We start from the raw sequence: 70,371 nt of genomic DNA, 5'->3' as shown, positions 1-70,371 counted from the left end.
TAAGGAGTCAGATCGCTCACGGTGAAAACAAAGTGGGAAATCCGTCGCTAGTGTTAGCAAGTAACACTACCCAATTCGAGTATCAATCGAGAAGATTACTTTGATGATGAGCTCACCACCTTGATCAACCGGTTCGGAGTCGAAGGACCTCCCGAGTTGTGATCCGAAGCAAGTGATTATGGATCCTTGAACAACGATCGTTGGTGCATGATCCAAGACAAAATTAGTCGATCATTGGAATGGCCAGCAAGAGAGGTGGAACCAATCTCGCATGAATACTTCTTTAATTCCATGTATAGTTCCCCGTGTGGGATATTTTTTACTTTCTAGCTGTCTAGAATTTGCCTAGAGTTAAAGGACGAATTTTCTCCTCCCTTATCAAATGCGTGAGTTCCTTGTTAAGCTAGGCCCTGTAGCAAATCAATTTGTGGACGACGCCCGAACGCCCGTAAAGAGAGATTCCGAATAGCCTTACTTGGGAGAATACGAGTAAAAGGCCAAGCGGGCTCAAAGATGGGTAACTTCGTATCGTCCCAATTGGCTCTCGATCATTTCAAACTCTAAATTATGCTTATTTTATTCTCGACGGGGATTGCCAACCTGTTTTGAGAACAATATAGCAAAAAGCGAACCAACCGTGGACGCCAACATCACCACGGCTGGTGGTTGGGGGAATGACAAGTGGTCCGAGGCATCCCGGTTCAATGCCGATTGAAGTTCAGCCAAGATGGTTACGTAACCCGGAGAGATAACATCCCGGACATACGGTCTGATCCAGATGAATTGATCTTTTCAATTCAAAGTTCACAAGAAATTCGTACAAGGGTAAAGCGGTATCGTTTCAACTCGTTTAGAATATGAGAACGTACATTGATGCTTTCCCTTTTGATTTTTACAGGGGTCACTGCCTTTCCGGATAGGGAAGTATCCCTTCTCCCGAAAAATTAATGAAATGAGAAATTCCTGGAGCCTTTGACAATCTCATGTCTCAAACTAGATAATGAAGTTTTGCAACTCATTTGCATGAGCAGGGGCAACTCACAATTCACGCCCTTAAGAATTTTCTTACGTGCTTGCACCAAGATAAAAAGTTGCTACATTTTATATGCTCAAAAACACTCATACATTGCATAGTTTGCGCATGACCTGTTCCTCATGTTTAATTTACCAACTCGAATAAGGAACATGAACTACATAAGATACATCGAATGTATGGAATGGGGCGGGCGGGATGATGAAAGGCAATCCTTTCCCAAACACGTCCAATTTTTTCAAAGGCGAGATGAACGGTGGCAAAATTCCGCATTCCCCGAGGTAAAGAGTTTTCTCGCGAAAGGTACGATAGCCGAAATGACAGAGGCATTCAGTTCTCTATCCCAAACACTACGGGTGATCCATTGATTACCCCTTTTGAGCGGTGGTTTCATTTCTTTACCCCTGTCAAGAACCACCCCACACCGAGTCCAGACGAGTTAATTCCAAAGAAGAACACGAGGTAAATGGTTAGAAATTTTCTTGCTCGGACTAACATTAATCTTCGGGTGTTTCTTTGCATTTATACTCGAATTTTAATTCAAGTGCCTTAGGATGATGAAGAGCATTCACTTCTCTATCCTATACACTTCATTCTTTGCATAGCCCACTTGAGCCTGCAAATTCATTTCTTAAACCCTTGTTGGTGATCATTTGCTCATTCCAAAGACGAAGATAGCATTTTCCCAAGGATTAGAATTGGAGATGGTCGGGTCAACAGAGAATTCCCGAATGGACTCATTTCTTGTATGCTAGATTTTTTATGTTTACATAATTTTTCTTTGTAAATGTTTATGTTTGTTGTAATTCCTGGTTCAAAATCATGGGATTGTAAAAAAAAAGGAGAGGCAAACTCAGCTTAAAGGAGAAGGGCCCGCTCTCGAAAAAAAAAAAAAAAAAAAAAAACAAAATAAAGAGATGTCGAAGAGCTCTCAAAGAAAAAGGAAAAGAAATCTCTTCTCGAAAAAAGAAAAAAAAAAAAGAAAAATGAGAGTCGGGAGTAAGAAAAGCAAAGGCCGATCTCATATGAAAATTTCAAGTATAGGAAAAGCAAAGTGCCTACCAAAAGTAAGGCCAATGCACATTCATTTGTAAAGTACTTCCGAATTTTGAATGTACATTTTTGCATGTTAAGTTGTAAATTCCATGTACATATTTGCATTGTGTCTCTTGCAAATCCTCGACAGACACTTGTTGTGAAGAAGACTCCCCAAGAAGTCAATTTGCAAAGTGCAATTTTCAGTAGAAAATTACCATCCCTCATTCAATGATGGAATTCTTTACGAAGACATTTCCGGAAGACCATGATCGGTGACTAGTCGGCGACGATCACCAACGTCAAGCCCCTTCTAATTTAATTTCTGAGCCAAAACGAGCATTTTCGTTCCTCGGTCCCCAATCCTAGCCTACGTTATAACCCTCCAAAGTCTCTTCCGATTAGGGCACTTGAGTTAACGTAGAGTTAAATGATTTTAAGCATCACTCGAAGAAGTTCGAGCAAGATTATTTCTCTCTCATTTTTGCAGGATTCTTGACTTGTAAATCCGGAGCGAGATGATGAAGAAATTCATTTCAAGACCTTTTGACTCAACTAGAGTCCCCTTTGTAAAACCTTTGACCTAGCCCTCATTACGGTCCTAATCAAGACCTCCGGATCGGCTCGGTCGTATCAATTGCGAGATTACTTGGATCCTTATCGAATGCGATGATGGAAAGATTGAGTGATTTCTCTTGAATCCTGCAGACAAGATAAATAGCTTTTCTCGAGAGTGAGAGAAAGCCCTTTCGGACTAAAGTCCCCCAATTCGACTCACATTCGAGGTATTCGTAATGTGAGAACCTCTCTGACAAAATTGGTAATGCAAACTTGACAGAATGGTTATGCATGAACCATAGTATGAGTGATTGCATTATACTCATTGTTGAATATGTTTGTGTGTGTTACCTCGACATTCTATGATAGGTAATACATTACCGATGTTCGAGTTCCCTCCCGAGGTCTCGAAATTCATCCAAGGATTATTGAATGAGCAAGTTTTGTTTGGCAAATGCCTACCAGGTACGATACGATGTCTGCTTCGTTCCTTGATTAATCGTTTGGAGAACCCGGGTAAGTTTTCCGAACCCCTTTTCAAATTAACAACTCTTCTCATGATAGTTGTTATGATTCAATTCGTGCAATATGCCCCTTTTGTACTTATCGATTCCATTCAATGGTGCTCCTATCAAATATTGTTCAATTCGGGCAATATGCCTCTTCCGTCAAGTCGTGTAGACATATGCACTCGGCGATCTTGACATCTTATCAAATCATAACGACGTAGCTCTTATGGTTTCAATCTCGGGACGTGAAGACATATGCACCGGCGATCTTGACATCTTATCAAATCATAACGACGTAACTCTTATGGTTTCAATCTCGGGACGTGAAGACATATGCACTGGCGATCTTGACATCTTATCAAATCATAACGACGTAGCTCTTATGGTTTCAATCTCAGGACGTGAAGACATATGCACCGGCGATCTTGACATCTCTTCAAATCATAACGACGTAGCTCTTATGATTTCGTGATCGAATCACGAAGACGTATGCACCGGTGATCTTGACCTTTAGTCGGCTCATAATGACATAGCTCTTATGATTTTCGGCTCCTTTATCAAATCATGAACACATAAGCACCCATATTTTTGATCCAAACCAAACCATAACGACGTAGCTCTTATGATTTTGGTTCCCCTTTATCGAATCGTGAAGACATATGCACCGGCGATTTCGACATTTAATCAACTCACAACGACGTAGCTCTTGTGAACTTGATCCCACTTCTTTCGACTCACAACGACGTAGCTCTTGTGATCTCAAACGACACACATATCTTGCGCTGTCTTGCATTAGGGAGAAGTCTCCGATAACGATAGGCCAAATACCTTAAAATCCTTGCATCCGCAAAAAGAAGCTTGGAAATTAAGAGAACCATTAGCTTACGAGAAATTTGGTAAAACAGGTATTCTTGTATGCGATCCATGTGCAGGTTTCTCTAACATGAAAAAGGGAAATTATGACACGTGTTATTTACAGTCTTGCATATCATGCATCACTTCATTACATAAAAAATGGGATTAAAACTCCCGCCAAAAAGTTCATCCATAATTTGCACCGTCAAAATTTAGGATTCAATTTTGTCTTTGAGCGGAACCTCTACGAGCCTCCACTCAAAGAGGGGCAGCTGTTGACGCCTAAATTTTGATTAATCTATTTTTTGCATAAAAATTATAAAAAATCATCTCACATATTTATTTTTAGCGTACATTGCATTGGCATATAATCGGACAAGCGTAACACTTAATTTAGCATGCGTCTAGACTAGGCACGGGATGGAAAAATACACCGAGAAGATTTGAAACTTCAAGGACTGTATTGCAAATACTTAAAATTTCGAGGACCGTATTGCAAATACTTGGAACTTCAGGATCGGATTGCAAATACCAAAAGAAGATGAAGAAGGGAAGATGATGAAGGGAAGATAATGAAAAGAAGATGAAGAAGGGAAGATGATGAAGGGAAGATGATGAAGGGAAGATGAAAATGGAAGGTGAAGAAATGAAGATGAAGAAGGGAAGATGAAAATGGAAGGTGAAGAAATGAAGATGAAGAAGAGAAGATGAAGATGGAAGGTGAAGAAATGAAGGTGAAGAATGAAGGATGAAGAACTTTGCCTATAAAAGAGAGAGCTCTTGAGAAGAGTTTTAGGGGGGAAGTGGAAGAGAATTGAGAGAGAGAGTAGAAGAGAATTGAGAGAGTTTTTTAGGAAGAGTGGAAGAGAATTGAGAGAGTTTTGAGAGAGTTTTTGAGAGGAATTTTTAGAGAGGAAAAAGAGAGTTCTTGAGAAAAATCGGAAGAGAAAATTCGAGAGTGAAGAAAAGTGTTTTAGTCGAGCATCATCTTCGACGAGTCCCGACACATATTTCGCCCCTCGCAACCCAACAAGGCCATTGCTTGCCATTTTCGACGACAGCCGCGTTCTTCCACTCAGAGATCTTGAAGGGAACTATAATGTGTATGTGAGTAAGATTTTATGTAATAGAAGGTAATCCTTTTCATCTCGATCTACAAAAATGTAATCGTTTGGTTTGAACATTTGTTTGTTTATTTTAGACATGCCACGTGTTCCAAATTTTAGCATTATTACATGTTAATTTATTTTTATAAATACTCGTGATCGGCTGTGTTTTCTTTCTTTCTAAATCACCCATGGTGTATATCGTACAAAGTTCAATGTTTTACATCCCCATAAAAAAGAAGAAAAAACCAAAAAAATTGCATCTTTGAATTTCAAGCAAAATCCATCAAAATTGCCAAATCAAATATTTTTCATGAAAATGGTACCGAAAGGGCGTTAGAGAAATCTGACGTAACCAAATCCCCGAATTCAAAATCTCCGGTTCGCGGAAATAAGATAGTTTTCTCCCGCTATTTTATTTAGGTTTCTAATCAACCTACCAAAAATGATTAGTGGCGGCTCCAAAAAATGAAAAATCTTTTGCAAGATAATCACATGAACCATAAGTTGCGATTTGGTATGGACTTGGGAGAGTCCGAGTTAGGTTAGTTAATTAATTAACCTGATAATCCATTAGCCCGAAAATTAACTTGTCTATTTTTTTTTAGGTCGCGACAGACATGACCTTGATGGAATTGGAAATTACCAATTGTGAGACAAAAAAGGGGGTAAATGGAGAACATAAGTTGATAACAATGTAGCCCCATTTAGATGATAATCGCATTTAAGGATAGGCACGATATATGTTTGGTTAGCATTTCGTTGTTGTTGATTAGCTAGTCTTTTCATGCTATTTGATTCATAGTCATTGTGCGTCTAGGTTAGGGTACTAGCTCACGGGATTCCCCGCCACGGGGTACCATAAGAAGGCTATGTTTTGTTTTTACCCCGATAAGGCTAGGGTATTCTATCTCCGCACTCTATTTCATCTCTTTCTAACAGCGTTGTCTGCGATTGTTAACTATTTGATTGCGCACTTATGCATGGTCACGGTTTAGAATCTTCGGATACTAAAAATGGGCAAAGACCTCATGAACCATTTAGAAGGTAAACCAAACAAGTTTATGTAAGGCCATTAGTTTGAACAACCGGTGTAATCAAGTCCCCCACACTAGATCTCTGGTTGGGTAGGAAGTGAGCTGTTATCCCCTATTTCACTTGGTTTGTAGCTAGGCCATACGAAGCTAGTGGCGACCCCAAATTAGGATAGAACTCTGATAAGCTAATTAAGGGTTTGGGAGAATTAATGCTGATTGAGCATCGTTGGTCCACTTCCGACATTACCTCTAAATCAGCTTCTGCGGACCCCGCTCATGAAGGGTCGCTACACTGATTCGACTAATTTAGGGCAAGATTAGGAGGGGAAAAATAAGGAGGAGACAATCACCAATGCTAAAACCAAGGGAGCAAAATCGACTACTATAGGGCAAGAATGGGAATGGGTATTTCGGAATCACGATTGTTAGGGTTTAAGAAAGGTGTTAGGGTTAATGTAAATGAACCATCACCATGGGGAAAGAGAGCTCTTCCTAACGAGAGGTTACAACATTTTTTTAAAATTGCGATTTCAGGCCTGTCCTGCCAGTTAGCGAGCCTAACCATTTGGTATATTATTTTTCTCCCGTACAACTCAAGAGTACATGTTTTCGAATTTGTACACGTTTTAGTCATGGTTGGTCGTAGCAAATGTGTTATTCTTATAGTAATGTTGGGGGTGGCTATTGCCATTACCATGTGCTCACTATTTTGCCGATCAATTGAATCCCTTGACAAGTCAACTTTAAGTTGATCTAGCATTTTTGAGAAAAGAGAATCCTTTTGTTCCGCCAATATGGCATCCGCCACATGTTTCGAAGTATGTTTCTAAATTGGGAAAATTGTCAAAAAAGTCATAAACCTTTTAAGTTTGCCGATTCAGCCCTAAATCTTTTCACTTTGTGCCGATTTAGTCTTATTCGCCGGAAATCGCTAACGTGGACGCCGATCGTCATACGTGGCACAAATGGTGACAATATTTAATAAATTTTTAAAATTTTATTTTAAAAAATTGAATTTTTTTATTTTTTATTTTTTTGGTTTGCTTGCCTTAAGGCTGGTGACCTCTATCGGATTAGGGCCTGCCCGATTAGGACCGGCATGGGCCAGATCCGGCCACGATGAGGGCGGGAGAGGGTCGCGACGCCCTCGTTGTGGCTCGCGAGGGCGAGGCCGCGACCCCTTGCCTTCAGCTGCGAGGGATTCACGATCGTGGCCCTCGCTCAAGGACCCGCGGTTGTCACCGGGCCCCGCCGACTCTCGCCTAGGGGCCGACGAGCCCCACCACTCCTTATCTAGGGCCGGTGACCCCTGCCGATTCGATCATAAACTTTTCATTTTATGCCGATTTAGTCCTATTTGCCGGAAATCGCCGACGTGGACGCCGGTCGTCATACGTGGCACAGCCGGTGACAATATTTAATAATTTTTTAAAATTTTACTTTAAAAAATTGATTTTTGTAATTTTTATTTTTTTGGTTTGCTTGCCTTAAGGACGGTGACCCTTGCCGGGTTAGGGCCCGCCGGATTAGGACCGGCATGGGCTAGATCCGGCCACGATGAGGGCGGGTGAGGGTTGCGACGCCCTCATTGTGGCTCGCGAGGGTGAGGCGGCGACCCCTCGCCTTTGGCTGCGAGGGATTCGTGGTTGTGGCCCTCGCTCAAGGACCCGCGGTTGTCACCGGGCCCCGCCGGCTCTCGCCTAGGGGCCGACGAGCCCCACCACTCCTTACCTAGGGCCGGCGACCCCTGCCGGCCCTAATTCAACAAAGGTCGCCGGTTATGGAGCCAACAAACCAAAAAACGGAAAACAACAAAAAAAATTAGATTTTTTCAAATAAAAATATTTAAAAATTATCCACATCAGCGATGACGGTGCTACGCAGGACGGTTAGCATCCACGTCAGCAATTTACTACGAATAGTACTGAATCGGCACAAAGAAAAAAAAAAAAATTAGGACCGAATTGACGAACTTAAAAGCGTTAGGACTGAATCGGCAAAAGTGTAAAAGATTTAATACTTTTTCGACAATTTTTCCTCTCTAAACTAATAACCAAAAGAGGACAAAGCATCTTAAATGACAGATACATCATGAAGCAACGATATCATGATATAACCAACCACTCGTCAACGTTGGTGTTTTGAATCTTATTCTCATATAGCGTCACACGTGCTTACATCTTATATTCGACTGATCAGTTGCACTGTATACATGTCAACTGAAATATTTCTCTCGAAAAGCGTTCTGAAATTGTCAAGTTATGAATCTTATTACTCTTGTATCTGCCATGCGTGCAAATTAGAACCCATTTCCTATTTCTAGTTTTGCACCGATGAAAAAAGAGTGGATTGAAAAGAGATGGGAGGTTCAACGCGGGGGAACCCAAAGTGATAAGACACATGGGGGTCCCGCCACTTGGCTTCGGCAAATCCCCACGTCACCGGAGATTGGGAAAGCGAAACCTAGACAAACCGGCGGCCAGTCCAGCTGAAGCGACGACCAATCCGGTTCGTTCCGGTCACCACAACCCAATTTCTTAGTCCCCCTAAAGGTTAAATCAGTCACCATGATCTAAGTCAACCCGATAATTCGTACGCTTCCACCAGCGTCCAAGAAATGACTTGACTCGCATTTACCATTAGTCAGCAGAGAATTTAACCCATATGCGCATGGAAAATATGTTAATTCCTGCTTATGATTAACTCTTGCCGCTAAACCGGCTCGCGTCATGGTAAACAAGCATTACCCTTTTGCGTGGAACGGCTCTTCCCTCGTTTTCATTTATTTTTTTTGGATCCCGTAGTTTGCGGGTTCAGGCGAAATTGTGGAAATAAGGGTGAAAACGTAACGAGTTAAGTTTGCATTCTCGATTTGGTCAAAGGAATCCACGAAGTGTGGGGGATTAGGAAATTCTCAAATACCCGAAATGTTGAGAATCAATATAGAATAGAAAGCACCCATTAATGTAGTTGGCAGTGAGTACTGGTACTGCTTTTGTGAAGTTAAAAATTGTGGCTTTCTCTTTGCAATTCATCCCTCCTCGCCCTTCTATTTTATTTCCTTTCAGCGAACAAAATTTCTGATGACAAGAGGCAGTGGTTGGCTCCCCAGAGAGCCATTTTACAATATTCACACAAAATTTCAGGAATCGAGGGCCAAATTCTCTTAAAAAAATCCCCCAAATTTAGGTCAATTTATAGATCCAACACGAATATGTTTTTTGGTCTCGGAAAAAATCTCCAATTTTAGATTCAGTCTCAAATTTGCAACTAAATTTTTTTTTCTAGAAAAAACTCTAAACTTTAGTTTCAGTCTCAAATCTACCTTAATTTTTTTTGTCTAAGAAAAAATCTCCAATTTTTGCTCTAATATAAAATTTGCTCCATTAGCTCTCTATCAAAAAATCGTTGTTAGTTGTCCCTAATTTTCAGACTCGAGAACGTAGAATTTCTTCATTGGGGTGGATTTAATATCCATGTGGAAATACCACGTCGATCCGTAACTATCGTCCATTGCTTTGCTAATGTGGGTTTTTTATCGATGTGAAAATACCTCGTCAAGTTGGGCACTGGAACACTGGGTAGGTTTGAAAATACTTTGAAAATTTATAGTTTTGTTGAAGACAAAATAAAATTCAGGGGAGATTTTGAGATTGTATCTAAATTTTAGGATTTATTTCTAGATAAAAAAAATTCGGGATAAATTTGATATTAGATCTAAAGTTAGAGATTTTTTTTTCTAAGGGAAAAAGAGTTGGGACGCAGTAGATTCAAGATTGGAATTAAAGTTGGAGAATTTTTAAGAAATTAGGCCGGAATTAAGCGAGGGAATGAAGAAGAAGAAGAAGAGAAGATTTTGGCAGTGAAGAGCGGAGGGCAAAGGAGTGGGACGGTTGGAACTTGACTCGTCACACAAGGCGAGCCACGTGACAAGGTGCGTCGCGATTGGTCGATGTGACTGTCGTGGGGTGTAATCGTGATGTGAGTTGTCGAGAGGGCATTGGCTCACCCCGCACATCATCGTACGATGAGGCCGACGGTGCCCTACATCAATTTGTGGTACGAGCTTCCATTTTCTTTATTCCTTCTCCTCCATTGTTTGCTCTTGAGCTTGTACTAAGTCTTGTCCCCAGAACATGTAATCTCTCTCTCTCTCTCTCTCACCCATCTTTACTCTTTCTTCCTTTCTCAAACTTTTCCAAAACGAGACAAGTCTCCTGTTTTGATGCTTTCTAGCTCCATTTGTTTCAATATTTTCCTCTGTTTGGGACTCTCCTGTTTCCCCACTTTCTTCCTGTTTGTTCTCTCTTTTCCCCCTCGCGGGTTCATCACGCGTTCTCCCCATTTTGGTCGGTGGGAGCTTGAAGTATACAAGAGAGAGGATAGCGAATGGTTAAAATCTGTTAAAATATAAACCTTTCAGTAGTGTTTGTGATCTCCCGGCAAGGAGATTGGCTGACCAAGCATCCGAAAGAAAAATCATCCCTTTCTCTCTCTCTTTTCGTGAGATGCAATCGGCCATAGCTGTTCTTTCTGATGGTTCCCTCACCCTCGATGACAATTTTGACAGGATGTGCACGATTTTGGCCCTGTAAATAGTTTGGGGTTTCTGGGTCGTTTCCATTTTCGTGTATAGCGAGAGAGAAACTGTCGTCTTGGCCTCAAGGAGCAAGGTTTTTCTTCAGCAGCAGCAGCAGCAGCAAATTTTCACGTATTTTAGGTGAAAGTGTTGTCGAGAGATGAGTAGGGTTGTTTTGTGAGAAGGGTTTCGTTTCTTACTTTTTACCTTTAGTGTTTTTCAGGAAAATGGCGAGAGGCAAAATTCAGATGAAGCGTATAGAGAACACAACGAGCAGGCAAGCCACCTTCTCGAAGCGCCGGAACGGGCTGATGAAGAAGGCTTACGAGCTGTCCGTTTTATGCGATGCCGAAATCGCAGTCATCATCTTCTCCCAAAGAGGAAGACTTTATGAGTTCTCAAGCTCCACCAAGTACGTCTCAAAACACTTCATTTTCGTCCAAGCTATGTAGTGTTTTTTCAGATTTCTTATTTTGGTTGAATGATTTTCTGTAACTACGTTTTTAAGCTGCGTACAAAGAACTTGGGAAACTTAATGAATGTTTCAAAATGGAGCCAAGTATGGGTACTTGCACCGGTTATAGTCTAGTCACTCTAGTGTACCATGATGTCTTGTTTTTCAATATTTCTGGGTATTTCCCCTCAATTCGCCACTACCCGTCTAAACCTAGCAATAGTTCCTAGCGCAGTGCAGGCTCACTTTTTTTTCTCTCACAGAAACAAAAAAACAAAATAAAAAAACCATTTTTAACACTGCACATTTGATGCTGCAGCGCTCCTCAAACTAGCGATTTCCATCTGCTTTTGCGTTCAAAAGTTTAATTTTGTGCCATGTACTTCATCTGATAACATATAAGTAAAATTGGTGCAATCACATTCATCTGGAGCTTAAATCTCCAGTGTTTCTGCAAATAATCCTACATATATGAAGCAGCGTGTGCAATCGATTTCTCTGTGTTTTCAGCCATGTATTTCCTTTCTCCTTTTCCAACAATGATCCCTACCAAATTTACATTGTTTGAATTCAAGTTGAGCACAGTGGCTAAAAATTGGCAAGACACCTGGTCTTTTGGTTTAATAGAACTCGTGTCTTTGTTGATTTGTTCCTAAGATTTTTCTTCCCTTCTGCAAGAGTCGTGCTTTCTGCGTGTGGGATAAATTAGAATGGACTATCTATTCAACTTATCTAACAGTATGTGGAGGTTGATTCTACAATTACAATCTACGATAGTTGTGGATAAGTTAGGTTTTCCGAGGTTCAAGTATATAGCCTAAGTTATCACATGGCTGCATGTCTTGCACTTAATCTTTACCAAATTTCTCTATTGCTGATCAGTCGAAACTCTCCGTATTGATTATTCAGGAGAATTTTGAACTAGCATCATTAATGGTCATGGACTAAAATACACAATCACATGTAGACTAATCGGCAAGTTCAAATTGCATTAATTGAACGAATGACCTTGGACTTCTTCATGACTCCATCATGTGGTCAGTCCCACACTATCTCTATCCAAAGAGCAATTTGTGAGAACTGTCATATAGCATGCTCAGATGTTGGAGAGTTGTGGTCTAGACATTCCTAACGTCTGCATGCTCTTGTTTGTCTAAACAAGAGACTCTAATGCTAATAGTACATAATGCGCCGATGCATATCATAGCACCTCATATTCCACATGTCTTGTATCGTGGTTTACTGGAAAAAAGTTAGGAATTTAGCCTTTTTTTTTTTGGGCAGGGGAAGACAGTTTCATTTTTACAGTCGACTATACTCTTGGTGAAGACCAGAAGTTGAGTAATTAGAGACAGCTTAGACGTCTACCAAACTGAAGTCATAGCAAAGTCTACAAAACAAGAACAATAAAAAAAGGTTTGGGGAAAAAATTCTCGAGGCACTTCAATAGCCTTTTAAAATTTTACCATGTTAGTTACCCCTTTCATGTTCTTGATTTGCAAGCCCAGCTACGAGGTCTCATATGCACTCAATGGTCATCAATTTGCTTCCTCATAGCTAACCTCTTTGCATAACTAGTTTCTTTTTTATCACTGGAGTTGAATAAACTACCCCATTGGAATTGTGGATTCCCCTTGCATATATACCGTAGTGAATGGAGAATTATTACGTCCTTAAAACGTGGAGAACAACAAGAGAGTTGAAATCTTCACTCACAACCACAAAGCAGAAAAAAAAAAAAAAGTACTAGAAAAATGACGGGTTTATTGTTAACTTAGTTGCTGAACTACGTAACTGGTTAAGCTTTATTTTGCCTTCCTTGGGGAGCACATGATGAATGATTAAGTACATAGGTGAGATCCTCCCAAGTTGGTACAGTGTAGCGTTTTCATTTTTTCCCCACATTTAGTTGTCGAGTGGGGTATAGATTGTAGTTTAAGCTAGATTGAGCCCTCTAGCATTCCTTCGTCACATCTGTTTAATGTCATGGCACCTGGAAAGAATGTGTTTTGCACATCCTCATGAGTCATCGCTCTTGATCAAGTGAATTGTTAACATTGGAGGAAAGAGCTGACATTCACCGTCTGTGTGAGCCGACATTTTAGTACTCTATGTTCTTAAGCTATACCGGGCAATGTCTTGTCTTTCTATGCCCCAATCCAATGTAGATCCTCTCCATGAAATCATCTATTCGCAAGAGCGTCCGATGGCCACAATTTCACATATCCAACCCATTTCAATCAAGTTTCTATCGTCTTAGTTTGCATGGAGCAATATCCACTTTTCCTAGACATACTAATCTCAAGCTGTCTTTTCCTGAACGAAAATGATAATTGTCTTACAAAAAATTGCACTTGATATGACGTCAAGGACTCCAAGAACATGCAAACAAAATCTCATTCCTTCGTTTTGTATCCTGGACTTACGGTAGGCTCCTGACTCTATGCAATTGCAAGTCAGTTCCTAACAAAACTACTCTATCAGCTTATACATGATGTCTTATTTGGCAAAAAGAAAGCTTATGAATGAGGTTTCTCCTATGTTTAATGAAAGAAATAATGCTGTATTCTTGTTTAGTGTCCTTATGATCCTGATCTAGATTCTTTTACGTTCATTTGAGTGAAAGAAGTCTGTTGAGGCAATTGATTAAGCTTCAAGAGTGTGATTAAACCCGTTTCTGGCAGCATACTGAGTGGAGTAATGATATGCATATTAGAACTGATTTGCGAATTTTGGGAAACTAGAGTATGGTATTTCAACAAGTGGGGCATTTTCCAGACCTCATAAAAGTCCTCTAGAGGACAATTTTTACATCAATTTCATAAGCCGGTCTTAGCATAAATAGAACTATTGCATTGAGTTAAGACATGAGAGTTAGCACTTTTCTGGTTTTACCTAAACAAAAAACTGAATGTGGAAGGACAACAAAATTCAAATTTCCCTATGTGTCAACTACAATTTGTTAGGACAGGATAGGATAGAACCAGATAAAAAAAAAAAACTACAATTTGTTAGGACAGGATATGATAAAACCAGATAAAAAAAAAAGCTACAATTTGTTAGGTTGTTAATAAGACTATTAGTGTTTGGTTGTTTATGGGTGAGGTTTTGATAAGCAAGGTTAGTTATCTGCTATTGTAAAAAGACTAACTCAGGTGGAATAGTTGGGAAGTAGCTTGAGAGAATAAAATAACGAAATGTGATTTTACAAGGCTTGGCGTATGGGTGGCTTCAGACTAGTCGGGCCGAAAGCATCAAAAGAGTTCCATAGAAATGCAATTCTTATTAAGGAGGATCCGGAATTTGTTTCTTTATTTATCTGCACCCGACACATCTAAAACACATCTAGAGAATTCTACCAAAACTTTATGCATGCTAGATTTTTTTCTTGAAGTTGGATTAATTATTTTAACTCTCCTCTTTGATCCAATTTTTGCGATACTCCACTTTTCAAACTTGGCGGGCGATAGTGCCTTGGTAAATATGTCTTCGAATTTTCGTGTATGAAGTGATATTTGATGTCAATATGTTTAATTCTTTTGTAAAAGACTGGACCTTTGGAGATAGTGATTGCGTACTTTTTGCAAAATACTGGAGCGGATTCCATTTGTGCTTCTCCAATATCTTCTAGTATTATTCGAAACCAAGGTGCTGGACTGATGGTCGTAGTGGTTGTGACGTACTCAGCTTCCACAATGGACTTTGCTACTTGGTCTTGCTTCTTGGATATCTATAAAAACATTCCAAATCCTAGTGCGAATGCATAGGCGGTAGTACTCATCCTATCATTAGCTAAGTCTGTCCAATCACTATTGATGGAACCAAGGAGCTTGGCCATTGCACTTAGCCAGTAAGAAATAACATAACCTGTTGTTCCTCGTAAATATCTTAAAATTCTCTTAATAACTCCAAAATGAATTTGGCTTGGGTTTTGTATGAAGCATGACAATAGACTTGTTGCTTTCATGATGTCTGGCCATCTTGCTACTGAAATACAGTAGGCCACCAATAGGGCTTTGTATAGAGGGAAGCGTAAGCTTTTTCTGCCCCATCTTCTTTTAGTAGCTTTTCCATTTGTCACGAGCAGTGTTGCAACCGCCTTGCAATAGTTCATTTTGAATTTCTTGAGGAGGTTCTTAGCATATTTCTTTTGAGAAATGAAGACTCTTCATTTTGGTTGATCTTGATGATTCCAAGGAAGTGGTGCATCAAGCCCAAGCCTGCCACCTTGAATGTCTTCATTGTTCTTCGTCGAATTATTGAATCATTTTTTCATTGGTCCCTATATATATGAGATCATCCACATATAAGGAGACGATAAGAATGTCACCTCGGATCTTGATGCAGAGTGTTGGCTCGCACATAATCCCAATTGAATCTTGGTGAAGTACTCATCGGTTTTGATATACCATGATCATGGTGCTTATTTTAATTCGTAGAGGGCATTTTGGAGCTTTAGAACTTTTTCCTCTTTACTTGGTGATAAAGCCCAGTGGTTGTTCAATAAATTATTTTTATTGAAGATGTTCATTTAGTTGATACTTGGTTGTTGTAAATATCCTTTCGCCACAAGTCATGTTTTACACTTCTAAATTGACCCATCTGCATTTAGCTTCTCTTGTGTATCCTTTTGGTGCCAATGATCTCTGTTGTTGGGGCAATCAATCAGGTTCCAAGTTTCATTTTTCTCAATCAACTTGAATTCTTCCTACACGGCCTTTTATCTCGACTTTTTTCTCTGGAAGTCTCTTCATAGTTTTCCAGTTCTAGGGCCACAAAGTTGCATATTTCATACACTCGTCGAAGAGATTATACTCTTAATATGGGAGACTCTGGAGTAGACTCTTTTTGCGCCGCGCTCAGAGTGTGGTGGTGTTAAATCTTGAGTGGAGGAACATGATGTTCCACTTCCTCTGCGTTGTTGTCTCCTCACATGCTAGTGGTATGTCTTGTAAGGTCACATATTTCTCGATTTTCTCTTCTTTCCAGTTCCAGACAGCATTTTTTTCTTACTCGACGTCTCAACTAAAAATTAGCTTCTCAGTTCTTAGATTGTGGACCGATAGTCCTTTGATAAATCGCTGCAGCTGAGGAATATTCTCTTTTGTATCTTCTCTTCGAGTTTACATGGAGGTGGATGTAGTAAATACAGCCCAAAACCTTTAGATGTTTTGCAGAAGGCTTTTGTCCGCTCCATGCTTTATGACTGCTTTAATTGGACATCGATTTAGCAGGTATGCCGGAGTTTAGACTGCTTCTTCCCAGAACAAGTTACAGTCCTTTCTCCTTCAGCATGGATCTTGCCATTTTTTTTATTCTTCCTTTCCGCAACTCCATTTTTCTTTGGGCATAACCAACGATTGATGCCTTCATCTCCGCAAAACTTGATGAACTTATTGGAGTTGTACTCAGTGCTTTGTTGCTTCTTAGGAACTTGATTCTGCGTCACTTTGCTTTTCAACGTGGTTCTTGAATTTCCTAAAAATAGAGAAAACCTTCGATCTTTCTCGAAGAAAGTAGATTCATGTCATCCTAGTATGGCAGAGAATGACATTTATTTTGGTGGGACGTGGGAGTCTACATTTTGACGGCTTTTTTTGCTCTCCATGCACTTCCAAATGGAAATAACTGCCTTTGTTGTTATAATTACTGTACTAGTCACAATGGCTTTTTCTGTTTGTCTCGGGGCAGACGCTTTAATTACTGTACTTTGCGCAAATATCATACTTAGAATGTATTCTTTGCTTCAATATACTGAAGAATTTATTCTTCATTTTCCAACCTACGAAAGAGGAGAGAGATGATCTTTTATGTTTGTTGTCTAGTTTGTTTGATAATGTTTTTTGTTTAATCGAGGAGCACATATCATTGAAGATCATCCAACTCTAGATTTTTGTTTGTTTTTGGTGGATACTATAAGTTTAGATTGGACAATTTCATCTAGTCAGTTTCCTGTAGAAATTGGTTTTCTAAGGGTTGACCATACTCGTGATTTTTCAGCATGCAAAAAACTATAGAGCGATATCGTCAACATGCCACAGAAGATGTGGCAAAAAAGGCCAACATGGAGCAATATATGCTGGTTAGAGCTCTCTCTCTCTCTCTACATTATCAAACTGTAGTTTGAAGTTGATATATGCATTGTGAATTCATTTCCTGATAGCTTAAAACTTTTAAAGGAAGTGGTTATTTGACATGATGTCAAGGTTTAGGTCATGGATTCAAATCTTACCAATCTTGCTTGCTTTAATTCCTTTTGTTTTGCATCATTCCTTCTATCTTCGGCTGTCATTTGAGGTGATTACGTCCATAGGTTCGATTTTGTATAAGGTTAAACTTGCACATGAAGGGAAATACTTATACATGCACTTAGTAGTTTAAATTTTCTAGGAAAATAGTCATTTCACATTCAATTTAAGAGTTCAGAAATCACATTGCACATTGAGGTAAAGTTCAGGAACCGCGTTGAATAGATTAAAAGTTTAGGGACTACATTGCACGTTGGGTCGAAGTTCATAATCTATTTATGTCATTTGCCCTTAAGTAACAGGTGGAAGCGGTAGGTTTTCACTTTCAAATTAAAGGTGCAAAGTGTAAGCACTAAAGAAGGTGGGGATTAAGCCGTAATCATGGTAATGCTTTAAGGAAGAGATTGAGATAGAATTGTAGCAGCTGAGCATATCCCAGAAGTCTCCCGTATAATCATTTTCACATAGATCTATACATAATCCTTTCTTCCACAGGATTGGCTAAACTGTCTGAAAGAGGATTCTTGGACACTTAAATAGAGAGAGACGGATGCCTCGGCTATTCTTACTTGTACAATATGAGCTCGCTTAACTGCTGTTGGCAGGTCTTACACGGGAGTTCTTCGAGAAGATTATGAGAGATTCCAGTCCAATTACAGTATAGACAAGTATTACAATGTCGAACTTAAATCAATTTCATATTGAGCTCAATTAGATAGGCTAAATCAAGTGAGCACTCACCATTAAATTTGAATTGCCGGCGGACTGCAAAAGTTGTACCTTTCCTTGTTTCGTCTTTCTAGAATAAAACGTTTTCTTTGGGATGCAGCATCTACAACATGAGGCTGTAGACATGGCAAGACAAATAGAGCTCCTTGAACTCTCAAAACGGTCTGATCCTCGGTCAAGTTACTCTCTTTCCAATTTCACATATTATAATCTGAAGTGTGTCTAGGATGATCAGTTCTGAACTTCGAAAGTGCATGCGTTAGGAAGTTTTTGGGACAAGGTTTGGGATCATGCTCGGTCGATGACCTTCAGGAGATCAGTGGTGAGTTGGAGCGAAGCTTGAGCACTATCAGAGCGAAAAAGGTATGTGTTCGCAGTTCACCATCGGTGTTGAATAGAATTAGTCGCTCGCAAGTTAATTATTTTGGGCTTGAATGTTCCAAGTCTAGAGTGGAGAGTTAAAATTCGGAGTATAATTTGCAGGACCAATTATTCAAGGAGCAAATCGAACGACTTAAAGCAAAGGTAGCGTACTTAAAAAATTGGTTTAGACTTTCCAGTCTTTCCGTCGAAGCAGCATTTAGTTGACCGATCTCTTTTCACTTATCAACTAGGAGGTGCTCCTTTCGGAAGAAAATTCCAGATTGCATGAGAAGGTAAAATTGTTGTTCTCTCTAGCATTAGCTTTCTGAATTTAGTTGTCTTCCAACAGTCAGTCGACCAAATGAAGTTTTGTGAAATTTGTAATGTGACAGTGTGGTGAGACCGAAAAGCCACGGCAGTCACCATTACTGGCTCAACCGAAAGAAGCGGGAATTTGCAGCCTAAGCAGCCAAAGTTCAGACGTTGAGACCGAATTGTTTATTGGACTGCCTCAAATGCACTTCTGATTTTTTATACAGATGAATAACCGAAGAACAAGCGAATTCGACCGTTCTTTCTGATTTCGCATGGCCAGGCCCTCCAATAAACCATGCAGGATAGCCTCTTTGTCTACCCTGCTGGAGCTTGTGCTTCGTCCCCAGTCAAGATTGTCGAGTGCAATATTCTTTATTTGGATTCCTGTAAACGTACGTATGATCTCATAAGTAGCAAAGAGAACGTGAATCAGCAGGTTATGTGATAAATGGATGATGATAATAGATGCTGGTGTGCTTTTCGATTGCTTTAAAAGAGTATCTTTCTTTCTAGGTTGCGTTGCTTAAGTGCATACAGGAGTGGCAAGATGGTGGTAGCCATGGCCAAGAACTAGAAATGCACTGGCTCGGCCTAATCACAGGTGGAATTGGGTCTGGCGAACTTCAACTTGGACTCGTCTGGGCTCTCTCTCTCTCTCTCTCTTTCTCTCTGACCGGGTCTATGCTTTTTAAGTTGAGGAGAAATATGACAAGGTGTACTCCGATGTTAGATGTGTTTAATTTATCAAAATTTCCTATGCATATTAGCACAAGAAGTCATCCGAGTTTCTTGGCAAGTACTACCTAATTTGAAGTGTCGGGTTAGATTTGGCAACGGATCGAACTGTGTAGCTTATAAGCCATCCGAAAGCTGGTCTAAATGCATGTAATTTACATCATAATGTTTTGAGAGGGATGGAATTTTCAATCGACGATCTGTATTATGGAGGAAGAGTAGGGTCAGACTTCATGAGAAGTAGATATAACAGTCCAAAATAAACAATGATCTCTCTCTGTGTCTTTAGCGGGAATCTGTAGATGACCGAAAGACGCGGACGAAAGACAATGGGACCCCTCTCTCTCTCTCTCTCTCATTCTATTATTCTCTTCTTCTTTCGAAGGTGACAGTCTTTTCTTCTTCGGCGAAAACTATAATGAATTCAAAGAAATTTAAGGATGTTCTAAGCTTATCACATTTCATCCATGTGAAGACAACCCCTCTTGTGCCCCACCAAAGTTGCCCAGGATGTCGAGCATCAATGGCCGCTTTGCTCGTACCAGACGCTCCTTCCTCCCCGCCATTTGTCATCTTGCCATTTAAAAATCCAATCGATTAAAGAAGCATAAGAGAGAGAGAGAGAGAGAACCAACCGGCAACCGCTTGTGCTCGCACCTTCGCCCATTTCAGGCGATTCTCGCGTTTTGTAAATTTGACCTCTGTTCTAAACTTTAGCACGCCAGGGAAATCACACACAGGCTCTTGGATTAGAAACATTAGTTGGCCGGCCCCCTTGGGAGCGGCTATGGAAGGACTTGGGCTACCTTCAAAATTTGAAAATCCAATTCTCTCTCTCTCTCTCTCGCTTCAGGGGGGTCACAGATTCAATCTAGAACTGCGTGAGCAAACATTTGCAGAGCGTCAGGAATATCATGAAGGTGGGGGGGAATCTGCCACGTTTTACGCAAAGACCGATCCAAAAGATGACATCACCGTTTGGCAAATTGAATCCCCCTCCTCCCCACATTTGATTCTGTGCTCTGTTATTCTCCTCCTCCTCCTCCTCATCCTCCATGATCTCGAGCTCTGCGCCTCTCAAGTTTTTGCAGCGCTTATAATACAGTGTTAAAAGAGTAGATCTGAACAATGGACAGATGCCCACTTACGCAAATGTGATCGTCACCTAATTATATTTTATGTGGGGTTAGATGCCCTTCTGGTTGTGCGATCTAATGAGCCTAATTGGACGGTCGGGACAGTTCTTTTTTGTGGGCCTTTTGCTTCCATGCAAATGATGGAATCCGTTGTGCGCTGCACATCTTAAGTCGCATGTACATCGCGACCCTCCTGAGCTCTTTACTTAAGAAGCCGCATCGGTCTAAAAATCCACCATTGATTCGTGATGTCATTTTCTGGAAAATTTTAGAAAGAACTGTCGAACATTCAGCTTCTAAACCACCAAAAGCCGCACGCTCTAAATCAAATTCATCTTATTTCCTTCTGTTCGCAACTGTCTTTCTTCTTCTTCTTCTTTTTCCTACGTTATGCTTTATACTCGATTTCCATGCTTTAAGGTTGTGATCATCTCCGAGTTAATTAGACTTTAGAACAGAGCTTATAGTGCTAGAAATTGTCAACCCCCCACTAATTGTGCCACGAGATCTAATCTAATCATGACATCCAAATAATTTAAGTAAAGAAAGGACCAGCGAATATTTTACCATGTTACTGCCGGACCCTTTCTCGTTTCTTCCTCTCCTCTCTTCGGATAGGGGGACCGCATAGCTAATATTGTAATTGAAGTTCTGAGACGAGGCTGCGATGCCTAGGACGTCAATTTAGGAAATTTGGAGTCCCATCCAGCAAACAGCAAAAAGGTTTTGTGGAATCTTTTATCTCTCTCTCTCTCTCTCTCTCCGTGCAGCCGTGGTCCCGAAACTGATAAGGCATGGGCAAGCTCCAGGGATCTCTGTGCTTACTGAGATTCTATGAACAGTAGAATTGATGGGGAGGGCGATGGGCCACGTGCCCTTACTCCTTTGGGAAGAACAAGAACGTGCAATCTCTTTTAGTGAACAGTTACTGTAGTCAGGATTAATCAGAAACGACGTAATTCATTTGCGAGATGGAATCCGAGTAGCTCGACGAAACACGGTTTGCCAAATTAGCAGCCGGGTTCTTGCCTCTGATGATCTTATGATGCACCGCAACATCAAAAGTCGGTTTTTCCACGACGGGTCGGGTTCTCTGACTTCTCGAGAGCAAGCGAACTCTGTTTGAAGGGCACTTTCGATGGTGCCATTGGGATTTCGATCGACAATTCTCTCGTGGTCCATCCAACACCAGACATCACGTATTCTCAGCAGTGACATGTGTTGAGATCTTGTTCGTCTCGCCATGGGGGATTCGCACCGGTCCATCGTCCGAAATTGCTCAAGGCGAGGTACTGTGATTTTGGTAACGTTAGAAGAAGAGAATTTGGGTTGTGAGGGACCGAAGCTGGCGTCGGAGGTTTCTCTTACTTTCTTGCAATGATTACCGAGCTTCTAACTGCCCTGTACAGCTTCCGTGCGTTTAGGGCCTAGCCCTTGAACGGGTTTCAGATTCAGAGTAGGCCTGCACCGTTTGACCCAAAGAAAACGACAGCGTCCGGAGCATCATCGGCTCTCTCCATCAGTCAAACGGGGGAAAATCATCTCTTGTTGTCGGCTCCAAAATTGCCTTACTATTCTCGATCCCGTCGCCCTTCTAGCTGTAACAAGTCGAATGCGACCGGGTTCAGAGGTCGCGTTGGAATCTTGTTAGAAAGCGGAGACGACCTATTCTTGGTTCGTTACCCAGTTTGCTCTGTCTCTGCCTTCTTTGGACCACATTTCTGAAATGCATTTACTTCGTCAGCTCTTACTTCCTCTTTTCTTTTACAAGTAAAAACGACCAAGTCTTATACCTCAAGGGCCCCATCGAGCCCGTAAACTCTCTCGGCCAATAGGCATGAATCCCTGCTGGTAAAAAAATTGAGGGGCTGGAGATGCTAATATTATAGATGCGAGATTCGACTTTCATGCTCTGCAAAAAGTCAAAACAAAATGTCATAGAGAAAAGAGGGCGGTAGAATTTTCATGGACTTTATTATCCCTACGCGCCCAAACACGATATAAGTATGCATTCCAAGCAACATTCAATATAACAGAGGACGACGACCCCCCTCCCAAATGGTGGATTGTTCATTGGATTCCTTCCTCCCTGAATTCCTTAGCAGCATTACCGTATACGCGAAGGGGATGACGTGAATGCTCCACTTTAACATTCGATCCTCGGCGGATAGCCTGTTATATATGATAACCCAAACGGAACAGTACGCTTAGGAATATTCGGATAAACCTGATAATCTTGTACCATGCGACTCGGTTAAGATTTATGTCTCGATGGCTCCCGAGCAGATTTAACCGAGAAGACAAGACACCACGAGAAGGAGGCTTCCCAGCTAATATGATCAGACATACTAGGATTAGGAAAAGGTCGTCCGGCAAATGGTAGCTTGCTTATCAACCGGCTCATCAGTTATTGCGGCAGGCCAGTTCCAATTTGCATCTCCCATAACAGGATTTTTGACAACATAAAGAATCAACATTTTGAAGGAATTGACAAAAAGCGGAGTCAATAATTTCGAACACAACCGTCAATGTAGTGGAATAAAGCAAACGTAAAGACAATAAAGCCGATGTAAGCGTTTATAATATTTGTTTGTAACCTCCATCGGTCATCGTTGATTGCAGGCTTTGAATAGCCACATTGCACTATTCGGAGGGGCCTCATGCACACAAACAAACAAACAAACATGTTATCTTTCAATTTCTGCACCGCAGTTATATTCGTTGATGAATTTCAGGGTGTTTTTCAGCTGTAGTTTCCAGATCTGCGTCTTCGATTAAATCTCGGTGTTGTACTTTTATGATATCAGGCTTTGCCGTCGTTTAAATCCCCAACGAAGCTTGCATACTTTCGGTTCAATTTGAAGTGAAGTCATCAATTCCCTTGTCTATCTGTCCGGAATCGCCAGAGAGCCCGTCGTCGCGGAGCCGAATTTCGGCGAAACAAAATAGACTTATAATAACCCATACATATTAATTATTCATGAACAAACCTGATGTTTTGGTGGAACGAATAAAGAGGAGAGAGGAGAGGGGCCATGAGCAAGGCGCAGTTGGAGCTAACCATGGTTAGGATAGAAGAAGAGGGTACGTCCGTTAACGTCACAATTTGAACGGGTCAGTTGCATTGCGGATCCCCAATAAACCACCTCTTTTTTTAAACCCCCGTTCCGGGGGAATCAAAATCACCCGGCACTGCCCACCATTTTATCTGTATTTCTTTTCATTCCTCTTTTTTTTTTTTTTTGGCAGGAATATTTCTAATTTCAATTTTTTAATAAAAACATCCAAAATTAGAAATATATGCACCTAAAATCACGCAAAATCATAAGCACTCGAAGCGGAAGCTGTCTCAATTTCTACTAATTGATGGTCATAGCAGCGGCATGAAACTATCGGAAAGTTCATTTGACGAGATGGTGCAACGAACGGGCATTCGATTTTTTAGCCATCACACGTTTGAGTATTGTGCGTGTTTTATCTCCTCCCTCGCTCAAGGCGCGTTTCAAACTTATAAGTTGAATGGGAATGAGCTATCTTTTGCTTTAGCGAAAGCGAAATGAATCTCGGACATCTATTGTTAGGAAAAGGAAGAGCCCAAAAAAAACAAAAAAAAACAGCGTTGTCCGCTTTGGCGATTGCTTCTTTTTTACCGAGAGCGTGGCCATGTCATCATCTTTTTACCGATTCCAATTCCCGAAGACAGATTGCAGAGTTTGGTTCTGGTCTTGCCCTGGTTAAAAAAAGGCTTGGGAGTGAGTGTAGATAAAAAGAGATGGAAAGAGAGAGAGAGAGAGAGAGGGTCGGGGGTAAAAAATTTCCTTGTTTTTAATGTGAAGAGAGACGTAAAAGGTTAACAGATAGACACACGGGGACGACACATGGCCATGTTGTCTGTTACTTAAAATTCCTGAGAAATCAAATGGTGGTTTGGATTTGAGCTTCACGGATCCGCTTTTCTCGCATCCCTCGCCCCGGGAACGAGCTGAATGAATCCTGTCGAAGCGCCTTTGGAGTATCCTCTGCCCTCAGCTAACTCACTCCTACTCCACGCTCGCTGCCTCTGATCAGTCTGCTTTCTTCTCTTCTCTTCTTTGTGGAAAGAGAAGGGGAGAGGGTGCTTTCTCGAGCAGTTCCTTCTTCTCTTTGACCACTTTGTTGGGTGTGACTTGATAGTTATGGGGAGAGAGTGGTACTGGGGCGGTGGAAGATCCACCAAAAGAGGAGGAGATCATCAGAAAGAGACGACCTCTTCTGGGTGCATGTGCGCTGTTTTCCATTTCTTTGATTTTCATCAGTTTCAGTTTGCCATAAACCAGCAACCTTCTTTCAAGTTCGGCTCCTCTCTTCCCGACGAACCCACCATTCCTAAAGGTTTCGTTTCCCTCTCTATTTCAGACTTTCTCAGCTTTCTTTTTCAACATTGTGGATAAAATGTCACCTTGTATCATCTCAGGAACAGAAGCGCCAAGGAACAGCTTGGAACTAGAGCAACCTCAGTTAGAACCCAACCAGAAAGATGGTGATATTTGTCTAGACATCCCAGTGAGTGTGCATGTTTATTCTTTCTCGTTATCCCGCATTTTTTTTTCTTTGCTTTGGAAGCGAGTAATGATGATATTATGATGAGAAGTGGGGGGAGAAAAAGATCTAAATGCTCGTTCTTTGGATTTCTTTCCCCTCTTTAAATTACGCAGATGGGCATCCAAATCAAAACCAGTGGAGACAGAAGGCCGAAGCAAGAAGGTCATTGCTGCGACTCTTCTTCTTCTTCCACTACTACACCTGAAATCGTCAGGACTCCAACCCTCGTGGCCCGGCTCATGGGGCTCGATCTTCTTCCGGACAGCTGCTCATCCTCCCCTAGAGTCTCTTCAACGCTAGGGACACCCACAGCGATCCCCGGAAAGTCTCATTCGCTCTCTGGTCGACCTCGAAAGCAGCGGTCGAGCGATCGAAAGAGCTGGTCGGAGAATTACGGTGAAGTTAATGTGGGAACTCGGTCTTTGCCGGAGACCCCGAGGATGTCCTCCGCCAGAAGATCGGTCGACGCAGATCGCCGTCTATCTCTCCAAATAAGCAAGGAGAACTTAGTTTCGAGCGAAGAATTGGAGTTCTCGCGCTTCACCACGTTGAGGAGGAAAGAATTCAAAAGCGACGATGCGAACAGGAGCCCGAGTTACTACGCGAGGCACATTGTGATGCAGGTGAAGGAAAGCGTCGGAAGGAAAGTAGGAATTGATATCACGAACATGGTCAGGAACAGTGAACAAGGAAGAGAATCAAGTGTTGAAGCCGTGAAGAAGCATTTCAAATCCAGGAAACCTTCCCGGATTGGTCTGAAAGCTAGGGAAGACAACTCGAGCCCAGGAAAGCAAGAACAATCAACATCATTTTCTCCTAGGCTCAGGCTCCTGGAGATGAGGGACAAGAAAATCAGACCACCATCAAACGTGAAAGATCAAGTTCCTCAAACTCCAAGCAATGTCGATGATCTTCAGGTGCAACCCACAAATAGTACCATGAAGCCGAAGCCTCGAGCTCCTGAAGGGCTAGTACTGAACCAGCGCAAGTCCGCTGAGAAATGCAAATCGGAGATGGAACGGTTCCAGAAGCCGTCCAGAACGTCGACTCTGAGTGTCGTCAGGAACAAGCAAGAGGACCTATTTGTTCGTCCGACACAAGCTGCAGTGACATCATCGGCGAACGCTCCGGACAAGAAAAGGAAGAAAACTCCATTCTCTGGCGACATGCGTAGCATCGCCGTCCCTACTCTTCTCCCAGTTAAGAAAGATCCTTCCCCTCCGGCAACTAAAATCCCCCAAAAGCAGGTTCTTCATTTTTGACCCATTTCCCAAACTTTTTCTTTTTGATATTTTAAAGTGAACGTAAAGCTAGTTTTCTCTCCTCCTTGCTTCTTCCTTTTGAATTTCTGCTGGGTCATGCATTTTACTTGGAGATGTTGTTGGAGTTATTAGTTATGAACTTTATGGGGGCGGTCGCAGGTGCATGGTCCTCACGCATCAAAGCAGAGCTCGCAGTTATCTGGTGGTTCGAGCCCGCAAGAAGCGACGCATGTGCTCAGTGCCCGAAAAAGTGAGGACGACAGGTCGAATGGTGGCGCTTCCTCCGCCACCACCGGAGCTGTAGCAGCGGAACTGCAGTACGTTACCCTGGTACTGCAACATTTAGGCATCGAAAGGCACACATCATCATTGTCCTCCACGAGATGGTTCTCTCCATCTCGACCACTCGACCCGTCAATTTTCGGCCACCTCGAGCTCTTCTTCTCCAATACGTCCCCTGAAGATGGCGATGCTGGCGCTCCGACAGAGACGTTGAAGGGTCAATTGCAACACAAGTGCGACAGAAAGCTCTTGTTTGATCTCTTGGACGAAATCTTGGTTCAAATTTTGAAGCCCTGTCTGAATCTGAAGCCGTGGGTAGGTGCATCTGAACGACACAGTCACCGTCGTTATCACCGTCACGATGAAGGGTCACAACTAATCGAAACATTACGCACCAAAATCGAGAGCTTTCCGAGAGCAGACTGCCGAGTACTCGAGGACGTTGATGCTTTGATAGACAAAGATTTGCCTCGCATGAAGCACCAGAGTTTGAGGGCACTCGAGGATGAAGGAGACGGGTTGGTCGTAGAAATAGAGCGGGACATACTGGACACGCTCGTCCAAGAAACGGCCGTGGCCATGGCATGATTACATGTATGTGGACCGTGCGGTCTAATTTGTTCAAAAGATGACGAGACAGCCGACCCAGAAAGCATATGGGTCATTCACGTGATGAGATGCTCGATGTGGGTCAGATCACCAGGGGGATGGGGACTCCTTGAAAAGGGGCTCCACCGATTACACGTAGGACAGCAGGTCGGGAGTTCGACAATGGCGCGGCCTCCGATTGGCTCAGACTCTTCTGGGGCAGAGGAATCCATTTGCATTTGCCTTATTGTATATTCATCGGAGGGGCTTTGTAATTAAGGACAGTATTAATATAATAAACTGTTAGCGTATTACTATAATGTTCCGGTAGCTGTAGCGGTCCTATGATGCAGCTGTGAGTGGACTTGTCCCCCATGCACGCATAGATTTCAAATTCTCGACGGAGCATCACGATAACGTCATGGATCGGATAGGAACATGTTCGATCCGCTCGGTTTTTAATTAATCTGAGCTGAATTAGGACTTTGTGCATCCCTTAGTAAAGAAATGCAACTTGGTGGGGGGGCTCTCGAAATCGGTCTGGGCTAGGATTTCCAAAAACCAAAAGAAAATAGTTAATATTTAAGATTGAGGACATCCAAGAAGTCCCGTTTAGTCCTGTACAGGACGAGGCGCAGGAGCTGCTTCCTGGGACGTACTGCTTAGGTCTCGGATTATGGATGTTGGAGCGAACATACATCCCCGATTTGCTCGGGGATTCACAAGGTACGGTCTGTCCATACTTTACAACGTTTTTTTTTTTACCTCTTCTTTGCCTAAGATAAGAGAAAGGGAGAGAAAACCGTAGCTTGGTAGCCGGGCAACGCGTGCTGCTATCCGTACATTCATCAATCATGATGAAGGGGCCTCTCTTTTAATGGTCCTTGAGTACTGTTCGTCTGGTTGTAGTGCAGGGCGACAAGAAACTTCTTGGTAATTTCTATTCAAATCTTCACATGGGAAACACTTAGAAAGGAAAAAAAAAATGCGACTTTCACGATGAAGGGATGCATTTCTTTCATACCCGGAAGCGAACTTATTATAAATCCCTAGACACTTGATTACCCAAAAGTTTAGGACAACTTATGTTGAGTCGTGACAAGAGTGACCGCATTAGGACTAGTTAATGGCATCCAAACGGTTTGCAGAAGGGACCGTATAAAGGCTTTGGAGCCCCCTATGCACGTCTGAAAGTGAATATGACCATTCCGACTAAACAAACAAAAAGTGGATATGACCATAGTGAAATGCTCTTATTTATGATCCAATGTGGTGGTAATATAAGTCGCTCAAATGAGACTCTCGATATTTGTTTCTTCCGTCTAATAGCTCAATCTTTTGGACAGAAGTTCTTGACATGCTACAAGAATCTCGACCATTGAATCAATCATTTCCCATGCAAGCCTAAAGACTCCAGCCTCAAGATCCTTCTCCATCTAGCAACTTAAGGTGTATTTCATCTCAAAGATATTAGGAAAATTTGCACACAAAAAAAAAGGTTCTAAACCTATTGTACGATGACCAATTTAGTTCTAAATTTTTCAGTTGGACCAAATTAATCTTGAACTCCTTGATGATTTTTCAATGTAATCATTCTAACTAATCTTGGTAGGAAATCATTAATGTCGTGTCTAGTCATTGCCGATCGTTCTACGTGGCATGACCGTCGATTAAACTCCATCCAAAACCATGTCGTTTTTAGAACTCTCATAAATTTTCCTAACTGTTCATGGTCTCGGTGATTAGCAATCGTTGCCGCCACACTACTAGATCCGAGTGAGGTCGGCAAGCCCTCATTGTGTCCAATGAGGGCCCTTGTCCACCAAGTGGCAAGTGTCTGCGGGTCTTTGCCTATGATCGCCAAGGGTCATTGGCCATTGCCTATGATCGGAGACCCCTATTGGCCCTCTCCAAGAAAATGAACAGTGGACAAAAAATAGCTAGACTTCCACATCGCCGATTCAAATCTAAATTAGTCGGAGAGACTACATTAGAAATCTTCAAAAGTTTAGGACTAAATTAATCAAATTAAAAAATTTAGAACTAAATTGGTGTCGCACAATAAGTTTAGGACTATTTGGACAGTTTTTCCCAAGAATATCAACAAGTGTACTATAAAATTGCTTTCACATTGCGCAATCGTGCTTTTCATGTGTCGCTATTGGGGAAAAGCACAAGAAAAATACTAAACCTTTTGAGAATTTGACAATGCAAGATATTTGGCAAAAAATTGTTGACATAGAGGTCGGCTAGTCGTCTTATAAGGCACAGCTGGCACTAATATGGACAATTTTTTGCAAGTTTTGTGAAATGTATATTACCATTTTTTTTCCCTTTTTCTTCTTTCCTTCCCTTTCCTTTTTTCTCCAAGTGGGCCAACGACCGTGCCGGTCACAGGTAAGGGCCGCGAGCCCCTTGCTTGCGACCAGCATGGGCATCTCGGCTCTCGCCTATAGTACGTCATTTCCTATTTTATAGAAAGCTAGTTTCGAATTTGAGTTCATCAATTTTTTTTATTGTTAGGTTGCAAATATGGACATTGGAATCCATATAAATGCATGTGATGACCAAAATTTGTAATCCACCACTCAAGGTTGGAAAAGGAAAATATAGCCCAACATAAAATTGGAAAATTGGCTTAAACTAGAGGTGAACCCAAGATTCATATTGCAGTTAATGCACCGGATTCACATACTTTTTCAACTGCGGTTAGCTCGAAGAATTACTGCAATTGTGGTCGACTAATTGTTGAGGCATGAGACGTCCCATCTAATTCAATGTTAGCCCCCTATATAGTAAAAGAGGGGCCCCAGTAAAGCGCATGACCATGCCGAGGACACTGGGTGCTATGGACGCGAATGTGCCATATGGCCCGGAACTGCCCAGACAAAAGAGGACACATGAGAATTACACCATAAAGTTTAAGGGCATCAATCAAAATGTCCCGCTTTCTCAGGAAGATGTTGGATGGAGAGTTATGGATTTGTCCACGAGCGGTGATGTACTACTCCCTCGTCAGTATAGTAGACGAGGAAGGTGAGGGGAGTTAAACCAAGACGAGGGAGAGAGGGGACACTAAGCCCTGTTTGAGTCAAGAGGAATGGCATGGCGGAGACAGTCAAGTCAGGCCAGGTTAGGACCGTGTCTGTTGCGTATGCGTGGCGGGTTGTCTTCTTGCGAAGCAAAAAGATCCAGACGAACCCGACTGGGCGGTTCATCGCCATTTATTGCTCGACAGCAATAATATTACAGCACCAGGAGCGAGCAATGGCAGTGGCAGAAGGCGGAGGTGGCCGTGGCCATGGCCATGAGCGAAATCTCAGGGAAAACAGGAGCTCGAGAGCCGAGCGGGAAAAAATTTCAAATGCATGGCGTGAGAAAATGGGGGTAGGACAGTAGGTCGGTCGCATGCTGACATTGTTTGCGGAGTTCAATAATGGGGGATTAATGATGAGAGATTGGAAGGATGGACGGGCGATGGTTGCTTTGGGTTGACCAAAGGGTACATTTAATGATTTGCTTGGAGGTTGTTTGAGGACAGGACAGGCTTTTCGAGGCCTATAGATCATAGATCTGTTCTCTTCTTCTATGGACCAACTACGTTGCCTCCTAGGGTCTGTTATCTCAGGTTCGTGGGAATCTTGTGCCGGTTTGATTAGCTACTTTTAGGGGTGTCGAAACTGATGTTGGTATATTTATTGGAGCTTTAGGGATTGATGGTGACCTTGGATTGTAGAAGGGAAATCGCCATAACTGCTGCACAAGACGAGATGCAGCTTGGGAACTGCGAACTTGGGTTGAGTGTAAGGGAGTTGTATCTTAGAGCAGCATAGTCAAACTATATATTTTCCTAAATGGCTGTTGATGAACAACTCATGTTGGACTTGACTTGAGTTCATGTGAAGAATGTAATAAAATAGTCCTTTTCGGCAAGGAGGAGTTCGATGGAGTAACTGATATTTACCAGCACTAGAGAATGAAACAAAGTAGGAGGATCAAAGCTCGATTTAGGAAAGAACCCGGTAACCTTAGAAGGAAAATGAAAAATGCCAGTGGACTTGAAGGAATTGCTGGCCCAAAAACTTGAAGGAAAAGAAAGATGCATGCTAAAAAATTTTCATACTCCAATATGACACGATCCCTTAAATACTTTGAGACATGCATGTTAACTTGGCACACCATGAACAGACAAGCGCAAAACTTCCAAGCTTTTGCTAACCAATTATATTCCCAAAATTTCCAACTGCCTTTTCGGTTGGCAACTATCCTTGGGCTTTCGAAAGAAGGGAAGTCCATACTCTTATCGGCTTATCTAATCTTAAAATCAGTTCAGATAATGTATGAATCTATGCAAAACGCACATTGTTCAATTACAATATGCAAATAGAGGGTGATAACAAATTGCAAGGACTCTACGGGACTCAGCCAGAAGTGACAAATGAAAATTCCAAGGGGGAAATTAGTAGATACTAAGCCAAGACCAACACGACCTTCAGAAATTGTGTTAAAAATTATTACAATCGTCCAGCTAGGGTGGGGTGGGGACCTTTCTCTTCGCTTTTGGGCTGAACTTTCTCCTATCATCTACCTTCCCTGTCATTTCTGGCCATGTATTGATTCCAAAGATCCATTTCCTTTTCACCTTCATCAGCTAAACTTTTGGTGACTCCATCTGTTTCAATATCATGATGAGTGAGGAGGCTCTAGAGCCGAGCCACATTAGGCCGGTGTGCTCCTCGTAGTTTCCCCATCCCACACCAGCTGTAGTTCTCCTGGCAACGTCGACCATATCCTGTTTCATGTGCAGAGCCAGAAGCTGCCATTAATACATCTTAGCAAATCATCAAGCCTACTAGGCAAATCCCCAATGTCTATAAGACATATATCCTCCCCTCCAACCACACCACACCTCTCTCTCTCTCTCTCTCTCTTCTAGTTCTTACCTCCACAACCCGCCAAAAGATTTATGTCCTAGCATATGCCAGTTGTGATGCATAATCAGTTTTTGACTTTACCCAGATGGCAACGCCATACTCTTTTTGTTTGTTTGATTAGTGACAACGCCATACCAATCACTTGTCAACTAAGAAATGCCGCTTTCGTGATTTCTGGACTAATAGTTTGACAAAGGACTTCTGAAATCATGTGTATTCGATATGTTGGGGCAAGCATCTGTGCATCTCATACAACAAAAGAGCTTTAATCAGTGTGCAGCTTTTGATGATCTAAATGAGTTTAAAGTTTCAGTCATCTCTCAGTCCCTCCAGTCCAGATAACTGAGTCTGATGCTCATTTGGGCCTATTGCAAAACTTTTGGTCAGAGGAATAAGATCACTGCATCTAAGACGTGCCTATTGATGAATTGCAACAAGTCGATAGGATGAATAGGAGTATATTTTTCACCAAGGAGCTCCAGCTATAAAGGAAAGAAATGACAAGCCACAAGTTGCGCATATCCAAGAACAAAGATCAGATGAATCGCAGCAAATCGGAGGTTTGCAACATTTGGTCCCCGAATGCTCTTAGTTAAATTAGACAGACAGATTGCAGAGAAAATGAGTATGATTTGACCACCGTGTATACAGGCTTTGTATAGGAAATGAAATTCTACACTTGCTAATTTTTCTGGGGGAGGAGGACAGAAAAGTATAGTTGATGAGATATGCTCTTTGCGTTCCCTTCACGAAGCAGCTTGTGTTAGCAAACTGAGGACAGCTTCTTTTGTGGGTAGTGCAGGAATAGCTCCTCGCTTGGTCACTGTAACTGCGCCGCAGACGTTAGCAAAGAGCAACGCTTGCCTTAGCCGCTCCTCATCCTGCGCCCAAGGTCAAATTTTTACCATGACAGGGAAAAAATTGCAGAGTACTGACATAATGCAGAGCACATTATCATTATTAGCAGTCAACAAATCTTCTGTTTCTCGTTCAGCCTCCAAGAACCATGTCTCAGGTAAACACTTTGAAACATCTAATTGTGCTTATGCCCATAGCCATCCTAAATTGGACAAAAAATTGATTATAAGCCCTCATGAAGACAACCTCAAGATCGTGACTAATGCCGAGAAAGGTGGTCACTTGCATCACACGTTTAATACGAAACAAATCGACTCCTGACATATTGATGAAATATAGATAGTTTAGCATTGAAGCTGGAATTTAGACAGAAGCTATTAAGAATTAGCATATGTTCGCATTATGCAGCTTTCAAGGGATTTACTAGACAATGGTGTTTGCTCATGATGCATTTCTACTGCTTTTCCATTTGCCTCGATGAGCTTAAAGAACCATACTGTTATGCATTACTGATAGGGATTCGACATCTTCTCTAGCATTATCTTCGCAAAAAACACCTTCATCAATTACATTCAACTTAGATTTTATTCGTCAGAAGCTCCTACGTATTAAGGAAACCAGACAAGTAGCTATAAGTCGGCCAATTCTAGAACAACCATTGGTACCTTGTAAAGATTAGGGTCAGAAGCCAGGCAAAATAGTATCCCACCAACAAAAGCATCGCCTGCCCCAGTTGTGTCAACTGCCTTTACTTTAACACCAGCAACCCGGCCTCTGAATTCCTGTGCAGAAATTTGGTTTTGTCAATTAACCTATGAGCTTTCTGGCCTAAAATGATAATGACTGATGAGCTTTGCCAAAACAAAGTTAGTTTATAAGCTTTACCTCCAAAAAGAAGAAGGTCTGATCCAGTTAATAAGGAACTATTCAACAATGATAATGTATCCATTACAGTAAATTCAAGCAATTAACTTTTAGGGGATGTACTTATGATTTTAATTAAAAAGCAGCTTCGACCGAAGGAGTTCAAGTACAATGGCCAACCAGGATTCGGGAAATTTTTCTTCCACTAAAATTAATGTTGCAGAATAAAATGTCACATGATATTTTAGGGTAGCTTACCTTCGTAAAATATCTGCAGCCCTCTGATCCTTCAGTAACGATCAGAAGTTTAAGATTAGGATGAAAGAGCCTGTCCAAGACCACGTTATCATCATTAGGATCCTCGCCTCCAGTCAAGAATGTAATTTCTTCCTCGCTTATCTGCCAGTTTAGAAGTGAATCTAAATGAGACTCTCATAGTGCCTGCATCATTTATCATCAACGAATACGAAGAATTACATCTAGCAGTAATGCATCATTTCCTTTTATATGCAACCCATGCATTATGAGCAACTACCTTAATGATGTCAGCCTGATCCCATATATTCATTATTCCCTCACGAGCAGCCTCAGCAGATGGCCACAATGGCAATCTCAAATTTGGATCATAAGAGAGGATGCTCCCTGAGTTTTTGGCAATTTTCATCGCTGCAAGATGAGCCGATTTGCAGGGTTCATCAATCAAACTGATAGAACCATAATGGAAGATCTTTGCCTGCAATGAATGGTACTTATGAATTTCAATAACCGTGTTTGGCCAAAAGAAAATAATGGCAATATTTGTCCAGATGGACACCCCCGAAAAAAATCAGCTAATAGTATTCATTCTAATGGGCATGGGAATGAAAAACAACAAATCCCATGATCCGTGAAAAGGGAAAAGAGAGAAAAGAAAGCAAACCTTGCTGATAAGTTCAACATCTAGTTCTGATTCATGTAAAAGCATGTCAGCACTTGGATGACGAAAAAATAGGAACTCTCGCTCCCCATCAGCTCTATTGGTAACAAAAGCCAATGCAGTTCTTGCATTGTGATCAAACCGCACACCAGAGTTGTCAACATTATTTTGCTTTAAAATGTTAGCCAACATATATCCAAATTCATCATCACCAACCTGTGACACAAACTTATAATGAGTTGTTGGTGGGGTTGCGAAAGTGATAATAAGCTAGCGGATGTCTATCAGCAGGAACTGAACTTCAGGGCCAGAGATTTTTAGGACAAGGCATTTGATGCACTATTTCTGTAATTGGATGCCCAGACATAAGATGGTGTGCATACTGTTGCTCCATATACGGCAATCACGAAAGAAGAAAATAACCGCCACAGAAATTTAACGCCAGCAACATATGGTACTTTTTAGGTGTCTAGTTAACAAATGCCCGGACATTCATTAAGCCAACTTTACATAGCAGATTATTACTACCAAGGATTGGAAGAAAATTATGTGTACTCAATGCACACATCACAAGAAGATCAGACATGAGAATTTATCTTTTCATATTTGCAATACATAGTAATTATATCTTAACTAATGCTTTGAGAGGAAGTGTTAATGTAGTCCTTTTAGCAGCAGATGAGAAGTAAAAAAAAAAAAAAAACTAATGGCACCTTTCCTACAAAAGCAGCAGAACCTCCCAATCTAGATATACCAACAGCCACATTAGCAGGAGCACCACCAGCAGCTTTCTCAAAAGCAGGTGCTTCAGCGAGCGAAACTCCACCGACAGATGGGACAAAGTCAATCAACATTTCCCCAAAACAGACCACAAGCAAACTATTACCCGGACGCCACCCATTTGCATGCGACAATGCATCATTAGAATCATCTGCATAAAGCCATAAGTCAGTGTCAATACTGTGTGCAATCATCAAATTGAGCTGCAGTAAATGTAATTAATGAAAAAAATACTCGCAAATGAGATTGCCTCACATGCTCATCAGAAAATGAATCAAACTTCATAAGAGCATTGGTACCATATATTCCTACTAGCTACACTTCACTGTGTTCGAAAATTTTAGAAATTGAATCTTTGTTGGAGAAAAATCGAAAGATTCCTCAATGCCCCATTTTTGCTCTCCCTGATCAAGGCACCCAGAACTTGTCGACCTCTCAACCCGATCCATCACCACCCTTTTTTTCCCCGCTAAATGAAGGGAAGAGAATGATGATGAGCCGTTGAGTGGCCGTTGACTGCATCCATTTAATATCTACATCCATGAACGCAACCGCACCTTCAACAACGAGCCAACTAACCCCACCGATGTTGCCGAGAAGACAACAGGGGAAAGCTGGTGCATGGTTGGAGAATAAAGATCAAACATCAGTTTCGATTCTCGAGAGCGTTCTGATACCCAATCGAACCCCCAAATCAAAGCGTTCATCACGGTATATTCACCGGAACTCACGACTGCCAGCACGCGGAAAGATGGTTCCTGAACTCGTAGAGGAGTTGCAAGAATGAACATGGATGAGATGCGCGTGAAATGGGCGGAAATGGGCAATCAAAATCTCGAAGCGGGGGATGAAGAGAAAACCAAGACGGCGAAGAAACTAAATGCATGCGTAGCGGGATGCAACGAATCGACCAAGAACAAAGACCAAGAACAGACCTGTGGCCATCTCTGAGCCGAAGAAGCCGAGTAAACAGAGGGCGAGAAGGCACGTACGGGGAAGATGATTGCAGTTTCGTGTGTATTTTACGGTGGGTGAAGATGATGGCCGGATTCAACACCCAAGGATCTGAGCAAGTTGTAAATGGAGACACGGGTCTTATAAAACGGGAGGCGCTACAGCAATCGGCTGCATCTTCGTCGCATCTAACGAGGATCCATCTTGATTATCTTAAATCAAAATTTTTTTTTTCTTTCAGTCAGCAAATACCTTTGTCAAATTTGCTGTAGCCCTTGAAATATTTATTCTCCACAGCTGTTTTAGCTTTGTTTCCTCCTGTCTTTTTTTGGGTTCGGAAATCGGGTTGCGAAAGGGCGTTCCGGTTTCTTGTTTTTCCCCGGAGCATTTCGTCAAGAAACTGTTTCCTACGAACTCTAATCAAATAGCCCGATGAAGTGAATCTTGAAGTTACAATTCAGAAAACGTCATCAACTTGATGTAATCATCGGAATACTAAAGTTCGAGAAGCGAAAAAGATGCCACCTTTTCTTCATTCCAACCTTTTCACCGGCCACCAGTCGCACCAAATACATTTTTGTTTTTTTTTTTTTTCGTGAATAAAAATTTTGTGCAGTTATCAAACGCATTTTTCTCGCTCGAAACTATTTTCGAAAATAGAATTGAAAAATCATCCGTGATAAAAAATTATTCCCAAAAATAAAAACCTTACCAAACATGTCCTAAGTGGCCGTTGAATTCCTCGAATGCATACCCTCTTTTTGGGCGGACCGCTGCGGAATATTTTCCATGGGTTCCGTCCTCTCGTGGTTTTTCCTTTTCTGCTAAAAGAGGTCTTCTTCGATACTTATCAAAACTAGGGTTCTTCCTTTACCTTCAAAGATTCTCCTCCTCCTACCTTTCTTTTTCTTTTGGAACAGAAACTGGGGGAAAAAAAAGGTACATCAATGACTAATGAATTGCTCCTTTTTCTGACAAATTAAAATTCAATATTTACGCCGCCGTTTCATGTAAATAAGTATCGTATTATTTGATTACATCATGCGAATGGTTATGTAATACCAGATGCGACGAGCTACGTTCGCGGATCAAGTAAGAGAAGAGTGGAAAATCGAGCAACTCGATCGGATGTTTCATATACTTTATGCTCTAAAAAAAGATAAGAATTCTAGCCCGCGTGGCCCGTCCCGCAGGTACAAATCTGTTCCTTGGTGTATGGCGGATTGATATAAAGTATGCTTTCAGTGGAGCTCTTCAATTACAATACTCCAGATGTGGCGTGTAGAACGACGTCACATGCTCCCACATTCCCCCACGACAAGAAGTCGAATTTCAATTTGTGGCCTTTAGACTCCCCCCCAAAAAAAAAGAAAAAAATTTGTCGCCAAGTTTTTAAAAAAGCCTAATTTCGGCTAATTTCACATGTTGTCAATCCAAAAAGCTTCTCGACAAAAAAAAAAAATCCAAAAAAATTATTTTAAAATGAGGAGACAAATACAAGTAATTTGTCAATTTGAGCTTTATTTGTTTTGCAAAAAATAAATGACTTAAAAAATTTTTTCAAAAAAATGATTTTTGTTTTATATCATGCCATCTATTAGTTTTGATAGATTATTCTAATTACGTTATATAGGGGATTTTTTCACAACTCTCTCATCACAAGAATCTTTTTTTAATCTTATTTTATAGAAGCGAATTTATCCGCCTAAAATAGACTTATTTTGGTCATCTATGCTCTTATACATAAGGAGGGAAAATTGTCAAAAGTCCCAAATCTATTGCTCTTTTAACGATTTAGTCGTAAATCTTTTAATTTTTTCAATTCAATCCTAAACCTTTTTATATTTGTGTCAATTCAGCCTTAAACTATTTTTTTTATGACGATTCGGTCCTAAATCTTTTGTATTTATGCAATTCAGTCCATTTACCCAACTTTGATTGGCCTGTGTTGGCGTGGATGTCAACCGGTGCCGACGTAGATAATTTTTAATATTTTGTTAATATTTTATTTTCTTTAATATTTTATTCCCTTTCTTATTCCTCCAGCTAGTCATTGGCAGCCACCGACTAGAGGCCAAGACTAGCAAGGGCAAGCTTCGTTTAGCCACGGTGAGATCGACCTCGACATGGCTAGGCGACCTCGTCTAGGCTAGGTCCGGGAGAGGATGACCTCGCCTAGCACCGGCGAGGGCAAGCTTTGCTCGAGGTCGGCGAGGTTGACCTCTCCGGTCCTAGCCTCTGGCTGTTCAGTGGCGACGACCAACTGGAGGAAGAAGAAGTGGAAAAAACATAAAGAGAAAAAAATGAAAAATAATTTGAAATTTATTAAAATATTATTAAAAATTGCCCATGTTGGCATCGGTCAGTCAAAGTCTGCCTAATAGAGTGAATTAATACAAACACAAAAGATTTCAGATTAAATTAGCAAAAGTGCAATAGGTTTATGATTTTTTTGATAATTTTTTTGTAGGCAAGGTGAGAGATTCCTACTTTTAGAGCTGCCTCCTTTTATTTTTCCTTTAAATATCCTATTATCTAATTAGGATACATCAACCGTGGACAAAATTGGAAGTTCAGAAGATTCTAAAAGACTCCATATGGTTGGCACTTATCTTGTTAGTTCTATCTCTCGATCTCTTTTCATTCTCCTATCATCATTGCTTTTCAACTCCGCATAATAAATCTCACATGATCTAAGAGATCTATGAATCAAATAATAATCTTCAACAATTTGATGATTTTACCTTGCAAATACGCTCAACTTTGACCGTGCTGGAATTTTAGTACAAAACTTATGATCTGGCGCCTTCGACTGACATGACAAACATCTAGGGAATGATAGGATTACACATGATTTTTGGGTTGTGATATTGATCACATGTGCACACGAAAATTCCTCATGACTTCAAATTTTTAGACCCTAGGGTGGAGTCTCTCTCCAAATTTTTTTTTTTTTGGCACGGTTGAATGTGAAAAGAAAAGGGTGTTGCATGTTATAAGACCAAGTTGTACCTTAGCCAATATTGGGTGGTCCGTAGCGGAAAAGAGCTTCTCCTAGAAAATTAAGGCCAAGGATGCCTCCAAAAGAGGAAAACCTGGCCCCGATGGAAATAAATTAAGATGCACCGAAAAGACAGCTGGAGAGGACAAGAGTATTTAAATTTCGAGCTTAGTGGAAAAAAGTAAGTTTCAAAGAAGGTCAAGGAAGTAGATTTTTCCAATGTAAATGCGGCCAAAACCAAGGGGCAAGGGAACTATTGATCTTGGGCTCTCCTCATTCTAGAGGTTTGTAGTGGAGTTTCCCGAAGAGCAAGGAAGTTTAATGGAGAGAGACTGTATGTATATAAAAAGTATACAAAATCTATCGTCAAGCGATGTGAAAAAATATTTCAAAATTCTCTTCCACGTGCAAACTAAGTTAGGAGATATGTAGCATCGACACAACACGCGTCATTAAAAAAGAAATAGATAATTTCGACATGTTTTATATTGAATGTGTGTGTGTGTGTATGTGTATATATATATATATATATATATGAATAATTATCACTTTTACGAGTATTTGAATCAAATTAATTTCATTTCCTTGTTTTGAATTGACAAATTCAACTACATTTCGTTGCAATAATCCATAAAACTTGCGGGGAAAAAAAAAGGCAATCTATAATATACATTCTACCATTAAATTTAACATTTAATAATAATTCAAAAATAAAAAAACAATCCACCATCAAATATAACGAGAGAGAGAGAGCCGAGAGGATGAAGGGATGCAATTAGGATTTGGGTTCGGGCAAAGTGTGCGATTAGGTGGAGTTTTCTTCAGAATAATAGATTTCTTAAATTTATATTTTTACCCCAAAAAAATAGAAAATTTTCAAAATTGACACGGGGTGTCGGAATCGCTTGTAGAAAGCCGAAAACACGTGTTCGCGGCGTTTCCAGGGCGTTGATCGGGTGTCGGAATTCCGACACACGTTGACCGAGTGTTAGAGCGTGTCGGATGTGTGTCGGGCATCCGACACGACACGGAGCCGCTCGAAAAGTGTCGGTACTACATAGGAGGAGTGGTGTGTGGAATTTGAACATGACATGTGGAATTCGACCGACAAGGTTGGACGTGCATACAGAAAAGGGATACGATTGGCTTTGATACGGTGTTAAAAATTATAATAAAAAAAAATCTTAAGCTATTGGGTGGAGCGAGAAATCATGTATATATATAAAAAAAACATATAAGATCCATTTTTAAGCAATGCGGGGATAATATTTCAATGAGAGAATGAGCATTGTTCTATCTCTTCTCTGAAATATTACTTTCTTTTACACATTCGGATGAAATTTAGAACAAATATGAACATTCACCTCGGCTTAGACTTTTGTATGGAAAATCTAAAATTCGAAAACGATCATTTTCTTTGGGTTTCTCTCTTCGTGTTAGAAATTGGGATAAGATATATTTTAGGACATGTCACGTCACGACTTCAACATGGGGAAATAAGGATGAAATAAAATGTGGATCATCAGATGTGTCATGCTCGGTGACTCAAATTAAAAAATAAAATAAAATTAGTAACCAAACTTGGTAACGTCACCAGCGGGCCGGGTTGCCTCCAAGCCCATGGGCCAAAACCACTACCATCCATCCAACTTCCAATATCCGACCAATGAAAAAAAAAAAAAAATCTAAGTTGGCTAATTTAACTGCCAAAGAAGAGTTTCTTTCTTCCTTTTTTTTTTTAAATCAAAATAGGACATCTTTTATTCACATGAAAGAGATAAGATTGCCTATGATTTTTGACCTTCAAAGAATAAGGGAGAACCAAGTGCAGCGCCTTGGCAGCGTCGTCGTACACCATGGGGAGCCGGCGCTCCGGGGCGAGGCGGTATTCCACCGACACGACAACAGCAGGGAGCTCACTCACCAGGGTGACGCAAAACTCGTATTCCATACCAGTCCAATGTGAATACAATTCATGTGGGATTATTACTATTAAAATGTCCCTCAATATGCAAGTCCAACGAATAATATTTTTGTTTGGTGGTCGGAGTTGAATCCTAATTTTCTATGGAATGAATAACTAAATAGGTTATCAAAATTTTGGTATAAACAAAATTCAACACTCTTCCTCGATGCATTTTCGGCCCAACCATGCTTCTCGTACACCTCGAACTTGACTGGAAGTTCTTCTTGGTAGTGTATCCCATGGCTTTTTAGCGGTCTTCGCTCCGACAACCCTCGTATCCTTCATCAGTCGCTCCGCCGACGACACTTGCATCTTCCTTCAGAAGAGCATATCTTTTCCCAACGATGTCTTATATGATTTGGTCCATCAAAATGCTCCGATAATCATAGTTGGTCCCATCAAAAGTGGAGATGGGTGGTTTTTGGGAGGCAACTTTGGTCATAGTTTTGATGTTGGAAATCTCGTTCGATGACTTTAGTAGAAGTCGGTCAAGACAAACGCCCAATTCTAACCGAAGGAGGCTTTGGTTCTCTGGCTCTAGCTCTAGCTCTAGCTCTAATTTTAGTAGAGGACGGTTGGGACGTACACCCCCCTCCAAAAAATAAAAGGGACATGTATTACAAGATTTGACACTCCTTCTTGATTCATTTTCTCAATAATCCGAGGATGCTTCGTGTGTCTTCACTTGACCGAAGGTCTTCTTGAAATGCATCCCATGCCTTTTTAGAGGTTTTTGCTCCATTTTTATGATATTCCAAATATGCTTCACACATCTCGAATTTGGGTGTTCTAAAATTTAGACTTCCGATTGTGTTTGTGTAAGACTTTCAATTGCTTGGCAAGAAAAATCCCATGGTAAATGCTAGGAATCCAAATATCAATTGATAAAGTGACTTAGAAATGGATATTTTGAGCAAAGGGATTATGTTTAATGAACAAGTACCGAACAAGATTGGATAGGTCACGGTATATGCTACAATATCAATAAATCGTAGTGTCCTTGTCATCATATAAACCATCGACTGGAACTAAAGAGAGTGCCAATCAACTTCAAAAACTTTTCAACGATACAACGCACAGATGATTAAATAAAGAAAGACGAAGCATTAATTCTCGAGGGAAATAAAAAGTAGTGGAGGAGCGAGAAACCGTCAAGTCGTCGACAGGAAAGCCTTTAATGTTTGGACCAGAGGCTTGCTCTTGTCCGGTTCCGTGACCTCAATCCCATGATGTCCACCCTCCCTGAAATCCCTCACCACGATCGCTCCCTTCTCTTGCAGTATTTGCGCTAACGCCACCTGTCGATCGATCAGCGGGTCTCCATCGCAGCCGGTGACCAGTAGCCTCCACCCCAGCGACCTCATCTTATCCACCCAATCCGAGAGCTTGGAGCCGCCGTCCACCGTTGGATTACAGTACGCGTGGTCCCGCGTCGCCCCAAGCGGCAGCGACAGCTCCCACATGAAATCGTTGACCGCCAGCGGCAGCGACAGGTCGTTCGCCAGCCTCAGCTCTGACGGCGTCCGCTGGGTGCCCCCGAAGTAGGGGTGGTGCAGTATCAGCCCTCGGATCTTCAACGGCTTGAGGTCGCCGTGCGACGCGGATGCACGTAGCCCTGCATGGAAGGCCAAGTTGCCGCCCGAGCTGGTGCCCATGAGATAGCACGCGGAGAGATCGGCGTGGCCCGCGAGCCACTCGTCTCGGGCGGTTTTAACCCAGTGCAGCGCCTCCACAGCGTCGTCGTACGCCGCAGGGAGCCGATGCTCCGGGGCAAGGCGATACTCCACCGACACAACAACAGCGGAGAGCTCGCGCGCCAGAGTGACACAGAACTCGTGGAATAAAGTGGAAGCCGCGCTGCAGAGGATGAATCCCCCGCCGTGGTAGTAAACGATGAGGGGGAGTTTCTCCTCCGAGAACGACGGTGACCGGTGGGGTAGGAAGATCCTGGCCCAGGTGTTGTGGGAAGGGTTGATCGGGAGGTCCTTGGAGAGGACTGGACTGGTGGGCGAGGTGGGATTGGGCGCGGCGGAGGTGACAGGTATGATGCGGCGGTCGCGGTTGAGGGTGCCATCGGGATTGAGGGTGACCTGGAGATGCTCCAAGGGGTTGACCGTGAGATTGGAGGATGCAGTTTCGGTTGACATGGTGTTAAGCACAGAGCACTTCATTGGAGGGGACAACTGGAAAAGGTCAGGGGACTCTTATATTTTCTCCGGGCGTGGCTGGTAACGTGTGCGATTGGGTCCTGGCGGGCGGCTGAACTTGTCGAACGCAATGACGTTTTCTCATTTTTCAAGAGTTGTTTTTTTTTGGGTCAAACATTTTTCAAGAGTTGAAAAAAGCAGATAAAAGCGGTCTAATAACGTGCAGATAAAATGTCGTCGACAAGAAAGCCTTTAATTTGGTTTTTGGTTAAACACGAAAGTGTTTTAGTAATACAGGTCTAGTCGATTTCCAAGACTAGATTTGAGAAAATTACAAAAAAAAAATCATAAGTCTATTGCGGTTATACCAATTCAGTCTCAAATATTTTAATTTGGCTAAGTTAGTTCTAAACCTTTTGACAATTTGTCAATACAGTTTATTCGGTCAATTTTGACCGAAAATAGCCGAGGTGAGCGTCGGCCGTCTTATATGACATCTCCGGTATTGAAGTGGACAATTTTATCAATAATTTGACTTTTTTTGAATTTTTAATTTTACACAATTTATTTATTTAATATTTTATTAATTTTTTATTGTGGCCAGCGAGGACCTGAGAACCCTTGTTGGATGGTCGCAGCCTCGTCTAGCCCTCATTGATCAATGCCTAAGACCAGCCACTAACAAGAAAGAAAGAAAAAAAAACAGAAAGAAGAAAAAGGAAAAAATTTAAAAAAATCGAAAAATTGAAAAATTTCAAAAGATTGCCCATGTCAGCCTCAACCATGCCATATAAGACAGCGAACACTAACTTGACCACCATGTTAGCGTTTTTCAGTCAAAATTGATCAAAATGAGTATATTGGTAAATTATCAAAAGATTTGAAACTAAATATACAATTGAAAGATTTATGAATGAATTTGCACAAGTGCGATACATTTATGTTTTTTTTTTTTGTGGTAATTTTCCCGTGGTTTATTGCATTGAAATGGGTTAATTTGAGTCAGAATATTTTCGACCCGATCCAACAGGTCTAGGAAAGAAGAGACAAATATACTATTATTGAATTCATAGACTATGAATCTAAGAGAGAAACGATGAAGTGAGGGAAAGTTATGACCTGGCTAGTAGGTCCTCTGCTAAGCAGTAGAAGAACACCAGAAATCTCAAATTTCATGTACGACGCTCACTTTGGTGTTTTTTTTTTTTTTATCACCGAAGTATCAATTTTTTTGAAAAATGATTATTTGAGCGCCAACTCCGTTGAGTTTCGTCAAAAATCTTATGTGGCATCTACATGGCTCGCCAAAAAATTCCAGTCAGCAATAAGTTAAAAAAGATTAAAATACTAAAAAATAAGCTGAAAACTAAAAAATGGACCACAAAAAAAGAAACAACAGGGGTGCAGCGGCAAGGGCTTGCACCGCCCTATAAAAATTAGTATTATATAAACCATATTAGTTATTAAACAAGATAGCAAATCTTAATCCAATGGCAATATAAATAAGTTTTCCAAGAAAAGTCCGTATTCTATACGGTAAGATCGAAAGCAAAATAATAATAATAATAAATAAAATAAAGTAGAGCCGTCTATAAAAATCGAGTAAATAAAAAGATTTCATGTATAACGTCCATCTATATACATGGCCAAAACAGGTAGTAGTCATTTTCAGAGAGATATTGCTTAGTAAGCCATCAACCATATCGAGCAGATTATCGGCTTACTAATTATATAATGTTATGTTTGACCCAAAAAAAAAATTATACAATGTTACGGAATTTTTTCCAACCGGGTTATGGCTGGCATAGGGCTTGGCCAACAGGAGGTTTGGCATGTTGGAGATCGGCATTGGCTATTTTTTTTTAACAATGCGAACATGGAGAAAAGAGAAGTAGAGGCAGTTAAGCCACAATCCTAGACTCTCAAGACTTTAAATTCATGAGCAGGAACTCGGCACTAGTAGTTGGCATACACATGGCAGGAGTGGTTGGCACACCCATGGCTAACGTGGCCGGCACGATGCCGAACTGGTCCTATGTTCGATTATTTATTGAATCATAAAAACCCACTTTACGATGATATCTTTCTTCTCTATGGGATAGAATGTCAATTGCAACGATTCGATAAGACGTAGATAAACTAGAACCCCCTAGAAACGTATACGAAGTTTTCTCCTTGTATGGCCTAAGAAAAACTTATAAAAATTGATAAAACATAAGAAAAACTAAAATTAAATAAACTTGATAAGTAGCTCAAATGACAACTAGAAAACCTAAATCGAAGAAAAGTTGGTAATCACACTTATTAAGGTTGATAAGTTCTAAAAAGAAATGATAAATTTGAAGTGTTACCGAGGAATGCGACTAAAAGTTTGTAAACGACAAGAAATATTGACAAATAGAAAGAACCAAATAAATTTCATGAGTAACTCAAATGAGAGTTGGGAATCCAAATCTAATTGGTAATTCAATATGACAGGAAGGTAATTTCATGAGTACCTCAGTAGGTAGGTCGCTCTAATCTAGGAAGGTAATTTCATGTAAGAGTTAGTAAATTCAAATTGCTATGCGAATAAATTTGGAAAGTTATTACAAAAAATTTGTAATTTGCAAATTATAGGAAAGTTCATGTTTCATAAATGGAAATGCTTCCTTGACAAGATTGTCATAACGGTATAATCTCAACCGTGGATTCACTCACCATCTCCGCATGTATTGCATAAAGGATTCATTGATTAGAGATCATGTAGTCAGAAATAACCGACAGATCTGTCAGACTGTCAAGCTAGCAGCTTCTTTTCCTAAAAGTGACAGTAAACTAGAAAGAACATCACTGCTCTTTTGTTTTTACAAATAGTTTTTTGATACTCACCAACACTAATTAAAATTTACTAGCACGAAAAAAATCTTATTCTTAGGCACGACATGATAAAGTTTTGCTTGTCCTTTGCCTAGTCAATCAAGAACCAAATTCATGTCGCGTGATCTACATAAATCTCACGGCTTCATTCTCGAAGATCACCCTCAAGTCATGTTTATAGTACTCTCTATCTTCACTCACAAGTCCTACTTTATGCCGAAGAAAGTGGGGATACGAAAATGATGAAAAAATACTAAAAAAATATTATTAAATATTATCCATGTCGATACCGACTATATCGGGTAAGATAGCAAGCATCAACGTCAACAATTTTCAGCCAAAATTGGCTAAATGTACTCAATTAACAAACTGTGAAAATATTTAAAACTCAATTGACAAAATTAAAAGGTTTATGACTGAAGTAGAAAAAATGCAATGAATTTAGAATTTTTTGACCAAGTTTTTAAGAAAACCTAATTTCAGCTAATTTCACATGATGTCAATCCAAAAGCTTTTCAACAAAAAAAAAAATCCAAAAAACTTATTTTAAAATGAGGAGACAAATACAAGTAATTTGTTAATTTAAGCTATGTTTGTTTCGTAAAAAATAAATGATTTGAAATTTTTTTTCACAAAAATGATTTTTGTTTTATATCATGCCATCTATTAGTTTCGATAGAATATTCTAATTACGTTATATAAGGGAATTTTTCACCACTCTCTCGCCACGAGAATCTTTTTTTAATCTAATTTTATAGACTCAAATTTATCTACCTAAAATAGACTTATTTTGGTCATTATGCTCTTATATATAAGGAGGGAAAATTGTCAAAAGTCCCAAACCTATTGTTTTTTTATCAATTTAGTCGTAAACTTTTTAATTTTTTCAATTCAATCCTAGCCTTTTTGTATTTGTGCCAATTCAGCTTTAAACATTTTTTTTTGTGACAATTCAGTCCTAAATCTTTTACATTTATGTCAATTCAGTCTATTCGGCCAACTTTGATTGGCCAATGCTTACGCAGATACCAACCGGCACCGACATAGATAATTGTTAATAATTTTTAATATATTTCTTTTCTATTTTATTCCCTTTCTTATTCCTCCAGCCAATCGTTGGCGCCGATCGACCGCAGGCTAGGAGCGGCGAGGGCAAGCTTCGTCTAGCCACGGCGAGATCAGCCTTGACATGGCTAGGCGACCTTATCTAGGCTAGATCCGGACGAGACCAACCTCGCCTAGCGCCGGCGGGGGCAAGCTTTGCTCGAGGCCAACGAGGTCGACCTCTCCGACCCTAGCCCTTGGCCGATCAATGGCGGCGACCAACTAGAGGAAGAAGAAATTGAAAAAACGGAAAGAGGAAAAAATAAAAAATAATTTGAAAATTATTAAAATGTTATTAAAAATTGCCCATGTTGGTATCGGCCGACCAAAGTTGGCCTAATAGAGTGAATTGGCACAAATGCAAAAGGTTTAGGGTTGAATTGATAAAAGTGCAATAGATTTATGATTTTTTTTATAATTTTTTCTAGATAAGGTGAGAGATTTCTACTTTTAGAACTGCCTCCTTTTATTTTTCGTTTAAATATCCTATTATCTAATAAGGATACATCAACCGCGGACAAAATTGCAAGTTCGGAAGATTCTAAAAGACTCCATATGGTTGGCACTTAGTTTGTTAGTTCTATCTGTCGATCTCTTTTCATTCTCCTATCATCATTGCTTTTCAACTCCGCATAATAAATCTCACATGATCTAAGAGATCTATGAATCAAATAATAATCTTCAACAATTTGACGATTTAGCTTGCAAATATGCTCAACTTTGACCGTGCTGGAATTTTAGAACAAAACTTATGATCTGATGTAGTCGACTGATGGAAAACATCCATGGAATGATAGGATCACATATGATTTTTGGGTCATGAAAGTATGTAGAGGCAATCAAAGATATGTATGATATTACTACATGTGTGAAGGCTTGTAATGGCACATCAAATTATTTTCCAATCACAATAGGCTTACACCCAGGTTCCGCTTTGAGTTTTATCTTTTTGCCCTAATTATGGATGAGCTAACAAAAGATATCCAAGATGAGGTACCGAGGTATATGCCATTTGCAGATGCTATTGTGCTTATTGATGAGACCAGGGTTGTGATTGGCGCTAAATTAGAATTATGGAGAAGCACGTTGGAGTCTAAAAGATTTACGTTAAGTTGAAGTAAGACTGAATACATGAAGTGTGAGTTCGACATAGCAAGAGGAGGAGATCAAGAATCTGTGAATATGCTTGGACATGAAGTATCCAAGAAAGATGCTTTTAGATATCTAGGATCAATATTGCAAAAGGGGGGAGAGATTGATGAGGATGTAAGCCATAGAATTAGAGCAGATTGGGTGAAATGGCGCGAGTGCATCGAGTTTTTGTGTGATCGCAAAATTCCTCTTAGGCTAAAAGGAAAATTTTATAGAATAGCAATAAGGCCTGCTATATTATACGGAGCTGAATGTTAGTTAGCATAGAGGCAACATGAGCATAAAATGGGAGTAGCGGAAATGATGATGTTAAGGTGGATGTGTGGTCATACAAGGATGGATAAGATAAGAAATGAAGATAATCTATGAAAAATTGGAGTAATACCGATGGCAAAAAAAATGTGAGAACATAGATTGAGATAATTTGGACATATTCTTTGAAGATCCCTAAATGCTCCGGTAAGAAGAAAAGTTTATTACAGAGAGTATGATATAAAGAAAGAAAGAGGTCGGCCGAAATTTACTTAGGAGAAAGTAGTAAAACATGATTTAATGAAGTGAGAAATAGATTGGCGTACAGTTTATCTTAGGACGGAGTAAAGGAAAACTATTAACATTATGAAGGGGCAGAATTCTTATGTTTCAGACTGTCCTTTTTAATCTTTTTTCCCTATATATATTTTTATATAATTATTTCTTTTCCCTCAATCGATCTTGCTTTTATTTTATTTATTTTTAAGTTCATCGACCATCAACTCCAACTAGTTTGGAATAAATGTGATGTTGACGCGTGAATGTGGAAAGAAAAGGATGTTGCATGTTATAAGACCAAGTTGTACCTTAGCCAATATTGGGTGGTCCGTAGCGGAAAAGAGCTTCTCCTAGAAAATGAAGGTCGACTCGAGGATGCCTCCAAAAGACCTCGATGGAAATAAAGTAAGATGCACCGAAAAGACAGCTGGAGAGGACAAGAGTATTTAAATTTCGAGCTTAGTGGAAAAAAGGAGTATTCAAAGGAGGTTAAGGAAGTAGATTTTTCCAATGTCTCTGTCGCTCGCCACAAACGCGAGCAGCAAGCCATTTGCCGTCTTTGAAACGCAATGTCTCCTCTTACTGTCATTAAAAAAAACAGTGTCATGTTCAGGGCACAGAAAGAGAGGAGATGAGTGGATCAAAGACCTCATTGGCAACCCTTTTTCCAAGATCCGGCGCATCATTAGAGCGTTTCTTTCAAGATCTCGCCAACAACCTTTCCTTGGTAAGCAAGTTTGAATAGGATTTTCTTGATACGGTCGGCAAGTTTTTTGCCTGGATGAAATTGAACGGTTTGCGTCAAAAAGTGTCGGGGGGGAGGTTTGCGAGTCAAATGTAAGTTTCAGTTGGGGAATGAAGCCAGAATCCACTTCTTGTTATGCCGTTCGCTTCATTGTTGATGATGTCCGGTTTTGTTCTTGGAAACGTTGCACTCCTTTCAGCGATACAAATGTTGCTTTCTCATTCTCTCCATCATTCCATCACGGTCCCCTCCATTTTCACTTGTAAGAAAATATATTGGGATTAATCAAGATTTTTTTTAAAAAAAAAGTAGGATTCAAAGGAGGTTAAGGAAGTAGATTTTTCCAATGTAAATGCTGCCAAAAGCGAGGGGGAAGAGAACTATTGATCTTTGGCTTTACTCATTCTAGAGGTTTGTGGTAGAGTTTCCGAAGAGCGAGGAAGTTTAATGGAGAGAGACTGTATGTATATAAAAAGTATACAAAATCTATCGTCAAGTGATGTGAAAAAATATTTCAAAATTCTCTTCCACGTGCAAATTAAGTTAGGAGATATGTAACATCGACACAACACACGTAATTTAAAAAAAAAAAGATAATTTCGACACGTTGTGTATTGAATATATATTTATATATATGAATAATAATCACTTTTACGAGTATTTGAATCAAATTAATTACATTTCCTTATTTTGAATTGACAAATTCAACTACATTTCATTATAATAATCCATAAAACTTGGAGGAAAAAAAAAAAACAATCTATAATCCACATTCTACCATTAAATTTAACATTTAACAGTAAGTCAAAAAAAAAATCCATCATCAAATATAACGAAAGAGATAGCCCAGAGGATGAAGGGATGCAATTAGGATTTGGGTTCGGGCAAAGCGTGTGATTAGATGGAGTTTTCTTCGAAATAACGGGTTTTCTTAAATTTATATTTTTACCCCTAAAAAATAGAAACTTTCAAAATTGACCTAGCTTGTTGGAATCGTGTGTAGAATGTTGGACACCGGTATCGGTGGCGTGTTGATCGGGTGTTGCAATTCCGACACGCGTTGACCGCATGTCCAAGCGAGTCGGACGTATGCCGGGTGCCCAAGGAAGCACGGACACGCTCATTGGGTCTTCGCATCGGTGTCGGACACTGACGCGCAATCGGCACGCTCTGACACGAGTTTGACACGCGGTCAACGGGTGTCGGATGCTCAACACGGGGTCATGACCAGCGACACGTTGGTCACAAGCGAGTTGGTGAGGAAATCGATGGTCCCGTTAGCCGCTATGGTGGCATGATTAAATCTTGAGGGGGAAAGCGCTGGAGGGCAGAGATCAGGGGAGAAGGGGAAGCAGGCATCAGCCTCTCGGGCCAAGAGAGACAAGAGGGAGAGAGGGCTAGAGAGACGAGTATGAAAGCAAAAAGGAAGAGGAAGTGGAAGAAGGAGAAGGAGAAGGGATAAGCATACACTTGAACGCTTGAAATTACCGCGGCAGAAGAATCGTCGTGATAGACAGAAACGAGGCGAATCCAGAACCAGAAAACGAAGATTGCGAAGTCGGGGAAGGAGGCAGAGGAATGAGGTGAGGTGAAAAACCCTAAGATGAAAGGAGAGAATAGAGACAGGACACGATCCTCAGGCTCCGTTAGTGCACACCTAACTTAATTTAAGCTTCCCATAAAATTGATGGGCTCGAGGACATGACCTCCCGGGCCAAACTTATCATAGAATGAGCACTACTGCAATTTAATCTTCTGTTCGACCCTCTTTTTTTTTCCCGAAAATCTTCTGTTCTACTTTATTGCTTGTTTTTTTAGGTTGATTTTTTGGGGTCAAATTATGAAAATGCCCATAGCAACAAAGTTTTGTTATTATAAGAGCTATTTTTTATTACAAATTCTCCATTTTTGTAAAAAATCATATAAAAATATATATTTAATACACAATGTGTTCCAACGTGTCGAAACGTGTCAAAATTCTCTATTTTTTGAAAATAATAGGTAGACTTGTCGTGTCGTGTCACGTGTCGGATATCGATGTCGGTGCTACTTAGGATGCCCGACACGACACAAAACTTCCCGAAGAATGTCAGTGCTATATAGGAGGAGCGGCATGTGGAATTCAAACACAACATGTGGAATTCATCCGACAGGGTTGGATGCGCATACGCAAAAGGGATAGCATTGGCTCGATACGAGTGTTATAAATTTTAATAAAAAATCTCAAGCTATTAGGTGAAGGGAGAGACCACATATATAAAAAAATATATAAGACTCGTTATCAAGCGATGCAAGGATAATATTCCAACATAGAGAATGAGCATTATTCTATGTCTTCTCGGACATATTACTTTCTTTTACGCATTCGGATGAAATTTAGAATAAATATGAATATTCAGCTCGGCTTAGACGCTTGTATGGAAAAACTAAAATTCGAAAAGGACCCTTTTCTTTGGGTTTCTCTCTCTGCATTAGGAATTAGATAAGATATATCTTAGGACAAGTCACGTTACAACTTCAACATGGGGAAATAAGGATGAAATGAAATGTGGATCATCAGATCTGTCATGCTCGGTGACTCAAATTAAAAAATAAAATAAAATTAGTAACCAAACTTGGTGACGTCACCAGCGGGCCGGGTTGCCTCCAAGCCCATGGGCCAAAACAACTACCATCCATCCAACTTCCAATATCCGACCCAACAAAAAAAAAAAAAAAAAAAAAAAAGTCCAACTTCCAATATGCTCTGTTTCCTCTCTTTCTCGCAATCACATGTCATCTTTTTGTTCGACAAGGAAACAAACTCTCAATCCCGCAGATACTCTTAGACATAATCAAATTGATTTTTTGGTCAAAAAAAAAAAAATCTAAGTTGGCTAATTTCACTGCCAAAGAAGAGTTTATATCAAAATAGGACATCTTTTATTCACATGAAAGAGATAAGATTGCCTATGATTTTTTACCTTCAAAGAATAAGGGAGAACCAAATGCAGCGCCTTGGCCATGTCGTCGAATGCCATGGGGAGCCATTGCTCCGGGGCGAGGTGGTGTTCCACTGACACGACGACGGCAAGGAGCTCGCATGCCGGGGTGATGCAAAACTCGTGGAATGTCGTTGAGTACCCATTCAGTACCAGTCCAATATGAATACAATTCATGTGGGATTATATATTACTATTAAAATGTCCCTCAATATGCAAATCCAACGAATAATATTTTTGTTTGGTGGTCCAAGTTAATTCCTAATTTTCTACAGAATGAATGACTAAATAGTTTGGCAAAATTTTGGTGTCAATAAAATTCAACACTCCCATTTTCGATCCAACCATGATTCTCTTACATCTCGAACTTGACTGGAAGTTCTTCTTGGTAGTGTATCCCATGGCTTTTTAGCGGTCTTCGCTCCAACAACCCTCGTATCCTTTATCAGTCGCTCCGCCGAAGACACTTGTATCTTCCTTCAGAAGAGCATATCTTTTCCCAACGATGTCTTATATGATTTGGTCCATCAAAATGCTCCGATAATCATAGTTGGTCCCATCAAAAGTGGAGATGGGTGGTTTTTGGGAGGCAACTTTGGTCATAGTTTTGATGTTGGAAATCTTGTTCGATGACTTTAGTAGAAGTCGGTCAAGACAAACGCCCAATACTAACAGAAGAAGGCTTTGGCTCTCTGGCTCTCTGGCTCTAGCTCTAGCTCTAATTTTAGTAGAGGACGGTTGGGACGTACACCCTCCTCCAATAAAAAAAGGGGCATGTATCACAAGGCTTTACACTCCTTGATTCATTTTCGCAATAAGCTGAGGATGCTTCGTGTGTCTTCACTTGACCGAAGGTCTTCTTGAAATGCATCCCATGCATTTTTAGAGGTTTTTACTCCATTTTTATGATATTTCAAACATGCTTCGCACATCTCGAATTTGGGTGTTCTAAAATTTAGACTTCCGATCGTGTTTGAGTAAGACTTTCAATTGCTTGGCAAGAAAAATCCCATGATAAATACTAGGAATCTAAATATCAATTAATAAAGTGACTTAGAAATGGATATTTTGAGCAAAGGGATCATGTTTAATGAACAAGTACCAAACAAGATAGGATAGATCACGGTACATGATACAATATCGATAAATCATAGTGTCCTTGTCATCATATAAACCATCGACTGGAACTAAAGAGAGTGCCAATCAACTTCAATAACTTTTCAACGACACAAACGCACTGATGATTAAATAAATAAAGACGAAGCATTAATTCTCAAGGGAAAGAAAGAGTAGCGGACGAACGAGAAACCGTCAAGTCGTCGACAGGAAAGCCTTTACTGTTTGGACCAGAGGCTTGATCTTGTCCGGTTCCCTGACCTCAATCCCATGACGTCCACCCTCCCTGAAATCCCTCACCACGATCGCTCCCTTCTCTTGCAGCATTTTCGCTAGCTCCACCTGTCGATCGATCAGCGGGTCTCCATCGCAGCCGGTGACCAGTAGCCTCCACCCCAGTGACCTCATCTTATCCACCCCATCCGAGAGCTTGGAGCCACCGTCCACCGTTGGATTACAGTACGCGTGGTCCCGCGTAGCCCCAAGCGGCAGCGACAGCTCCCACATGAAATCGTTGACTGACAGCGGCAACGACAGATCGTTCGCCAGCCTCAGCTCTGACGGCGTCCGCTGGGTGCCCCCGAAGTAGGGGTGGTGCAGTATGAGACCTCGGATCTTCAACGGCTCGAGGTTGCCGTGCGACGCGGATGCACGTAGCCCTGCATGGAAGGCCAAGTTGCCGCCAGAGCTGGTGCCCATGAGATAGCACGCGGAGAGATCGGCGTGGCCTGCGAGCCACTCTTCTCGGGCGGTTTTAACCCAGTGCAGCGCCTCCACCGCGTCGTCGTACGCCGCAGGGAGCCGATGCTCCGGGGCAAGGCGATACTCCACCGACACAACGACAGCGGAGAGCTCGCGCGCCAGAGTGACACAGAACTCGTGGAATAAAGTGGAAGCCGCGCTCCAGAGGATGAATCCCCCGCCGTGGTAGTAAACTATGAGGGGGAGTTTCTCCTCCGAGAACGACGGTGACCGGTGGGGTAGGAAGATCCTGGCCCAGGTGTTGTGGGAAGGGTTGATCGGGAGGTCCTTGGAGAGGACTGGACTGGTGGGCGAGGTAGGATTGGGGGCGGCGGAGGTGACAGGTATGATGCGGCGGTCGCGGTTGAGGGTGCCATCGGGATTGAGGGTGACCTGGAGATGCTCCAAGGGGTTGACCGTGAGATCGGAGGATGCAGTTTCGGTTGACATGGTGTTAAGCACGGAGCGGTTCATTGGAGGGGACAACTGGACAAGGCCAGGGACTCTTTATGTTTTCTCCGTGCGTGGCTGGCAAGTTAACGTGCCCGATTCTGGCCTCGTGGCGGCTGAACTTGTCGAACGCAATGACGTTTTCTCATTTTTCAAGAGTTTTTTTTTTTTTGGGTCAAACATTTTTCAAGAGTTGAAAAAAGCAGATAAAAACGGTCTAATAACGTGCAGATAAAATGTCGTCGACAAGAAAGCCTTTAATTTGGTTTTTGGTTAAACACGAAAGTGTTTTAGTAATACGGGGTCTAGTCGATTTCCAAGACTAGATTTGAGAAAATTACAACAAAAAAATATCATAAATCTATTACAATTATTTCAATTCAGTCTTAAATATTTTAATTTGGCCAGGTTAGTTCTTAACCTTTTGACAATTTGTCAATATAGTCTATTCGATCAATTTTGACCGAAAATAGCTGAGGTGAGTGTCGGTTGTCTTATATGGTATCTCCGGTATTGAGGTGGATGATTTTATCAATAATTTGACTTTTTAAAATTTTTTAATTTTACAGAATTTATTTATTTTATATTTTATTAATTTTTTATTGCGGCCGGCGAGGACCCGACAACCCTTGTTGGATGGTCGCAGCCTCGTCCAACCCTCATTGATCAACGCCTAAGACCAGCTACTGACAAGAAAGAAAGAAAGAAAGAAAACAGAAAGAAGAAAAAGGAAAAAAATTAAAAAAATAGAAAAATCTAAAAATTTCAAAAGATTGCCCATGTTAGCGTCAATCATACCATATAAGACAGCCAGCATTGACTTGACCACCATGTTAGCGTTTTTCAGTCAAAATTGATCAAAATGAGTATATTGGTAAATTATCAAAAGGTTTGAAACTAAATCAATACAATTGAAATATTTATGAATGAATTTGCACACATGCGATACGTTTATGTTTTTTTTTTTGTGGTAATTTTCCTGTGGTTTGTTGCATTGAAATGGGTTAATTTGAGTCAGAATATTTTCGACTTGATCCAACAGGTCTAAGAAAGAAGAGACAAATATACTATTATTGAATCCATAGACTATGAATCTAAGAGAGAAACGATGAAGTGAGGGAAAGTTATGACCTCGCTAGTAGGTCCTCTGCTAAGCAGTAGAAGAACACAAAAAATGTCAAAGTTAGTGTACGACGCTCACTTTGGTGTTATTATTATTATTATTTTTTTAATCACTGAAGTGTCAATTTTTTTGAAAAATGATTATTTGAGCGCCAACTCCGTTGAGCTTCGTCAAAAATCTTATGTGGCATCTACATGGCTCGCCGAAAAATTCCAGTCAGCAATAAGTTAAAAAAGATTAAAATACTAAAAAATAAGCTGAAAACTAAAAAATGGACCAAAAAAAAGAAACAACAGGGGTGCAGCGGCAAGGGCTTGCACCGCCCTATAAAAATTAGTATTATATAAACCATATTAGTTATTAAACAAGATAGCAAATCTTAATCCAATGGCAATATAAATAAGTTTTCCAAGAAAAGTCTGTATTCTATACGGTAAGACCGAAAGCAAAATAATAATAATAAATAAAATAAAGTAGAGTCGTCTATAAAAATCGAGCAAATAAAAAGATTTCATGTATAACGTCCATCTATCTACATGGCCAAAACAGGTAGTAGTCATTTTCAGAGAGATATTGCTTAGTAAGCCATCAATCATATCGAGCAGATTATCGGCTTACTAATTATATAATGTTATGTTTGACCCAAAAAAACAAAATTATACAATGTTACGGAAATTTTTCCAACCGGGTTATGGCTGGCATAGGGCTTGGCCAACAGGAGGTTTGGCATGTTGGAGATCGGCATTGGCTATTTTTTTTTTAACAATGCGAACATGGAGAAAAGAGAAGTAGAGGCAGTTAAGCCACAATCCTAGACTCTCAAGACTTTAAATTCATGAGCAGGAACTCGGCACTAGTAGTTGGCATACACATGGCAGGAGTTGTTGGCACACCCATGGCTAACGTGGCCGGCACGATGCCGAACTGGTCCTATGTTCGATTATTTATTGAATCATAAAAACCCACTTTACGATGATATCTTTCTTCTCTATGGGATAGAATGTCAATTGCAACGATTCGATAAGACGTAGATAAACTAGAACCCCCTAGAAACGTATACGAAGTTTTATCCTTGAACGGCCTGAGAAAAACTTATAAAAATTGATAAAACATAAGAAAAACTAAAATTAAATAAACTTGATAAGTAGCTCAAATGACAACTAGAAAACCTAAATCGAAGAAAAGTTGGTAATCACGCTTATTAAGGTTGGTAAGTTCTAAAAAAAAATGATAAATTTGAAGTGTTACCGACGAATGCGACTAAAAGTTTGTAGACGATAAGAAATATTGACAAACATAAAAAACCAAATAAATTTCATGAGCAACTCAAATGAGAGTTGGGAATCCAAATCTAATTGGTAATTCAATATGACAAAAGTAGGTAGGTCGCTCTAATCTAGGAAAGTAATTTCATGTAAGAGTTAGTAAATTTAAACTGTTATGCGAATAAATTTGGAAAGTTATTACAAAAAGATTAGTAATTTGCAAACTTTAAGAAAGTTCATGTTTCATAAATGAAAATGATTCCTTAACAGACTTGTTAGGACTGTACAATATCAACTGTGGATCTACACACAATTTTTGGGTGTTTTACATAAATAACTCATTGATTGGAGATCATGTGGTCGGAACTAACCGACAGTATTGTCAGACCGTCAAGCTGGCAGCTTCATTTCCTAAAAGTGTAAGTAAACTAGAAAGAATATTACTGTTCTTTTGTTTTTACAAATAGTTTTTTGATACTAACCAACATTAATTAAAATTTACTAGCACGAAAAAAATCTTATTCTTAGGCATGACATGATAAAGTTTTGCTTCTCCTTTGCCTAGTCAATCAAGAACCAAATTCGTGTCCCGTGATCTACATAAATCTCACGACTTCATTCTCTAAGATTACCCTCAAGTCATGTTTATAGTACTCTCTATGTTCACTCACAAGTCCTACTTTATGCCGAAGAAAGTGGGGATACGAAAATGATGAAAAAATACCAAAAAAATATTATTAAATATTATCAACGCCATTACCGACCATATCGGGTAAGACATCAAGCATCAACGTCAACAATTTTCAGCCAAAATTGATTGAATGTACTTAATTAACAAACTGTGAAAATATTTATGACTTAATTGACAAAATTAAAAGGTTTATGACTGGATTAGAAAAAATGCAATAAATTAGAATTTTTTGGATAATTTCCATCTATCTTTGCTTACAAGTCCTACAAGCCGTACTTTGTGCCAAAGAAAAATGGGGATACATAAATGATAAAAATGATTTGGTCGGCAATTTTTTCTAGTTGGATTTTATCGAATTGTTATTAACCTCTCAACACTTCAAAACAGCGACCGAGGAAAAAAAAAAAAACCCAAACTCTTCAATAGATTTATATTGGCAAAATAACACATGAAGTGTCAATATTTGTGTACGACACTAACTTTAATACTAATATTTTTTTTGGATCACTTAAATGCCAAATCGGAGAAAAAATAATCACTTAAGTGCCAATTTCGATCAAACAATACACATGACATTTTTATTAATTTTTTAATATTATGTGGAATTTTTTTTTTTTAAAAAAAGGTCTGTCCATGTGGCAATTTAAAAAAAAAAAACCAGTCCATGTGGATGCCAAGTGCAATATCTATTTACCAAAATAAGCTAAAATATTTTCTTAAAAATAAAATAAATTTAAAAATTAGCTGAGTAACTTAAAAAAATTCGACCAAAAAAAAAAAAAAAAAACAGAACTTGATTTGTTGCAGCCGCGAGGGCTTGGAAGTCTAAAATAAGAACAAAGTCAACATGCAGATAGGGTAAAACGAGGGAATTGTCCGACGATGTCCAAGAATCCCGATCTCACCGTTCCTCTTAGACTATCAACACCATTGCCTTGGGACCACGCCTCGTCGTTCCGGTCACCACCATCGTCATCTATCGCCAACAACCGGCGCCGACTTCATACCACCATGAAGGCCATGACAATCTGCCCTCTCCACCGATAACGGTCATACCAAATGGCCATGACAATCTGCCCTCTCCACCGATAACGGTCATACCAAATGGCCATGACTTATTGCCACCAAAACCGTCGCCTCGGCTCGAACACGACCATACATCTAGGCTTCTCAAGTCAAGACCGAACACACATGCGTTCAGCTACCACGAGTCGTTAATCAGCAGTGCCCGAACAGCGCACGCAGGCTAACGGAAGCGAGATAATCGCCCTAAGCGAGCCGAGAATCCAGCTCGGCCGAGTCACGGGAAACCTGCGGAAAAATGAAAGCGAGACGAGAAACGGAGGGAGTACATGACTTGAGTACATGACTTAACGGCTCTCTCTTCTTGTGGATGGTCAGGATGAGAGTACGTGTGGTTGTGTTTAAGGTTGAAAATCGATCCACATGCGCGGTCCTGTTGCAATCTCACGTGATATCGTAATATAAGGTGCTGCTATTTTCGCTTTGCAGGCCCTCGTCTCCAGACCAGTTGAGGTTTAAGAGGCAAGCTGCCAACCTACTTTCGCCGATTTTTTTCTTCAGTCGAAATCTTTCTAAATTCATGTCTGGCCGATTTTGATTTTTCTTCAAAGAAATATGGAAGTCGCGGCTGCAAATATTTTACTCGCCTTTGCCAACCTTATTTTCGCCGATTTTTCTTCCAAGAAATTTGGTAGTGGCGGGCTACATCTTTAGAGCACTTGACATTTAAGACGCAAGTAGCCATCCTACTTTCGCTGATTTTTATTCACAGAAATCTGGAAGTGGCGGGTCGAAAGGAAAAATCCAGAGAGAAGGAAAAATCTGGCCCAACAAACGCAGGGAATATACTGACCAAAAAAAAAAAAAAAAAAAACGCAGGGAATAGATCGACAAGGATGTAAAATTCGAGGATATTTTTTTGAGATAAAGAGAAGATAAATATCTTCTCTTAAGAGGTCGACGGTGGAGAAGGTAGATTTCACGTCAACTTTGGTTGGTTACTGCTGGGTAGGCAGGTATTATAGCTTTCCGTGTCTGAGGTAAGTCATCGAAGGATGCTCGATCCAAAAAACTAAGGGTGAGCATGGTTTCGGGATAGAATCGAGAACTTGAAACTGGAATCTATGGGATCCGCTCCGGTTCCAAGTTCCAAGGTATGTAGGATAGGTTTCGGGTTTCACTATCTAGAACATGGACCCTAGATCCCGAAATAAATTTTTATATTTTTCTTGGCATATGTTTTTGCACAATTCTACAATATTCTATGGCGTTCGATGATGAGTGTATAATCTAGAGCCAAACAAATTTTTAGGTTTCAGATTTCAAAAAATAATAAATGTGTCCTAATGGATTGGTTGCATGTTCTAAATGTAGCCCGTACGGAACTTAAAATCACTCACTTCTACTTTCTCTTAAATGTTGTAGTGTTCACTCTAATTTTGCTTAACTAAAAATGAAAATGAAAAAAAAAAAAAAAAGAAATTGATAGATTCTTGGGTATCCTGGAACCGATCATAGAATCAGTGACAGGATAGGTTCCAGATTCCATAATATGACGGATAGGTTACGGGTTACACGTGGAACCCGTAAGGAACTTAGAACCGCTCGCTCCTATAAAAAACTCTTAAAATAGTTTTTTAAACAGAATCCAAAGAACAAAGAAAAGCTGCATAATACAACTAGCACTATGTTCTGAAACAATGTCGACAGAAATGGATTCCACTAGAGACGTCTATCTTACTTTATGTGTTTTAATCATATGACTTCCGATTGTGTTCGACTTTAAAAAAAAAAACGTGACAACCATCAACTAACGATCGTATCGCTAAGAATCAACTTCAGGACAGCAATGAAGCTTTTCACCCGCACGGCTCCCAGATGATAAAATGAAGATAGAGTAATAATTCTCAAGGGAAGAGAAAATTGCAAACCAACGAGAAATAACATTATTTAATTGAAAGATGCTAGTCTGACAGTTTGATAGTCTTGTCGGTTATTTCTGACCACACGATTTCTCAATTTAACGGATGTTTTATGTAAAATATACGGTGACGGTGTGTAAATTTAAAACTGTGATTGTATTGTAAAGAAAGTATTTTCCTATTTAATGAGAGGGATGCTCTTGACCCTTTTGATTTCGTGCGGTGTGATAACCAAAGAGAAAGCTCAGGCCACATTTTGCGTGGAGACTCCATCCGGTGGGCCGGCCACGTCCTGATCCTGACCAGTCCCTGTCGGGGACATGAAACTCTGTAAGGTCTGGATCAGAGGCTTGATCTTGTCTGGTTCCATGAACTCGATCCCGTGATATCCACCTCCACCCTCACTGAAATCACTCACCACATGTGCTCCCTTCTCTTTCAACAATTTCGCCAGCTCCACCTGTCGGTCAATCAGCGGATCTCCATCGCAGCCGGTGATCAATATCCTACACCCCAGCGACCTCATTTCATCCACCCCGTTGACGCCTAAATTTTGACTAATCTATTTTTTGCATAAAAATTAGAACTAATTTTAGTTCTAAATAAAAAATCATCTCACATATTTATTTTTAGCGTACATTGCATTGGCATATAATTGGGCAAGCAGAACACTTAATTTTGCGGGATGGAAAAATACACCGAGAAGATTTGAAACTTCAGGGACTGTATTGCAAATACTTAAAACTTCGGGGACTGTATTGCAAATACTTAAAACTTCGGGGACCGTATTGCAAATACTTGAAACTTCAGGGACTGCATTGCAAATACCAAAAGAAGATGGAGAAAGGAAGATGATGAAGAGAAGATAATGAAAGGAAGATGGTGAAGAGAAGATAAAGAAGAGAAGATAATGAAAGGAAGATGATGAAGGGAAGATGAAGAAGAGAAGATGAATATGAAGAAGGGAAGATGAAAATGGAAGGTGAAGAAATGAAGATGAAGAAGAGAAGATGAAAATGGAAGGTGAAGAAGTGAAGATGAAGAATGAAGGATGGAGAACTTTGCCTATAAAAGAGGAAGAGAATTTTGGTGATAGAGAAGGTAGAGAGCTCTTGAGAAGAGAGTTTAAGAGGGGAGTAGAAGAGAATTGAGAGAATATTGAGAGAGTTTTTGAGAGAAATTTTTAGAGAGGAAAAAGAGAGTTCTTGAGAAAAATAGGAAGAGAAAATTTGAGAGTGAAGAAAAGAGTTTTAGTCAAGCATCATCTTCGACGAGTCCCGACACATATTTCACCTCTCGCCACCCAACAACGTCATTGCTTGCCATTTTCGACGACAGCCGCGCTCTTCCAAATCTCCGAGATCTTGAAGGGAACTATAACGTGTATGTGAGTAAGATTTTGTGTAATAGAAGGTAATCCTTTCCATCTCGATCTACAAAAATGTAATCGTTTGGTGTGAACATTCGTTTGTTTATTTTAGACATGCCACGTGTTCCAAATTTTAGCATTATTACATGTTAATTTATTTCTGTAAATACTCGTGATTGGCTGCGTTTTCTTTCTTTCTAAATCACCCATGGTGTATATCGTACAAAGTTCAATGTTTTACATCCCCATAAAAAAGAAGAAAAAACCAAAAAAATTGCATCTTTGAATTTCGAGTAAAATCCATCAAAATTGCCAAATCAAATATTTTTCATGAAAATGGTACCGAAAGGGCGTTAGAGAAATCCGACGTAACCAAATCCCCGAATTCAAAATCTCCGGTTCGCGGAAATAAGATAGTTTTCTCCCGCTATTTTATTTAGGTTTCTAATCAACCTACCGAAAATGATTAGTGGCGACTCCAAATTCAAATCACATTGCATGTTAATTATTTGAACCTTAAGTTGCGATTTGGTATGGACTTGGGAGAGTCCGAGTTAGGTTAGTTAATTAATTAACCCGATAATCCATTAGCCCGAAAATTAACTTGTCTATTATTTTTTTAGGTCGCGACAGCTTAGCGACTCCACCGGGGATCCAAAGAGGACTTAGGCCAGATAATTTCATGAAAAAGAAATCACTTGATTTGGTAAACTTTGGTTGAATTCTCATTCTTAGGTGTTAAATGTTTTTGCAGATTGGGAGTTATAAGGGGAGGAGTGATTGGCTAACCCTTTGTTTTGCAGGCTTGGTGAATTGGAATTGTGATTTAACTTTTGAATCATTGAAGCGGTGTTTGCTTTTAATTGTTGTGCATGATTTATCGTCTTTGCACTACATTGCACACAACCCGTGACCGGACCTGGGTCACACTAATAGTTTTAAGATGGTATTTAGATGGTCCTTTAACCTTGGCGGTAAGGCTTCGCTAAAGGTTATCCCATCTGGATCCCGAAAATTTTTTCAAAAAAATGGCTCAAGGGTCGTTCTTATGCACGTGAGGCTACGATGCATGAGAATTGCCCTTGTCGACCGAACCAAGCCGAAGTGATTGAACCCGACTAGTCATGACTATTGTACGCGAGGCTGCGACTAGTCATGATGATTGCGCGCGAGGCTGCGACATGTCGTTTCGTTCATCATTTCACTTTGCAAAAGCCTTTTGGATAGATAGAATAAGATTTAAACTCACAATTCATGCGCATGTCTTTGTGATTGACATTTTCTTCCTATGAACGGTAATTTCTTGTCACTTGTACCCTATTATCTCATTTTTATTTTGAGCTGGTCCATGGTTTAGGAGTATCGTTGTCTTATTTCCAATTTCGCACTTTGCTTCCGTAGCTTTTACAATTTCATCGGTTGTCCTCATTTCTGATTTGGCTTGTTCTTGTTGTGCGATTTTTACTAAATTCTACGATCGAGCTTTGAGTAAGTGCCAAACACGAAAGTTGTAGACCTATGTTTCAACTAATATCCTACAAAATTTCAGAATTAAATTCATAATTTAAGATGGCCTTTCGTTTTTTCAACTACCTGCGGTTATAACAGTTTTCTGAATGTGATTTTTTGGAAAAACACATTAAACTGATTTGACCCGTGCATTTCTAGTCCGATTGGCCAACATAAAAGTTGTTCATCATCTTCTCAACTACAAGCTCGTAAAATTTGGACATCTTTTGATCAACGTGCGAATTAATATGAATTTTTTCGTAAAAGCGGATAAACTGAAAATTACATGTTTCAATCCTTTGGTCATAATCACTTTGTTCGTTTGAGTCTAGAGGGATGCCATGGGCCGGCTCGCTATTCTTGCTCCCTGTACTCATTTTGGGTTTGTTACTGCGTACAGTTAATTTATCACGGATCCTCCACATGTTACTCGATCGGTCGCAAAGAGGATGGCCGACATTAACGCCGCCGTTGGTGCTGCCCTAGACGAGAAACTTGGCTCCTTGATCGAGCGCTTTGAAGGGATGATGTCCCGAAAGATGGAAGAAATGATGGCCGCCTTCACCGCCAAACTTCAATCATCTGCCGCCAGCCCGCCGCTTTCTGCTCTAGTTCCTCCTACGGACAACTTCGGTAAAACCCTGGAAGCTACTCCCTATCCGACAATGCCACTAGATGATGAGCTCACCACCTTGATAAGCCGGTTCGGAGCTGAAGGACCTCCCGTTGTGTGATCCGAAGCAAGTGATTATGGGTCTTCAAACAACAATCGTTGGTGTATGATCCAAGACAAAATTAGTCGATCATTGGAATGGCCAGCAAAAGAGGTGGAACCAATCTCGCATGAATACTCCTTTAATTCCATGTATAGTTCCCCTGCGTGGGATATTTTTTACTTTCCGGCTGTCTAGAATTTGTCTAGAGTTAAAGGGCGAATTTTCTCCTATCTTATCAAATGCGTGAGTTCCTTGTTAAGCTAGGCCTGTAGCAAATCAATTTGTGGACGACGCCCCTGAACGCCCGTAAAGAGAGATTCCGAATAGCCTTACTTGGGAGAATACGAGTAAAAGACCAAGCGGGCTCAAAGATGGGTAACTCAGTATCGTCCCAATTGGCTCTCGGTCATTTCAAACTCTGATTTAAGCTTATTTCATTCTCGACAGGGGATTGCCAACTGTTTTGAGAACAATATAGCAAAAAGCGAACCAACCGTGGACGCCAACAACACAACAGCCTAGTGGTTGGGGGAATGACAGTGGTCCGAGGCGTCCCAGGTTCGATCCCGGGATTTGGCATCAATGTACAAAGATTAATAAAAACCTTTTTGCTTCGCGATTCAATGCCGATTGAAGCTCAGCCCAGATGGTTACAAAACCGGAGAGATAACATCCCGGACATACAATCCGATCCAGATGAGTTGATCTTTTCAATTCAAAGTTCACAAGAATTTCGTACAAGGGTAAAGCGGTATCGTTTCAACTCATTTAGAACATGAGAACGTACATTGACGCTTTCCCTTTTGATTTTTACAGGGGTCACTGCCTTTCCAGATAGGGAAGTATCCCTTCTCCCTAAAATTAATGAAATGAGAAATTCCCGGAGCCTTTGACAATCTCATGTCTCGAACCAGATAATGAAGTTTTGCAACTTATTTGCATGAGCGGGGGCAACTCACGATCCACGCCCTAAGAAGTTTCTTATGTGCTTGCGAATTCCGTCCACCAAGATAAAAAGTTGCTGCATTTTACATGCTCAAAAACACTCATACATTGCATAGTTTGCGCATGACTGTTCCTCATGTTTAATTTACCAACTCTGAATAAGGAACATGAACTACATAAGATACATCGAATGTATGGAATGGGGCAGGGCAGGATGATGAAAGGCAATCCTTTCCCAAACACGTCCCATTTTTTCGGGAGAGTTGAACGATGGCTAAATTCCGCATTCCCCGAGGTAAAGAGTTTTCTCGCGAAAGGTACGATAGCCGAAATGACAGAGGCATTCAGTTCTCTATCCCAAACACTACGGGTGATCCATTGATTACCCCTTTTGAGCGGTGGTTTCATTTCTTTACCCCTGTCAAGAACAACCCTACATCGGGGTCCGGACGAGTTAATTCCAAAGCAAGAACACGAGGTAAATGGTTAGAAATTTTCTTGCTCGGACTAACATTAATCTTCGGGTGTTTCTTTGCATTTATACTCGAATTTTAATTCAAGTGCCTTAGGATGATGAAGAGCATTCACTTCTCTATCCTATACACTTCATTCTTTGCATAGCCCACTTGAGCCTGCAAATTCATTTCTTAAACCCCTGTTGGTGATCATTTGCTCATTCCAAAGACGAAGATAGCATTGTCCCAAGGATTAGAATTGGAGATGGTCGGGTCAACAGAGAATTCCCGAATGGACTCATTTCTTGTATGCTAGATTTTTTATGTTTACATAATTTTTCTTTGTAAATGTTTATGTTTGTTGTAATTCCTGGTTCAAAATCATGGGATTGTAAAAAAAAGAAGAGGCAAACTCAGCTTAAAGGAGAAGGGCCCGCTCTCGAAAAAAAAAAAAAAGCAAAATAAAGAGATGTCAAAGAGCTCTCAAAGAAAAAGGAAAAGAAATCTCTTCTCGAAAAAAAGAGAAGAAAAAAAAGAAAAATGATAGTCGGGAGTAAGAAAAGCAAAGGCCGATCTCATATGAAAATTTCAAGCATAGGAAAAGCAAAGTGCCTACCAAAAGTAAGGCCAATGCACATTCATTTGTAAAGTACTTCTGAATTTTGAATGTACATTTTTGCATGTTAAGTTGTAAATTCCATGTACTTGTTTGCATTGTGTCTCTTGCAAATCCTTGACAGACACTTGTTGTGAAGAAGACTCCCCAAGAAATCGGTTTGCAAAGTGCAATTTTCAGTAGAAAACTACCATCCCTCATTCAATGATGGTATTCTTTACGAAGACATTTCCAGAAGACCAAGATCGGTGACTAATCAACGATGATCGCCAACGTCAAGCCCCTTCTCATTTAATTTCTGAGCCAAAACGAGCCTTTTCGTTCCTCGGTCCCCAATCCTAGCCTACGTTATAACCCTCCAAAGTCTCTTCTGATTAGGACACTTGAGTTAACGTAGAGTTAAATGATTTTAAGCATCACTCGAAGAAGTTCGAGCAAGATTATTTCTCTCTCATTTTTGCGGGATTCTTGACTTGTAAATCCGGAGCGAGATGATGAAGAAATTCATTTCAAAGACCTTGACTCAATTAGAGTCCCCTTTGTAAACCTTTGACCTAGCCCTCATTACGGTCCTAATCAAGACCTCCGGATCGGCTCGGTCGTATCAATTGCGAGATTACTTGGATCCTTATCGAATGCGATGATGGAAAGATTGAGTGATTTCTCTTGAATCCTGCATACATGATAAATAGCTTTTCTCGAGAGTGAGAGAAAGCCCTTTCGGACTGAAGTCCCCCCATTCAGCTCACATTTGAGGTATTCGTAATGTGAGAACCTCCCTGGACAAAATTGGTAATGTAAACTTGACAGAATGGTTATGCATGAACCATAGTATGAGTGATTGCATTATACTCATTGTTGAATATGTTTGTGTGTGTTACCTCTGACATTCTATGATAGGTAATACATTCCCGATGTTCGAGTTCCCTCCCAAGGTCTTGAAATTCATCCAAGGATTATTGAATGAGCAAGTTTTGCTGGCAAATGTCCGCCGGGTAATCTTTCAAATCCTCAGGTAAGTATATCTTCAACCTGAACCTTTCCATGAGATTGAGTGAAAGTCCTTTCTGATTAAAGGTTCCTCATTTGATTTGATCAAACTCGTCAAAAGGATTAAACTGCTTTCCTTATTGACAAATTTCCAGTGGAGCTTTGCAATGTAAACAAAAAATTCAAGAATTTATGGACGTGTCATGTTGCGTTAACAATTGATCATGTTCATCTCAAGTGATTAAACAGGTACGATACATGCAATCTACCTCGTTCCTTGGTTATTCGTTTGGAGAACCCAAGTAAGTTTTCTGAACCCTTTTCAAATTAACAACTCTTCTGATGATAGTTGTTATGATTCAATTCGAGCAATATGCCCCTTTTGTACTTATCGATTCCATTCGATGGTGCTCCTATCAAATATTGTTCAATTCGGGCAATATGCCTCTTCTATCAGGTCGTGAAGACATATGCACTGGCGATCTTGACATCTTATCAAATCATAACGACGTAGCTCTTATGATTTCGGTCTCGAAAACCCAGGTAAGTTTTCTGAACCCCTTTTCAAATTAACAACTCTTCTGATGATAGTTGTTATGATTCAATTCAGGCAATATGCCCCTTACATACTTATCGATTCCATTCGGTGGTACTCCTCTCAAATATTGTTCAAATCGGGCAATATGCCTCTCCTGTCAGGTCGTGTAGACATATGCACTGGCGATCTTGACATCTTATCAAATCATAACGACGTAGCTCTTATGGTTTCAATCTCAGGTCGTGAAGACATATGCACTGGCGATCTTGACATCTTATCAAATCATAACGACGTAGCTCTTATGATTTCGATCTCGAATCACGAAGACGTATGCACTGGTGATCTTGACCTTTAGTCGGCTCATAATGATATAGCTCTTATGATTTTCGGCTCATTTATCAAATCATGAAGACATAAGCACCCATGATTTTGATCCAAACCAAATCATAACGACGTAGCTCTTATGATTTTGGTTCTCCTTTATCGAATCGTGAAGACATATGCACTGGCGATTTCGACATTTAATCAACTCACAACGACGTAGCTCTTGTGAACTTGATTTCACTTCTTTCGACTCACAACGACGTAGCTCTTGTGACCTCAAACGACACACATATCTTACGCTGTCTCGCATTAGGGAGAAGTCTCCGATAACAGATAGGCCAAATACCTTAAAATCCTTGCATCTGCAAAAAGAAGCTTGAAAATTAAGAGAACCATTAGCTTACGAGAAATTTGGTAAAACAGGTATTCTTGTATGCGATCCATGTGCGAGTTTCTCTAACATGAAAAAAGGGAAATTATGACACATGTTATTTACGATCTTGCATATCATGCATCACTTCATAAAAATGGGATTAAAACTCCCGCCAAAATGTTCATCCATAATTTGCACTGTCAAAATTTTGGATTCAATTTTGTCTTTGAGCGGAACCTCTACGAGCTTCCACTCAAAGAGGGGCAGCTGTTGACGCCTAAATTTTGACTAATCTATTTTTTGCATAAAAATTAGAACTAATTTTAGTTCTAAATAAAAAATCATCTCACATATTTATTTTTAGCGTACATTGCATTGGCATATAATTGGGCAAGCGGAACACTTAATTTTGCGGGATGGAAAAATACACCGAGAAGATTTGAAACTTCGGGGACTGTATTGCAAATACTTAAAACTTCGGGGATCGTATTGCAAATACTTAAAACTTCGGGGACCGTATTGCAAATACTTGAAACTTCGGGGACTGCATTGCAAATACCAAAAGAAGATGGAGAAAGGAAGATGATGAAGAGAAGATAATGAAAGGAAGATGGTGAAGAGAAGATAAAGAAGAGAAGATAATGAAAGGAAGATGATGAAGGGAAGATGAAGAAGAGAAGATGAATATGAAGAAGGGAAGATGAAAATGGAAGGTGAAGAAATGAAGATGAAGAAGAGAAGATGAAAATGGAAGGTGAAGAAGTGAAGATGAAGAATGAAGGATGGAGAACTTTGCCTATAAAAGAGGAAGAGAATTTTGGTGATAGAGAAGGTAGAGAGCTCTTGAGAAGAGAGTTTAAGAGGGGAGTAGAAGAGAATTGAGAGAATATTGAGAGAGTTTTTGAGAGAAATTTTTAGAGAGGAAAAAGAGAGTTCTTGAGAAAAATAGGAAGAGAAAATTTGAGAGTGAAGAAAAGAGTTTTAGTCAAGCATCATCTTCGACGAGTC

The 70,371-nt window shown here is 40.4% G+C and overlaps 6 protein-coding genes across 10 annotated transcripts in view; 2 read left to right on the top strand and 4 right to left on the bottom strand.

Moving 5' to 3' along the window:
* Positions 1 to 10,209: 10,209 nt before the first annotated feature.
* Positions 10,210 to 19,312, top strand: LOC115742622 (MADS-box protein SOC1-like). 3 transcript variants are annotated; one of them, XM_030677025.2, is made up of 9 exons: positions 10,210 to 10,271; positions 10,704 to 10,853; positions 10,936 to 11,124; positions 17,167 to 17,248; positions 18,244 to 18,305; positions 18,407 to 18,506; positions 18,627 to 18,668; positions 18,758 to 18,799; positions 18,899 to 19,312. In XM_030677025.2, exons 3-9 carry the CDS (start codon positions 10,940 to 10,942, stop codon positions 19,031 to 19,033), a joined length of 648 nt encoding a protein of 215 aa, XP_030532885.1. In that variant the 5' UTR covers positions 10,210 to 10,271; positions 10,704 to 10,853; positions 10,936 to 10,939; the 3' UTR covers positions 19,034 to 19,312. The 3 variants fall into 3 exon arrangements, with proteins under 3 accessions (XP_030532885.1, XP_048127254.1, XP_030532884.1); XM_048271297.1 differs by lacking the exon at positions 10,210 to 10,271 and having other exon boundaries at positions 10,625 to 10,853; XM_030677024.2 differs by lacking the exon at positions 10,210 to 10,271 and having other exon boundaries at positions 10,625 to 10,854; positions 10,929 to 11,124.
* A 5,453-nt stretch (positions 19,313 to 24,765) lies between these two features.
* Positions 24,766 to 27,721, top strand: LOC115742620. Its single transcript, XM_030677018.2, has 4 exons — positions 24,766 to 25,063; positions 25,146 to 25,234; positions 25,387 to 26,520; positions 26,695 to 27,721. Exons 1-4 carry the CDS (start codon positions 24,868 to 24,870, stop codon positions 27,403 to 27,405), a joined length of 2,130 nt encoding a protein of 709 aa, XP_030532878.1. The 5' UTR covers positions 24,766 to 24,867; the 3' UTR covers positions 27,406 to 27,721.
* A 5,153-nt stretch (positions 27,722 to 32,874) lies between these two features.
* Positions 32,875 to 36,895, bottom strand: LOC115742621 (probable fructokinase-7). 3 transcript variants are annotated; one of them, XM_030677021.2, is made up of 7 exons: positions 36,698 to 36,895; positions 35,691 to 35,913; positions 34,981 to 35,193; positions 34,597 to 34,794; positions 34,320 to 34,460; positions 33,863 to 33,979; positions 32,875 to 33,220 (listed from the first exon to the last, which is right to left on the bottom strand). In XM_030677021.2, the coding sequence occupies exons 1-7, from the start codon at positions 36,700 to 36,702 to the stop codon at positions 33,086 to 33,088; spliced, it is 1,032 nt and encodes a 343-aa protein (XP_030532881.1). In that variant the 5' UTR covers positions 36,703 to 36,895; the 3' UTR covers positions 32,875 to 33,085. The 3 variants fall into 3 exon arrangements, with proteins under 3 accessions (XP_030532881.1, XP_030532882.1, XP_030532883.1); XM_030677022.2 differs by having other exon boundaries at positions 35,691 to 35,908; positions 36,693 to 36,894; XM_030677023.2 differs by lacking the exon at positions 36,698 to 36,895 and adding an exon at positions 36,013 to 36,165 and having other exon boundaries at positions 35,691 to 35,908.
* Positions 36,896 to 42,818: 5,923 nt separating this feature from the next.
* On the bottom strand, positions 42,819 to 43,919 carry LOC115742726 (carboxylesterase 1-like). Its single transcript, XM_030677178.2, has one exon. The coding sequence runs from the start codon at positions 43,847 to 43,849 to the stop codon at positions 42,830 to 42,832; it is 1,020 nt and encodes a 339-aa protein (XP_030533038.1). The 5' UTR covers positions 43,850 to 43,919; the 3' UTR covers positions 42,819 to 42,829.
* Positions 43,920 to 54,501: 10,582 nt separating this feature from the next.
* LOC115742789 (carboxylesterase 1-like) lies at positions 54,502 to 55,535 on the bottom strand. Its single transcript, XM_030677284.2, has one exon. The coding sequence runs from the start codon at positions 55,526 to 55,528 to the stop codon at positions 54,509 to 54,511; it is 1,020 nt and encodes a 339-aa protein (XP_030533144.2). The 5' UTR covers positions 55,529 to 55,535; the 3' UTR covers positions 54,502 to 54,508.
* Positions 55,536 to 61,432: 5,897 nt separating this feature from the next.
* The window catches only part of LOC115742725 (carboxylesterase 1-like), a 10,544-nt gene continuing 1,605 nt past the window's right edge, over positions 61,433 to 70,371 (bottom strand). The window contains exons 2-3 of the mRNA XM_048271702.1: positions 61,744 to 62,063; positions 61,433 to 61,562 (exon numbers count right to left, since the gene is read on the bottom strand). Coding sequence (XP_048127659.1) covers positions 61,773 to 62,063 — 291 coding nt within the window. The 3' untranslated portion in view covers positions 61,433 to 61,562; positions 61,744 to 61,772. The remainder of the gene's footprint in view (positions 61,563 to 61,743; positions 62,064 to 70,371) is intronic.

This window comes from Rhodamnia argentea, chromosome 10, assembly GCF_020921035.1.
Source record: "Rhodamnia argentea isolate NSW1041297 chromosome 10, ASM2092103v1, whole genome shotgun sequence".
In the NCBI taxonomy this organism is placed as follows: domain Eukaryota; kingdom Viridiplantae; phylum Streptophyta; class Magnoliopsida; order Myrtales; family Myrtaceae; genus Rhodamnia; species Rhodamnia argentea.
The sequence above is the reverse complement of the archived record's forward strand: the minus strand, read 5'-3'. Positions and strand labels throughout refer to the sequence as shown.

What these genes read in the sequence shown, in the direction of transcription:
- LOC115742622 (XM_030677025.2), top strand. Translation starts at nt 10,940, where the DNA reads ATGGCGAGAGGCAAAATTCAGATGAAGCGTATAGAGAACACAACGAGC. An exon ending in ACATGGAGCAATATATGCTG is followed by an intron (nt 17,249 to 18,243) that starts GTTAGAGCTCTC and finishes TTTGGGATGCAG; the next exon opens with CATCTACAACATGAGGCTGT. An exon ending in GCACTATCAGAGCGAAAAAG is followed by an intron (nt 18,507 to 18,626) that starts GTATGTGTTCGC and finishes TATAATTTGCAG; the next exon opens with GACCAATTATTCAAGGAGCA.
- LOC115742620 (XM_030677018.2), top strand. Translation starts at nt 24,868, where the DNA reads ATGGGGAGAGAGTGGTACTGGGGCGGTGGAAGATCCACCAAAAGAGGA. An exon ending in ATATTTGTCTAGACATCCCA is followed by an intron (nt 25,235 to 25,386) that starts GTGAGTGTGCAT and finishes TAAATTACGCAG; the next exon opens with ATGGGCATCCAAATCAAAAC. An exon ending in CTAAAATCCCCCAAAAGCAG is followed by an intron (nt 26,521 to 26,694) that starts GTTCTTCATTTT and finishes GGGCGGTCGCAG; the next exon opens with GTGCATGGTCCTCACGCATC.
- LOC115742621 (XM_030677021.2), bottom strand. An exon ending in CTGCTGCTTTTGTAGGAAAG is followed by an intron (nt 35,194 to 35,690) that starts GTGCCATTAGTT and finishes TTTGTGTCACAG; the next exon opens with GTTGGTGATGATGAATTTGG. An exon ending in ATGTTGAACTTATCAGCAAG is followed by an intron (nt 34,795 to 34,980) that starts GTTTGCTTTCTT and finishes CATTCATTGCAG; the next exon opens with GCAAAGATCTTCCATTATGG.
- LOC115742726 (XM_030677178.2), bottom strand. Translation starts at nt 43,849, where the DNA reads ATGAAGTGCTCTGTGCTTAACACCATGTCAACCGAAACTGCATCCTCC.
- LOC115742789 (XM_030677284.2), bottom strand. Translation starts at nt 55,528, where the DNA reads ATGAACCGCTCCGTGCTTAACACCATGTCAACCGAAACTGCATCCTCC.